This window comes from Pituophis catenifer, unplaced genomic scaffold, assembly GCF_029215685.1.
Source record: "Pituophis catenifer annectens isolate HBS135680 unplaced genomic scaffold, rPitCat1.0.hap2 SCAF_7, whole genome shotgun sequence".
NCBI lineage: Eukaryota > Metazoa > Chordata > Lepidosauria > Squamata > Colubridae > Pituophis > Pituophis catenifer.
This window is the reverse complement of record NW_027256887.1, coordinates 81,876,697-81,937,012: the sequence shown is the minus strand read 5'-3', so window position 1 is coordinate 81,937,012 and position 60,316 is coordinate 81,876,697. Positions and strand designations below refer to the sequence as shown.

Genomic DNA, 60,316 nt, shown 5'->3' with positions numbered 1-60,316 from the left:
CCAAGGTTGGACACCCTTGCTCTACCCAAAGTTTACACAAGTAAGGTTTATTGGCTAATTTAGTTCCTCGAAACAATCACTGTGCAAATTGCTGGCTATTGCAGTGTGGAAATGGCCAGTGTACATGATTAACAAGTTGTGAAGGTGCCACAATAGCAGATGACACTAAAATCATGTCTTTCTTTGGAGAGATAATGACTGCCACATCCCAGCACACAAACGTGGTTAACTGACCTCTGGTTGCCCAAGTTAACTCAATATTCTATGTTTGTTTGTTTGTTTGTTTTGTTTTGTTTGTTTGTTTTGTTTGATTGTTTGTTTGTTTAACTGAACTGTAAGATAAATTTTCCAGATTGGCCAGATTCATACTACAAAATAAGCAGTGGTGGGATTCAAATAATTTAACAACCGGTTCTCTGCCCTAATGACCAGCTGGGTAGGCATGGCTTGGTGGTCATGTGACTGTGTGGGCGTGGCCAACTCAACATCACTGACACCGATGGGCGCTTCGCCTTAGCTGTTACAATGTAATAAGGGTTAATCAGAGAGGCAGTTTCTGTAAACAGGGCAATAAAGATTAGGCTAGAATCAACACCAGAATGTTTCCTTCCTGCCTTCCTTACAGGATTAGCCCTGTAAAGTGGGGGGAAAAACAAAATAAGATTTCTTCCAACAACCGGTTCTCCCGAATAAGTGCAAACTGGCTGAATCCCACCACTGAAAATAAGCCATTAACTATCCAAAGACATTTTGGACTAGAGCACTGTGAAAACACAGACTTGAAAAGACATATTCTGATGTTTTTGGTTTCTATCGCTTCATTATTTAGCCATTTAATGAGTTTACAGCTGTTTTCACCTTTTTTCGGTTAGTAAATTAGAGGGACTTCAGCTGTGTTTACACAACACACTGATCCATAGTTTACAAAGCTGTTTCATTTCCATTTGTCCTACAGAAATGATTGTGTGAATTATAAACAAACCTCCCATTGTTAATTTATAATCTGGTTTTCACAAAATGGTATTCATACAATAGCGTGTGGTTTTCACACAGTAATTTATGGTTCATATGAACCCAGCCATAGCGTGAAGAACGATTTGGGGAAACTGTTTGTACTGGAGGGGGGAGGAATTGAGATTTCAAGATGGCAGAGATTTCAGTGGCGGGTTGCTACTGGTTCACCCCGGGTCGGGCGAACCGGTAGTGGCAGCGGGAGGCTCTGCCCACCCACCTGGATGTGCAGAAGCATCGCGCATGCACGCGAATGAGCGGTCACAAGCAAACTGGTAGCGGCGGGATTTGCAACCCACTACTGGGCAACTTCAACATCCTTTGCTAATGGATCTGTTGCAAAAACTAATGAAAAAGTTCTCAGAGAGTAATTTTAGACAGCTGATTTTCTGGTTTGACTCTTTTCCCCCTGACATTTTTCGCAGCAATAATGTTGTCTCATTAGAGTGATGAGTAATCATACCTTCTTCTTTTTTTTAAAGAAAATTAGCTCACGCCATTTAATTGTGGGAATGGCTTTGCCTTCCATCAAGAAATACTTTCATTTCCTGGATACATTACTGCAATGTGCTAAAAGCCCTCAAAATAGAGTAGCTTTCAAATAAAAGAAGGGTCAGCTTTCAAGTATTTTTATTTCCTCCTTGTTAATTGGGGAGGCTGGGGAGAGGAATAGGAAGTGCCTCTTTTTTTTTTCGTTTTTTAGGACAAAAATAATGGAAGGAATGCCCCGTGAACTGGCAAGATCATTGTGTAACTTTAAAAGTGTTGGAAGAAATATCCATCTGGGTTCAGTTCCAAGTGGGGGAAAAGACACTGGAAACATGGGGACTGCTTGGAAAGATGGTTTAATGGTGGACAGGATGACATGGTTTGAGTTCCTGAGCAGAAAAGGTCCGAGATGCTGAGCGTGCCTTGGTTTTATGCCCTCTCTGAGCTTTGAACTTCCTGGGGCACAGGAAGAGTATCCTGATTGGTTGTCAGACTTTCAGGGGGTGGGGGTCTTAGCTAGCCTTGCTGGCTGATGTAATCTTCCCAGGTGCTATGTGGTGAATTTCTGTTGCTAGATGGGTCCTATTGTGTTGCAGATGATGGTCCATTGAAAAAGGTGGAGGGAATGAATGAGCTTGGCTGAGGCCTTAATGGCCCATTGACAAAGGTGGGGGGAGGCAGGAAGCTGCTTTTTCTTTAAAACATTTTTCTCCATTTCTCATCCAGGGAAATATAATATTCTGCCTTTTTAATATTTCCTAAAATATTTCATTCTTCTAGGAGAGGGCTGAGTGCTAACTTCCTACAAAAGAAAGCAGATTTTATGTATAAGATCATGCTTAGAGATGACTTCCTAGTATTCACCCTGATGCTATTAGTTTATTACATCATTTTTTTTGGTCATTACTAATTACTAAGCCTATTGGGGTAAGTATTTGTTCAACAGGGATGGGAGATCTGTCATCTTCCAGCAATGTTGCTGGAGTTCAATTCTCATTAAAGCCAGTCCTTGACTTACAAGCATTCATTTAGTGACCATTTGAAGTTAAAACAACACCCTTATAAAAAAACAGTTGCAGTATTCTCATGGTCATGTGATCAAAACTTGGGCGCTTGGCAACGGGCCTGTATTGATGATGGTTGAGTGTCCCAAGGTCATGTGATCACCTTTTGCGACCTTTTTTTGAGAAGCAAAAATCAATGGGGAAGCCAGATACACTTTACAACCATGTGTTGTGGCCCGCCAGCGGCCTGCGCGGATTGTTGCTGATCCCGACGACGAGGAGGCTGGTGTGGTGCTGCGCCATCAGCCTGTGCAGCCGGCACTTGAGTCGGACAGCGAGGAGGCTGAAGAAGATGTGGTGCCAGAGGCAGGGATTCAGCCAGGGCCTTCAGAACCTCCAGAGGCTCCTTTAAGTGAAGAGGATGAAGAGGAGGAGCCTCTTCTCAATGCACGGGCATGCAGACCTGCCAAAAGGCAGGAGTAGTTCCTCAGGAGGAGGTCTCCTCGAGAGTAAGGCTTGGGGCTAATTGGCCACGCCCTTAGCCCATTTAAGAAAGAACGCAGCTTGTAAGAAGCTGCAGGAAACAACTTTAGTTCGCTAATCATCGCGTTGGGATTTCTCTGCAACCTTGCTTCTGGGCTTTCTGCCAACTCCAGTAAGACTCTGACTATCTTATCTGTGGAATTCTGGCAGGCTGTTAAGAATGCTTATTAACAGCCGGCATTTGCTAAAACTGCGTTATTTGAGTAAACTAAGTTTTGTTCAGAGTTTGTGTGTGCTGTGTTCTTTGGGATCCGTAGCTGGGGCAGAACACCATGTTATTAACTTAACAACTGCAGTGATTCACTTAAATAAGGCAAGAAAGAGGGGAAAGACCACTTAACTACCATCTTCTTAGCAACATAAATTTTGAGCTCAATTATGGTCATAAGTCAAGGACTACCTGTACTTTTCAGATAGACCAAGATCAATGATGTTATACTCCCACAAGATCCCAAGTTCTCCAGCATTGCGCAAGCAACTCTAAAGAAAAAGAAAAAAGCTGATGAATGAGATTTTTGGGTCTTCATTCCCTTCCGAATAAATGATGTTTGAGATAGGGATAATTATCTAATAAAGGCAAAAAAAAAAAATCATGGTTACTGATCAGACCAACATTTTTTATGTGCAACAGACACATAAAAATTGTTTGTTTGTTTTTTCTTTCATACCTGAATCTCTCTGTCAATCTGTTGGTAGCTGTCAGAAAGCTGTAAATGTTTTTGGCCCTGGTAATGCAAACGTTTTGTGTATAAAATCATGGCTTAAATCCCAAATGATTGAGGAGCATAAAATGCTGATCCATAACATACGGGACAAGGCCAATTCCGGAACAGACTTTAGGATGAATACACCTTAAATATATTTGGAACTGCATCTACATGGAGGGAAATATGCAGTGGAGTACCCCAAGGCTCTGTTTTAGGCCCAGTGCTCTTCAACATCTTCATCAATGACTTGGACGAGGGGATAGATGGGGAACTCTTCAAATTTGCAGATGACACCAAACTGGCAGGAATAGCCAACACTCCAGAAGATAAGGCTTAAGATACAGAAGGATCTTGACAGACTTGAACATTGGGCGCTGTCTAACAAAATGAAATTCAATGGTGAAAAAAGTAAGGTTCTACGTTTAGGCAAGAAAAACAAAATGCAAAAAGCACCCGAGGGCAGGACAAGAAGCAATGGGTGGAAACTAATCAAGGAGAGAAGCAACTTAGAACTCAGGAGGAATTTCCTGACAGTGAGAACAATTAATCAGTGGAACGACTTGCCTCCAGAAGTTGTGAATGCTCCAACACTGGAAGTTTTTAAGAAGAGATTGGACAACCATTTGTCTAAAGTGGTGTAGGATTTCCTACCTAAGCAGGGGGTTGGACTAGAAGACCTCCAAAGTCCCTTCCAACTCTGTTATTCTATTCTATTCTATTCTATTCTATTCTATTCTATTCTATTCTATTCTATTCTATTCTATTCTATTCTATTCTATTCTATTTTCTATTCTACTCTACTCTATTCATATCCTGGCTTTAAAATCGGTTGTTAATTATGAAGAGCAGGTTAATATGTGTATAAATAGGTACAAAACCATAGATGCCCATTGTTTCATTACTGTGTGAATTTGAGAACCTGCAGTACTAACCTTCAAATTGAGATATCAGATCAGTATAACTTCCACAACTGAAAATATTAATCTCATTAATTATACTCTAGCCCCATTAAGAAAATAAAACAAAGAGAAAGTGTTTTTTTCCCTTTCTTTTTTTATTTGTTGTTTTTTTTGCAAAGTAGGACAACATTGTTGCATTAGATCAAAATGTACCTTTGAATGCTAGATTAGTTAATGGTTATGTGACACAAAATAAATTTCATCACAGCATGAAATAAATTCTTGGACCAACTTAAGGGTTTTCCTTCCTTCCTTCCTTCCTTCCTTCCTTCCTTCCTTCCTTCCTTCCTTCCTTCCTTCCCTTCCTCCCTCCCTCTGTCCCTCCCTTCCCCTCCTTTCTTTCTTTTTCTTTCTTTCTTCTTCCCTTCCTTGCCCTCCTTCCTTCCTTCCTTCCTTCCTTCCTTCCTTCCTTCCCTCCTTTCTTTCTTCTTTCTTTCATCCTTCCTTCCCCTCCTTTCTTTCTTTTTCTTTCTTCTTCCCTTCCTTCCCCTCCTTCCTTCCTTCCTTCCCTCCTTCCTTTCTTCTTTCTTTCATCCTTCCTTCCCCTTTCTTTTTCTTTCTTTCTTTCTTCCCTTCCTTCCTTTCTTTCTTCCCTCCTTTCTTTCTTCTTTCTTTCATCCTTCCTTCCTTCCCCTCCTCTTTCTTTCTTTCTTTTCTTCCTTCTTTCTCTTTTTCTTTTTTCCTTCCTCTCTTCTTTCTTTCCTTCACTCCTTCCTTCCTTCCCTTCCTTGCTTCCTTCCTTCCCGCTCTCCCTTCCCTTCCCCTCCTTTCTTTCTTCTTTCTTTCATCCTTCCTTCCTTCTACTCCTCTTTCTTTCTTTCTTTCTTTCTTTCTTTCTTTCTTTCTTTCTTTCTCTTCCTTCCTTCCTTCCTTCCTTCCTTCCTTTTTCTTCCTTCCTTCCTTCCTACCGTCCTTCCCTTCCTTCCTTCCTTCCTTCCTTCCTTCCTTCCTTCCTTCCTTCCTTCCTTCCTTCCTTCCTTCCTTCCTTTCCCTGCCCACCTCACCACCCATAAAATGCTACCAAACTTTTTATTTATTTATTTTTGGAGAGGAACCACATCATCGATGCAGGTATGGTAGGTACCTAGAAATCTTGCAAAATTTGGGCTGTTGGGTTTAAATTATCCTTTGCATCAGTTCCAGAATTCAATGTTTTGTTTTTACTTCAGCGCAACCAATGATCAGGTGTCATTTTTTTTAAGAAGACCACACAAAACGGGAGCTCCTTTGCCTTTCAAAGTTCCGCTTTGCAAAAGGGAGGGAGAAACAAATCCTTTTTTTGCTTGGACTACCGAAGGAATACTGATTTGCCTTAGTGGGCCAATTTTCCCTCTCGAAAGTGACGGAAAGCAATGCCGCCATTTTTCAGCAGCTACAGCCAACGGTGGTTCTAAGAGTTACCAGTACAAGGAATGTTTTGGCAGCTTCCTACATCTTCCCTTCATCTTCTACCCTTGGTCTGTGCTCAGCTTGTTTTGCTAGAGGCAGGTATTCATATCTGCATCTGAACGACGTGCTGAAATTTCGGTATCCGTTAGTTTTATCTCCTCATTCAGAGGCGTCCCTTCTTTGCATTCATTTTCAGCTTTCTCGGCCTCTTGTTTTCTAAGGTTTTTCTTCAGGAGGAAGTAAAAGATTAAACCCAGCAGAAAAGATGGCGCTCTCAAGGCAGTTATGAGACCGTAGAAAGAATACCTGCGTAAGGAGGAAAAAAATGGGCTTGCGAGTCAATTGTGAATCTTGGTGGCTACCTGGACTAGTCCCTGCAAATTTCTCTGCCGGTTTTTTCAGAAGTAGTTTGCCCTGACCACCTTCTTCCTAGGGCTAAGAATGATTGGTCAAGGTTGCCCAGGTGGCTTCAAGTCTAAGGCAGGACTAGAACTCACAGTCTCCCAGTTTGTAGCCCAGTGGTCACCAATCAGTGGTCCGTGAGAAAATTTTGGTGGTCTGCAGAAAAATTATTTGCATTTTTAATATTGCACTAAATACTATTTATCTTTTTACAAAAAATCGTATTAGTGGTCCGCGGGATTTAAAATTATGAATTTAGTGGTCCCTGAGGTCCAAAAGGTTGGTGGCCCCTGTAGCCTGATGCCTTAACCCAGGGATGGCTAACCTTTTTGCCATCGCGTGCCAAAAGCAGGGGTCGTGTGTGGGGGTTGTGCGTGGGGGTCGCACGTGCGCGTGCCCACACCCGTAATTCAATGCGCACAACCCCTCCACGCTCCCCCCTTCTTTTGGCATGCAATGGCACGGTGGGCCTAGCTCCAGAGGCTTTCTTGGAGCCTGGGGAAGGCAAAAGTGGCCTTCCCCAGCCCCCCCCTCCCGGAGACCCTCCAGAGGTGGAATTCCCATTTTTCGCTCTCCCCAGGCTCCAGAGGCTTGCTAGGAGCCTGGGGAGGGTGAAAATGACCTTCCCCACCCCACCCCCGGAGGCTCTCCGGAGGCCGGAAATGGCCCGTTTCCCGACTTCCAGTGGGCCCGGAAGGCCCGAAAATCAGCTGGATGGTGCATGCATGCATGCTGGAGCTAAGCTAGGGCAACCTCGCGTGCCCACAGATATGGCTCCATGTGCCACCTGTGGCACGTGTGCCATAGGTTCGCCATCACGGCCTTAACCATGACACCAAACTGCTTCTCAAGATAAACCCTGACAACTGTTATTTAGTGGATTATACATAAAGTCCGCAATCATTCATTTAGGGACTGTTCAAAATTACAATGGCACTTATGACTGGTCCTCACATTTATGACCATTGCAGCATCCCCATGATCATGTGATCAAAATTCGAGTGCTTGGCAGCCAATGTTGCAGCATCCCAAGGTCATGTGATCACGATTTGCAGCCAGCTTCCGACAAGCGAAGTCAATTGGGGAAGCCAAATTCATTTAACATCTGTGAGATTACCAGCGGTGAAATCCACTTACCTTTGCTACCGGTTCGGGCGCGCTCCCGCATGGGAGCGCCTCTCCTGGTCATGCGCAGAACCTTTGAGTAGTTCGGAGAACCGGTAAATACCACCTCTGACTGGCCCCGCCCCCATCTATTCTCTGCCTCCCGAGTCCCAGCTGATCGGGAGGAAATGGGGATTTTGCAGTATCCTTCCCCTGGAGTGGGGTGGGAATGGAGATTTTACAGTATCCTTCCCCTCCCACTCCCACCAAGCCACATCCACCAAGCCACATCCTCAGAACTCGTAGTAAAAAATTTTGAATCCCACCACTCAGTGGTGGGTTGCCCCTGGATCGACCCCCGTTCTATAGAACCGGTAGTAAAACCCGTGGGAGGCTCCGCCCACCAACCCTGACATCATCAGAATGCTTCTGCACATGTGCAGAAGAGCGCACACGTGCATGAGCAAAGCGAGCGAGCGTGACCCCATTGTGAACCAGTAGTAAAGGTAAGTAGAACTCACCCCTGCCACCACTGGCGCAGATGGTTAAAAAACAGGACGTAATGATGTCCCTGCTGGTGGAAGGAGCCTCCCGCCACCGGTGCTACCAGTTCGGCGAGCCAGATAGAACCGAGGTGGGGGGGATTTCACCACTGGTTTGTTCCTACAACCATTTCATGTGAACACCGCCCATTTGGATGATCCGTGAGAGCTTTGCATCAATATGAATTTCCACGGAATCATCACTTGGAAAATACTATTGTCTGGCTGGAACTCCTGTCATCTGTGTGTGGCCATTTCATGAAGTTAATTTGGAAAGCCATTTTGACGGTTTTCTCAGAAGCCATGGGATTGCAGGAGGACTCACCTGTATTGTACTGCATCATATATCCTACAAGATCCTTTTTGGCCACAGGGGTTACTGCCCCACTTCAAGCAAGTCTTGTCAATCACTGCACCAAAGTAAACTGGGGCTGGAATTCCACCTAGAAGATATCGAACAGGGAAGTTATAGTAGCTTGTCACTTCAGAAGCATTCTTCAGCCATTTTCCTGGATGGGTTGACAGCAGAAGTAGGATAAGATGTGCCCATGTATGAACAGCAATAGCAATAGAAGTTAATATACTGCTTCATAATGTTTTACAGCACTGTGATGCTAACCTTTGCTGTCGCATGCCAAAAGCGGGGGGAGAGCGGGGGGTCACATGCGCACATGCCCACACTCATAATTCAATGTGCTCTGCCCCCTGCGCATGCACGTGTGACCCGCCCACTCCCCCCACTTTTGGCACTTAATGGCCCGATGGGCCTGGTAGACCCATTTTTCGCCCTCCCTAGGCTCCAGAGGCTTTCTTGGAGCCTGGGGAGGGCAAAAACAGCCTTCCCCACCTTTCCAGAGGCTAGTTTCCCAACTTCCGGTGGGCCCGGAAGGCTAGAAAATCAGTTCTCCAGTGTGCGCTGGAGCTGCGCTAGGGCAACGCTCATGTGCCCACAGATATGGCTCTACGTGCCACCTGTGGCACATGTGCCATAGGTTTGCCATCACAGCTCTAAGTGGTTTACAGAGTCAGCATATTGCCCTCAATAATCTGGGTCCTCATTTTACCAACCTCAGAAAAATGGAGGCTGAGTCAACCTTGAGCCTGGGGAGATTCGAACTGCCAAACTGCAGGCAGCCAGCAGTCAGCAGAATTAGCCTGCAGTACTGCATTCTAACCACTGCGCCACCACAGCTCTTAAGAAGGATGCAGGTAGCCTTCAACTTACAATCATTCATTTAGTGACTGTTCAAAGTTACAACGGCACAGGAAAAAAATGACTTACGACCATTTTTCACACCTACAACCATTGTAGCATCCCCATGGTCATGTGATCAAAATTCGGATGCTTGGCAGCTGGTTCATATTTGTGACGGTTGAAGTGTTCCGGGGTCATGTGATCATCTTTTGAGATCTTCTGACAAGCAAAGTCAATGGGGAAGCCAGATTCACTTAAGAACCATGTCACTAACCTAAACTACAGTGACTCACTTAACAACTGTAGCAAGAAAGGTCGTAAAATGGAGCAAAACTCACTTAACAAATGTCTCACTTAACAACAGTAATGTGGGGCTCCATTGTGGTCGTAAGTCGAGGACTACCTGTATTTTCATGCCATACTAGGGACGCCTTTTTCAGAAACGTATCGTTAATGGTTGTAGTATGTAGATTGTAGTTGGTAGGAAACTGATGCCAATTAATTTGACTCAAAAATCTCATCCGTTATTTCTAATATGAACACAGAATGCCTTTCTTTCATACTTATTTGCCCTTTCATAGTTTTTGTACTCTGAACATTATCAACATGTCAGAAAACCTCGAAGTAAGGGTCCAATAATATCCCATGTGATCAGAATGGTCTTTCTTACCCAATGCTCTTATCACAAGCATCATGAGTCCAACTGCAAGTGACTTCAGATCTTGAGGTACAGTTCTAACAAAGGGCAAATCAACCATATTAGTAATTGTGCTTCTATAGGGTTTGCCCCCCCCCCCAAAATCTAAAAATAGGTTTAACTGACGGAGAAAGAGCCCTTATGTTTTTTTTTTCATTCTTGTTGCTGTGCTCGGATGGACACAAAGCAATTCCACAAAGCAGTTGGTATAGTGGTAGGATTAGGAATGAGGACATTTAGGGATTGACCGGTTGGCATTGCAGTGGGACTGACATGGGCTAGCGGGGCTCCACAAAAGCCACTTGATAACTGCTTGCCAGGAGACCCTACAGGGCCAAAGCCACCCTGGAGGGGTGGTGAAGATAGGAGGGAATCTTTGTCGATTGCAAGGAAATGGCAATTTCCTCACTTGATCCAAAGAAACCCTCCTGACCTGCAGCAGAGACGACGGCCAAAGCTGTGACAACTGGGACAAGAAGAACTAGGACATTTAGAGTGTAATATGCTTGTGAATGTTGAAAAGTTCAGGTTTGATTCCTAGCAACTTCAATGAAAAAGATGAGATTTTGAAATGGCCAGCTATCCACTTGTCTCAAATTGTACAGGGTCTCCTACTTGAGCAGGGGGTTGAGCAAGGTCCCTTCCAGCTCTATTGTGATTGATATCAGAAAGTCCTCCTCTATGTTCCTGGACAGACATAGCCAATCAAAGCCGATGATGCTAGACTCAATGGACCGAAGAACCAATTACAGAAAGTGTTTCATCTGCGTATTTCAGTTTCCATAGTATGAGGCTACTTGGGCAACGTGCACTAGAATAGTGAATATTATTTTATGACTCCTCTCACTCCACACAATCAGAACTGGAAAGAGATACAGAACAGATTTTTACAGCTCCCCCCACCCCCCCAAACAAAATCTTAATTGTCTTAAACAATTTCTGATTTCTCATCTCCCCTTGTAGTGAAAGCAAAGGCGGATAAAATTCTATTCATATTAAGGTGTAGTGAAGCTGTGGACATTCAGATACTGCTGAACTAGCAGCCTCAATCAGCAGGAATGAAAAATTATGAATGATGGAAGTTGTAGTCCCATAGATCAACATTAAGATTTCTCCATACTGCATAAATATACCCTACAGCAGGGGTCTCCAACCTTGGCGATTTTAAAACTTGTGGACTTTGCTGGCTGAGGAATTCTGGGAGTTGAAGTCAACAAGTCTTTCATTTTCATTTTTTTCATTTTATTTAATTTGTATACCGCCCTACTCCCGAAGGACTCAGGGCGGTGAACAGGCACAGAATAAAACACATAGAATACAAAAATTAAGAGCAGAAGTAAAATCGAATTAAATCAATTTAGCCCAAGACAAATTTAAAACCCCTGGTTAAGAACAAATTAAAATTTACAATTAAAATTTACCTTAAAAAAGAATGGGAAAGGTTAGGCCAGACCAGCCTGGTGAAATAAAAAGGTCTTAAGAGCGTGGCGGAAGGTGCATAGATCCGGGATCCTCCGTATCTCCGGGGGGAGCTCGTTCCAGATAGTAGGTGCCCCCACAGAGAAGGCTCTCCCCCGGGGTCCGCCAGCCAACATTGTTTGGCCGACGGCACCCGGAGGAGTCCCTCTCTGTGAGAGCATACCAGCCGGTGGGAGGCCGTTTGCGGCAGCAGGCGGTCCCGCAAATAACCAGGGCCTAAGCCATGGAGCGCTCTAAAGGTGGTAACCAAAACCTTGAAGCGCACCCGGAAGACCACTGGGAGCCAGTGCAGCTCACGCAGGAGAGGTGTTACATGGGAGCGCCACGTCGCTCCCATAACCACCCACACGGCCGCACTCTGCGCCAGTTGGAGCCTCTGGGTGCTCCTCAAGGGGAGCCCATGTAGAGGGCATTACAGTAGTCCAGGCGGGAAGTCTTAAAGTTGCCAAGGTCAGAGACCCCTTCCCTACAGGGTTTTATAGGGGGGGAAAGGAAATTAGACAAACATGAGGAGGAATTGTTTTAAGAAATATCACCTCTTTGACTTTTATAAAAATGGAACCATAAAAATAGTTGACTTGGATAGACCCAATGTGACATATTTTCCTCCATTGCTATCTCTTCACTAAAAGGCAGAAACTACAACATCTTTGGAAAGATATCATTGAAATAGCCTAAGGAATAGCTGGAGTGCTTAAATATTCATAGGTTTCTAGGATACATTTATTTTCATTGAGGCTTGCATTTTTTTACTTTTAATTAAAAAAAAATCTGGATGGAATCTTAAGTAACTATGCTGGTTTATTGGCTATTTACTTAACTCAAAGGCGGGGAATCATGGCCCCTTTATGACTTGTAGACTTCAGCTCCCAGAATTCCTCAGCCAGCCAAGCTCCCTGAAGTCCACAAGTCATAAAGGGGCCATCATTCCTCACCCCTGACTTAACTCATTCCTTACCTGATAAGGAGCATGTACATAGGCACACTACTCAGTGAGAACAAAAAGGAGCTCACAGCTTTGACAATGGTGTAAAAGATAAATTTTTTTGAGCACTCATCACTTCTTCGGCATTCACCCAACACCGCCGAAGAATTCTTCAACACAGCATCAGCTTTCTCAATGCAGCTACAGTTGTGAAAAACCTACGAGAAAAAGCATGTGGAAGAGTAAAGGGCGTCTCACAACCCCCATCACTTCAGTTACGAAATGGAAACATCTGATGAATGCATCTCTAGGATGGTCTGGGACGCGGTGACTCAGTGGCTAAGATGCTGAGCTTGTCGATCGAAAGGTCGGCAGTTCAGCGGTTCGAATCCCTAGTGCCGCGTAACGGGGTGAGCTCCCGTTACTTGTCCCAGCTTCTGCCAACCTAGCAGTTTGAAAGCACGTAAAAAATGCAAGTAGAAAAAATAGGGACCACCTTTGGTGGGAAGGTAACAGCGTTCCTTCCGCCTTTGGCGTTTAGTCATGCCGACTACATGACCACGGAGACGTCTTTCGGACAGCGCTGGCTGTTCAGCTTTGAAACAGAGATGAGCACCGCCCCCTAGAGTCGGGAATGACTAGCACATATGTGCGAGGGGAACTTTTACCTTTACCTTATGATGGTCTAGATCAGGGGTGTCAAACTCAAGGCCCACAGGCCAGATCCAGCCGGCAGGGTGCTTGGATCTGGCCTGCAGGGCTGCTCTGGAAACAGTGAAGGACCGGCCCATCGTGCCTCTGGCAGTGAGAATGGAGCCAGGGAGGGCTGCATGGAACCCTCACAAGCTCCTTTTTCACTGGCAGAGTGCAACAAAACAAACTATTAGCAAAAGTGGCATTTGATCACAGGAGTGATGTTGAGCTGGCCACGCCCACCATGGCCACGCCCACCATGGCCACACCCACCCTAACATATCTAACATATCACACTGTTGATGCTGTTTATAGGAGTTGACATGACGACTTCTTTACTTTGATTGTGGGGGTTTGAAGGATCCTGATATCTACTGTTAATCACTGCAGTAGAAACATGTTTATTTATTTCGATCCCGATTTTTACAAATAACTCAAGGCGGTGAAATATATCCAACGCACTTTCCTCCTCCTATTTTCCCCACAACAACAATCCTGTGAGGTGGGTTGATCTGAGAGAGAGAGAGTGACTGGCTCAAAGTCACCCCGCTAGCTCTCGTGGCCAAGGCTGGACTTGAACTCGCAGTCTCCCGCTTTCTAGCCTGGTGCCTTCACCACTAGACCAAACTGGCTCAAACCTTGCTCTGCGAATTTAAAAATGAAGCCTTAGACTTTGTGTATCTTGTTTAAAAGAAAAAAGTAAGGAAGCCAAAATCCTCTCATGTGGGTTTTGGGCCTCTCATTTCTTCGCTCCTCAGCTTCCAGCCCAGATACATACGTGGAAAAAGTCATTCTCTCATCCTTACTGTTTCTTTCTTCAATCCGGTTATGTTTTTGCACCCAGCAAAACAGGCCGACACATATGTCAGTCCGTTATCTCCACAAACAGGATCCCACTGGGTTGTAGAACAGGTGCAGTTGGCATTGCAGGCTGAAGATAAGGAAAGCTGGTTCTGAGCAACCGTGTTCCTTTAAAAAAATGTGGGGGGGGGAGAATTGCACACTTAAAAGTTCTCAAGGAATTTCAATATGAAGCATCCAAAATTGGTTTGGATATCTATCTATCTATCTATCTATCTATCTATCTATCTATCTATCCATCTATCTATCTATCAATCTATCATCTATCATCTCTATCCATCCATCCATCCATCCATCCATCCATCCATCCATCCATTTATCATTTATCATTTATCATCTATCATCTATCATCTATCATCTATCATCTATCATCTATCTATTTTATAATCTCTATCCATCCATCCATCTATCTATCTATCTATCTGTCTGTCTGTCTGTCTGTCTGTCCGTCTGTCTGTCCGTCTGTCTATCTATCTATCATCTCTATCCATCCATCTATCGTCTATCATCTATCATCTATCATTTATCATTTATCATCTATCAACTATCTATCTTATAATCTCTATCTATCTATCTATCTCTATCCATCCATCCGTCCATCCGTCCATCCGTCCGTCCGTCTGTCTGTCTGTCTATCTATCATCTCTATCCATCCATCCATCCATCTATCTATCTATCTATCTATCTATCTATCTATCTATCATCTCTATCCATCCATCCATCCACCCACCCAAAATGCCAAAATCAAGAAGAAGACCATCTCTGATGGGATACCTTAACTGGAATCTATTGATCATAGTTTACAGCCATGGTGTAAACTTATCTTGGTTCTCTAAAAGGACCATCAATGCCATACACACCTGGATGGCCTTTCAGCACACATACACGCACCACAAGCTTACAGAGACGTATGCATACTCACACACATATCAACATATTGACCTACTGTACCTGTCATAGGTCACCGTCAATCCAGCCACCGGATGGTTGTCACAACCCAGAATTAGATACAGAAGCGTCAAGGCGAATCCGATGAACGATACTGTGTATCCCATTTTTGTGGCAGAAATGATTCCTAGCTTGTACTTTTTCATGATGAACCCACTTAAAAACATCCCGATGAGGACCATCGGCAAAATGGCAACAGCTGAAATAGATATAAAAAATAAACAATGAGAAAGTGAAAGTCGCATTCCTTCCTTGCTATCGGATACTCAAGATGAGCAAAAGAAACATGGACATAATTGCAAACAGAGGGAAGAGGAGTATAGGTAGTCCTTGACTTACAGTAGTTCGTTTGAAGTTCCAACACCACTGAAAAAAGTGACTTATGACTGTTTTTCACACTTACGACCATTGGAGCATCCCCATGGCCACATGATCAAAATTCAAATGCCTGACAACTGGTTCGTATTTATGACAGTCGCAATGTCCCAAAGTCATGCGATCTTATGACAAGCAAAGTCAATGGGGAAGTCAGATTCACTTAACACCCGTGCTACTAGCAATAGCAATAGCACTTAGACATATGTACCGCTTCATAGTGCTTTACAGCCCTCTCTAAGCGGTTTACAGAGTTAGCCTATGGCCCCCAATAATCTGGGTCCTCATTTTACCCACCTCGGAAGGATGGAAGGCTGAGTCAACCTTGAGCCTGGTGAGATTCGAACTGCCAAATGGCAGGCAGCCAGCAGTCAGCAGAAGTAGCCTGCAGTACTGCACTCTAACCACTGCGCCACCACAGCTCATGTTGTTGTTACTAATTTGACAACTGCAGGGATTCACTTAACCAATGGAGTTTGGATAGGAAAGGTGTTACATGGGCCTCCAGAACTGTATGCAATGCTGCATTCTGTGCCAGCTATAACTATAACTTGAATATTCTTCAAGGCAAGCCCCACAGAGAGTGGGTTGCAGTAGTCCGACGGACATGAGATGACCAGTGCCTGAATGTCTGATCACGGGAAGTCTTGATCCATTAATTATGTACTATTGACAAAATTAAAAATAGAATCAAATTTACATTTTATTTTACATACACACGCACACATATATACATATTGCAAATTGCCTCTCTCGTTTGTTTCTCAAAGTCCACCGCCTTTGAGTGAAAATATTGTTCCTTGATTTACTTGGTCTATCAGGAAACTGTGGTACAAGCAGATGTGGGTGTGTATGTGTGTGTAAAGAACAAAAAAAAATGAGAACGAGACAGAGAGAGAGAGGGAGGGAGACTTGCCTGTTATAAAATTAGATCTCGACATTGACTGTCCATATTGCTGCTCCATATATTTTCCCTGGTAGGTCATATAACCAATAAAACTACTAGTATTCAGCAGCGATGAGCACAATAGTAGTAAATACAATTTGTTCCCCAAAATTCTCTTCAGGGACTTGAAGAACTCTGGGGGGTAAAAGGAAAGAAATATGCCTGTTAGCATATTGTCCGAAGATGCTTCTGTGGTCATGTGGTCAGCATGATTATGGCACACAGAACCTGTTACCTTCCCATCAAAGTGGTACCTATTTATCTACTCGCACTTGCATGCTTTTGAAGTGTTCTGGCCCGCCAGCTGTCAGCAGAGCTGGTGGCAGACTCGGACAATGAGGAGGATGGGGAGGAACTTGGGCCAGTCCTGAAGTCTGGGGAAGGCTCTGATGGATGCTCTGCGTCGGAAGCAGAGATAGAGCCAAGGCCATCCGACATTTCCCAGCTGCCTTCGTAGTCGCAGATAAGTGGGGAAGAAGAACAGCTGGGGCCTGTTCCAGATGCATGTATGCGCAGAGCTGTCAGGAGAGGAGAAAAACTGAGGAACAGGAGCTGACTCGGGAAGAAAGGCACACCTGGACGCTGAATGGTCCTTCCCTGGCTGGGGAATAAATAGAAGCAAAAGGGGAGTGGTGGTTGCAGGAGACAACCGTTCGTATTTCTTTCAGAAGATTTGCTTATCGTGGTTCGTGCCTCAGAAACTGCTTGCCAGGAATTAATTTACAGCTCTGCGACTGGAAGCTCCCAGCCTGGCAAGTATCCCAAGGAACTGATAAGGTCTGTTACTGCAATTAACCCTTTGCAGGATTATTGACTGGACTTTTTTTAGGTGTGAATGCCATGAATTCACAGTAGCTAAATAAAGAGGGACAAGGAGTCTGTTTCTTGGTTCTGCTAAGGCTGGGTCAGAACAGATATCCAATGTCAGGGTGCTCCTGAGTAGACTTGCCTACTATGGAAGTTTACATGGAGATGCCAATGTCCCTATGAGCTGAATAGTGGTGGAGGAAACTCTGGTTCAAGGTCTGAAACATCAAGACCACGAATCATGGTTGCTAGGGCTGTGGCTCTAACTCTGTGTCTAATGTTCTGATTTTCATATCTCAGTCCTTCTCCTTTTGCCTTTCACCCCCATGATTGACCCCTCTTGATCTTCTCTTCTCTTTCAAGACAACAGATCTTGAAATCTATCAATTTTCTCATCCTTACTGCGGAAAACAGTCCTCATCCAATTTTGACCCAGCCATATAGTCAGCTCTCCTAAAAGCCAGATCTTGATCCTGGTTGAGACTTGCCACAGCTAAACTGAATCATTTCAATGCTTACCGTTTAATTGTCCAGCTTCTCCCTTTCCACCTTGAATATCAGGCTTCTGTCCATGGCTATTTTCAGCATTGCTTTCCATGGGTTCCAGGTTTTTCTGAATGCAAGCATCCTCCTTTTTGTCCAGACTTTTAGGCAGGAACAAGAAAGGGATTCCAGAAATCAGAGCGATGACACCGGCAACTAAAAAGCCCATCCACCATGCACCAACCCAACGCGCATCAGTTGGACTGATAGTTATTGTATCTAGAATAAGGAATGGAGAAAGCTGAATTCCATTGTCTGGAACATTGGTCTCATGGAGCTTTGTCAAGTCTGTGCGCATTTCACAGAATCACAAACAACAATGCAGGTCATTGCTTTCATAAATGTACAGGGTGAATGTCAGCATGGAAGAGGCTCTTGAAAGTTTGAAGGGAAGGGGAGAGAAATGAACAAGGCAAGGATGTGTCCTCAACAAGAATTGAAAGAACAGGGTATAGACATTGATTGGTGGCCATATTTACAAATAGAATCAAGGAATAAAACAGATCGGGTACAATTCGGATTCCAAAATGAACCAAATGAATTGGATAAAATTTTACAAGGAACGGACGAGGAAATGATAACCAAAATATATAATTACTTATTAAAATATAAATCAGAGGAAGAAGTGATTAAAGAAAACATGATAATCTGGGCAAAACTATTACTGGGTATAGTATCGAATTGGACAAATGGGAAAAATTATGGACTGGTCTTGGTTTTAAATATGGCTTCTACTGCCTTTTCCTTGAGCTGATTTTTTTTAATGGTTCTGAGTTGTTGTTTTTTTTATTTAGAAGGGGACTATTCTGCCCTGCTAAGCAGGGATGAAATGCTCCCAGTTCGGACCGGATCGTCCGATCCGGTAGTGATGAAGACGGGTGGTTCTGAGAATCGGTAGCAAAAATCCCTGCCCCCCACCCCCATGCCCAGCTGAACCGTGCAATCATCAGAGGCTTTTTTTTTTTTACTTTTAAAAGCATTTTTTCTACAACCTCTTTGGCTGAAAAAATGCTTTTAAAAGTTAAAAAAAAGCCTCTGATGGTTGGGCAGCTCAGCTGGGATCATCAAAGGCTTTTAAAAGAAAAAAACCCTTTTTTTCTTTTAAATGCCTCTGATGATCCAAGCTGAGTTGCCTGATCGTCAGAGGCATTTAAAAGAAAAAAAGTCTCTGCCGATCAGGCAACTCAGCTGGGATCGTCAGAGCCTTTTGAAAGCATTTTTTTTACAACCTCTTCACTGAAGAGGTTGTAGAAAAAATGGTTTAAAAAAAAAATTGGCCACGCCCACCCAGTCACATTACCCACCACCACCAAGCCACGCCCACAGAACAGTAGTAACAAATTTTAGATTTCACCCCTGCCGCTAAGAGTTACGTTTACTTTTAGTTTTGCCCTTTCCAGTTCCACCATATCCTTTCTCAAATACAACGACTCTAGATTTACAACACCAGCCAACTTAGCTGGTCCGTTCTCCTTCCATCTTACCCATGTCCACAAAACCAACGTCCACGTAGAGTCTGGCAAACACAGATCCCAGGAGGAAACCAAATAGTGGCCCTATCATGGCTGAGGTGTGCAAAATGCCTGCAGGAATAAAGAAAAAAACCCCAGCATATGTTATATATATTCTTCACTGTTTTGTTTAGTCCATACCAGGGGACACTTCTAATATTTGACGCAATGGATAATGAAGCTGCAAGGACACGCATTGAATGCACTGTGTTCCTCCCTCTCCTCATTATAAAACCAGCAGTCCCATTCTGAAGCTAAAGACAGGTGCTAATGTTCTTAGAAGAGATAGACCCATGATGGTGAACCTATGGCACACATGCCACAGGTGGCATGCAGCACCCTCTCTGTGGGCACATGAGCTGTCACCCCAGTTCAGCTCTGCTGTGCATGCGTGTGCGCCTCCCATCATCCAGCTGCTCATCTGATCTCTGCTGCACATGCATGGGGGCGGGGGGCTTGCGGGGGAGCCACACGTGCATACAGGTGGTAGGGCGCAGGCACAGGAGCCGTGTGTGCAGGGTGGGGTATGTGCGAGGAGGGCACGTGCATGGCTGGGGAGTGGGGCATGAAGGGGTACATGTGCATGCACAGGGAGCGGGGTGCATGCTGGGGGGGCCGTGTGCGCATTGCATTTGGGGGGGTTTGGGCTCACGGGCAAGCTTTGGGCACTCGGTCCAGAAAAGGTTATAGCCTGATAAACCTTTACCCATCTCAGAAGCTGAGCAGGGTTGGTTGCGGTTGTTAGTTGGATGAGAGACTGCCCAAGAATTTGAAACAATATCCTGGAAGAAGACAGTGGACAACTACTTCCGTAATCAACAGATTTGCAAGGATGCCTTCATCAAGAGCAGGGATCTCCAAACTTAGCAACTTTAAAGACTTGTGGGCTTCAGCTCAACAATGGCTGGTTGAGGAATTCTGGGAGTTGAAGTCCACAAGCCTTAAAATTGCCAAGTTTGGAGATCCTTGAACTAGAGTTATGCTTAGCAGGAGAGCATCTTTGCTTCGTATCAAATACTTTATGTTGTTTTCACAGCTGAGCTAATAAAGAGGCAGGTTTTCATAGCCCTGGAAGGGACTTTGGAGGTCTTCTAACAATAACAGAATAATAGAGTTTGAAGAGACTTTGGAGGTCTTCTAGTCCAACCTCCTGCTCAGGCAGGAAACCCTATACCAGTGATGGCTAACTTTTTACATCACCGCGTGCTGACCTGCGTTCCGGAAATGTCACGCAAAACCATCCCGCCTGGACCACACAGCCTTGCTGGCCTTCATACGCGAGGATGTGCCGAAACCTGGAAGAGCAGCATTCCATCGTGCATGCGCGCGTCGGCACCTGAACTTCCGGTTTCCAGCGTGGACGTGCGCCTGACGAAAAGCTGGCCGTCACACATATGCCCAACAGAAACCCGGAAGTTAAATTGCTGGCACGCAAATGCATGATGGAATGCTGCTCTTGCGGGTTTTGGTGCTCCCCTGTGCGCGAAGGCCAGCTGACTGGCACGTGTGTGGGCACAGGAATGCGGAAGAAGAACCAGCAAGGCTGCACATCCTTCACAGGATGGTTCTGCATGCTGCTTCCGGCACACGTTCCATAGGTTCGCTAACACGGCCCTATACCCATTTCAGACAAATGGTTGTCCAATCTCTTCTTAAAAACTTCCAGTGATGGAGCACCCACAACTTCTGGAGGGAAGTCGTCCTATTGATTAATTGTTGTAACTGCGAGGAAATTTCTCCTTAGTTCTAGGTTGGTTCTCTCCTTGATTAGTTTCCACCCATTGCTTCTTGTCCTGCCTTCAGGTCAGTGGTGGGTTGCTACCGGATCACATCGGATAAGGTGAACTGTTAGCGGTGGCAGCAGGAGGCTCCGCCCACCCACCCAGACGCTTCTGCGCATGCAGAAGTGCAGCGCACGCACACACACACGAGCGAACTGGTAGCTACAGGATTTGCTGCAGGTGCTTTGGAGAATAGGTTGACCCCCCTCTGTTTTGTGGCAGCCTCTTAGATATTGGAATACTACTATCGTTAAACTAGATATACCAACTCATTCTTTATATGTTTTAGCCTTCAGTCTTTGTTGTTCTTCTCAGGCTCTTTTTTTTTCTAGAGTCTCAACATCTTTTTATATCATGCTGTTGTGGCCCGTCAGCGGCCTGTGCAGATTGTAGCTGATCTGACAGCGAGGAGGCTGGTGTGGTGTTGCGCCAGCAGCCTGTGCAGCTGGCACTTGAGTCGGACAATGAGGAGGCTGGAGAAGAAGTGGTACCAGAGGCAGGGATTCAGCCAGGGCCTTCAGAACCTCCAGAAGCTCCTTTAAGTGAAGGGGACAAAGAGGAAGAGCCTCTTTTTGATGCACGGGCGCGCAGAGCGACCAAAAGAGCCTTGGTAGTACAGTGGTTTAAAGCACCCTGTTATTAACACCAGCTGCCTGCAATTACTGCAGGTTCGAATCTCACCAGGCTCAAGGTTGACTCAGCCTTCCATCCTTTCTAAGGTAGGTAAATTGAGGACCCAGTTGTGGGGGCAATAAACTGACTTCGTATAAATATACAAAAGGATGAAGGCTATTGCTTAGTGCATTGTAAGCCGCCCTGAGTCTCCGGAGAAGGGCGGCATATAAATCAAATTAAAAAAAAAAAAAGGCAGGAGTGGCTCCTCAGGCGGAGGTCTCCTCTAGAGTAAGGCTTGGGGCTAATTGGCCACTCCCTTAGCCTATTTAAGGAGGAACGCCGACTGAAGCAATTTGTAGGGAACAACTTCAGTTCCCTCTACTTCACGTCTGGATTCTCTGCAAAGTGCTTCTGGGCTTTCTGCCAACCTTCGTAAGATTGTGATTACTTTATCTTTGGTTTCTTGTAGGCTGTTAAGAAAGTTTATTAACAGCCTTTATTTTGAAAAAGACTGAGTTATTTTAGTAAATTTAAGTTTTGTACAAACTTTGTGTGTGCTGTGTTCTTTGGGGTCCATAGCTGGGACAGAACACATGGTTTTTATAGCAAAACTGGATGCATTATTCCAAGCGTGGTCTTACCATGGCCTTATAAAGTGGTACTAACACTTCACGTGATTCTATCCCTCTATTAATGCAGCCTAGGACTGTGTTGGCTTTTTTCCCCCTTCAGCTTTTTATGGGAATGTGGATCATGAATGCCAATTTCTATTCTATCCAATAATGAATAGAATTAGCTGTGACCTAAATTCGGCATCTGATAATTTAGGAATTGCCCCCAACTTGCCGAGAAGTAGGAAAACCAAAACTTAAACCATCCCAGTTTGAACATTGCCTATCTCTTCAGCATCATTAAGTTCAGATCAGGATTTGACAGACAAGCATTTTGGTCATTACTGATATATAAAGGAACATCTTCTTCTCTAGAGAAATCATCGAGGTACGATATGCCCAGAGGAGTAATTGGGGTTTCTCCAATTCCACGTAGCAGATTCCCCAGCAAGACGAAAATCCATGCATAAGATGTAACGATTTTATGGTCGCAGTCTGCAAAGAATAACAATCGTGGCAAGAAAAGTCATTACGTGGGTCATACCTTTTGCTGCAAAACGCAGATCATCAAACTTCTGCAGTCTAGAGTGCAAAATAATGAGTGTGGTGAAACAGAAGACGGAGGTATAATAGCAGGGGTTTGGTTCTAAAATATTTTACTACCGGTTCTGTGGGCGTGGCTTGATGGTCATGTGACAATTATTTAGGATTTAGCAGAGGTACTGGTCTACCAGGCTTTTAACTGTTTGCAGAGCTGTACCAATCTACCCATTTATTTTTGCAGGCACTGATCTACTCATGTATTTTTGCAGGCACTGATCTACTCATGTATTTTTGCAGGCACCGGTCTACCCATTTATGTTTGCAGGCACTGATCTACTCATGTATTTTTGCAGGCACCAGTCTACCCATGTATTTTTGCAGGCACTGATCTACTCATGTATTTTTGCAGGCACTGATCTACTCATGTATTTTTGCAGGCACTGATCTACTCATGTATTTTTGCAGGCACCGGTCTACCCATTTATTTTTGCAGGCACTGATCTACTCATGTATTTTTGCAGGCACTGATCTACTCATGTATTTTTGCAGGCACCGGTCTACCCATTTATGTTTGCAGGCACTGATCTACTCATGTATTTTTGCAGGCACCAGTCTACCCATGTATTTTTGCAGGCACTGATCTACTCATGTATTTTTGCAGGCACTGATCTACTCATGTATTTTTGCAGGCACTGATCTACTCATGTATTTTTGCAGGCACCGGTCTACCCATTTATTTTTGCAGGCACTGATCTACTCATGTATTTTTGCAGGCACCAGTCTACTCATTTGTTTTCTTTTAACACTGATCAGCTGTAGGGCGGCCCTTTGAAGCCCCACGGAAAGAGTTTAAACAGTTTTTTTCCCTCTAGCCATCAGCTGGGACTCAGGAGGCAGCAATAGATTGGGGGTGGGGCCAAATAAAAGGTAAGAATAATGCGGGGGATGGGCGGGGTGGGCGGGGGGTGGGGGGTTGGGGGGGCAGAACTGGTTCAGTCTACCGGCTCGGGAGAACCGGGCCGAACCGGGAGGAACCCACCACTGTATAATAGAATAAAAATGTGCTTATGATAATATATGACCAGCAATAATATATAACTCTGTCGTTTGTCAGGTTTGGTACAGCAACCAAGCAGGGCAGGTGTAGATTTCAACGGATAGTTAGGACTGCAAAAAAAGAAAAAAAATTGCAACCAGCCTGCCTTTCCTTGAGGACCGGTATACTGCACAAGCCAGAAACAGGGCTGAGAAAATACCGTGTTTCCCCAAAAAGAAGACATGTCCCGAAAATAAGGCCAAGCCTGATTTTTGGGGTGGGCCTAAATATATGCCCTCCACTCTCTCTCACTCACACACACACACACAGGTCCCTCACCCCCCCCAAGGCAGCTACATCCCTGCAAACTCCTGCGCCGCCCATCCCTTTCGCCGCCCATGGCATCAACCGTACACCTCGAGCAGCTGCTCCTGCTCCTGTGCCATGGTGGCGGCCTGCCTGCTCTCTGTCCCCCGCCCAGGCACCGCATCCACATAGCCTAGATCAACTAGATCTAGATCTAGTTGATCTTCGAGACCGTCTTCTACTGCCTAACTCCCAACGACCAGTAAGATCCCACAGAGTTGGTCTCCTCCGGGTCCCGTCAGCTAAACAATGCCGGCTGGTGGGCCCACGGGGAAGGGCCTTCTCTGTGGCTGCCCCAGCTCTCTGGAACCAGTTACCTCCTGAGGTCTGGACCATCCCCACCCTATTGGCCTTCCGAAAAGCGGTGAAGACCTGGCTTTTCCGGCAGGCCTGGGGCCGTTGATCTCGCTCTTGCGATCCGGCGAGATCCGGCCATGAATGGTGTGAATGAGTTTTAATGTTTTTAATGTTTTTAATTTTTAAATGTTTTTTATAATGATTTTAAATGCATTGTGAGCCGCCCTGAGTCTTCAGAGAGGGGCGGCATTCAAATTGAATTATTTATTTATTTATTTATTTTATTTATTTATTGAATTTCTATACCGCCCTACTCCCGAAGGACTCAGGGCGGTGTACAGCCATGAAATAAAACACATAAATATACAAAATTTAAAATCGAATAAAATAGATTAAATAAATTTGGCTGAATTTATACCCATAATTTAAAATACCCATAATTTTAAAATACAATTAAAAATTTAAAATTTTCATTTAAAAGGGAGAAAATTTAGGCGAGGCCCGCTTGATGAAATAAAAGCGTCTTCAACTCGCGGCGGAAGGTGCGCAGATCCGGGATCCTCCGTATCTCTGGGGGGAGCTCATTCCAGATCGTCGGTGCCCCCACAGAGAAGGCTCTCCCCCTAGGGGCCGACAGCCGACATTGTTTGGCCGACGGCACCTGGAGGAGCCCCTCTCTGTGGGAGCGTACTGGTCGGTGGGAGGCTGTTGGTGGTAGTAGGCGGTCCCGTAGATAACCAGGTCCTAAGCCATGGAGCGCTTTAAAGGTGGTAACCAGAACCTTGAAGCGCACCCAGAAGACCACCGGGAGCCAGTGCAGCTCGCGCAGGAGAGGTGTTACATGGGAGCTCCATGTTGCTCCCATAACCACCCACGCGGCGGCACTCTGCGCCAGTTGGAGCCTCCGGGTGCACCTCAAGGGGAGCCCCATGTAGAGAGCATTACAATAGTCCAGACGAGAGGTGACGAGGGCATGAGTGACTGTGTGTAACGAGTCCCGATCTAGAAAGGGACGTAACTGGCGAATCAGGCGAACCTGATGAAAAATCCTCCCGGTCACGGCCGTCAAGTGCTCTTCTAAAGACAGCCGTGAATCCAGGAGGACGCCCAAGTTACGAGCCCTTTCCGTGGGGGCCAATGATTCGCCCCCAATAGCCAGCGATGGCGCCAGCTGACTATATCGGGACGTCGGAAACCACAGCCACTCGGTCTTGGATGGGTTGAGCCTGAGCCCGTTTCTCCCCATCCAGATCCGTACGGCCTCCAGGCACTGGGACATCACTTCAAGGGCATCGTTGGGGTGATCCGGGGTGGAGATGTACAGCTGAGTGTCGTCAGCGTACAGATGGTACTTCACCCCGAAACCACGGATGATCTCACCCAGCGGCTTTACATAAATGTTGAACAGGAGGGGCGAGAGAACCGATCCCTGCGGCACCCCACATATAAGGGGCCTCGGGGTCGATCTCTGCCCCCCTGTCAACACAGACTGCGACCGGTCAGAGAGAAAGGAGGAGAACCACCGTAAAACGGTGCCTCCCACCCCCAACCCTTCCAGCCGGTGCAGCATGATACCATGGTCGATGGTATCAAAAGCCGCTGAGAGGTCTAACAGGACCAGGACAGAGGAACAACCCCTGTCCCGAGCCCTCCAGAGATCATCAACCAACGCGACCAATGCCGTTTCCGTGCTGTACCCAGGTCTGAAGCCCGACTGGAACGGATCTAGATACGACGCTTCATCCAGGTACTGGGGTAGCTGTCGCGCAACCACACTCTCAACAACCTTCGCAACAAAGCAAAGGTTGGAGACTGGACGATAGTTAGCCAATACTGCCGGGTCCAGGGAAGGCTTCTTGAGGAGAGGCCTTACCACCGCCTCTTTCAGGGCGGCGGGGAAGACACCCTCACCCAACGAAGCATTTATAATCCCCTGGAGCCAGCCTCGCGTCACCTCCCGGGAAGCCAGCACTAACCAGGAGGGACACGGGTCCAACAAACATGTGGTCGCGTTCAATCTACCCAGAATCCTGTCCACATCATCTGGGGTCACAGGATCAAACTCATCCCAGATAACAGTCTCAAGACCTGTCTCCATCACCCTCTCTGGATCTATCGCGTCAGAGTCCAGACCTGCCCGAATCTGAGTGATTTTGTCATACAGATACTGAACAAAATCCTCGGCTCTTCCCTCCAAGGGGTCCTCCCGTGCTTCCTGGTGGAGCAGGGAGCGGGTCACCCTAAACAGGGCGGCCGGGCGATTATCTGATGATGCAATAAGAGCAGCAAAATGAGAACACTTTGCTGCTTTTATCGCCACTAGGTAACTCCTAATATGAGATCTTACCAGTGTTCGGTCAGATTCAGAAAGACTAGCCCTCCAACAGCTCTCTAGGCGTCTTTTCCGGCGCTTCATCTCCCTCAGCTCCTCGGTGAACCAAGGAGCCAGGCGAGATCAGCGCCGGGTCAGAGGCCGCAAAGGCACGACTCGATCCAGGGCTCCAGCCGCCACCCTATCCCAGGCGGCAACTAGGTCCCCAGATGAGGCGTGAGCCAGAACCTCCGGGATTGGCCCAAGTTCCATCTGGAACCTATCAGGTTCCATCAGGCGCCTGGGGCGGTACCATCTTACCGGTTCCGCCTCCCTGCGGCGGGGTGCTGCGGTTCGAAGGTCAAGGCGAAGGAGCGAGTGATCTGACCATGACAAGGGCTCGATGACTATATCCCCTATCTCAAGATCACTCAACCACTGTCCAGAGACAAAAACCAAGTCCAGTGTGTTTCCCCCAGTGTGCGTAGGGCCATGAATTAGTTGGGTCAGGTCCATGGCCGTCATGGAAGCCATGAACTCCCGAGCCACCTCAGACGCCTCACCCACGGATGGCAGGTTGAAATCCCCCATGACCATAAGTCTGGGAGTATCAACCGCCACCGCGGCAATAACGTTGAGTAGCTCGGGCAGGGCTGCCGCCACGTGGCAGGGAGCCAGGTACGTGATCAGCAAACCCATCTGAACCCCATGGCCCCACTTCACAAGGAGGGACTCACAACCGGCTGTCTGAGGTACAGTGGTCTCCCTCGGCCTAAGGCCTTCTCTAATAATAACCGCTACTCCCCCGCCCCTCCCCTGCGACCTTGGCTGATGGAATGCGTGGAAACCTGGTGGGCACATTTCTACCAGAGGGACCCCTCCCTCTGGGCCCAACCAGGTCTCCGTAATACCCGCCAGGTCCGCTCCCCCCTCGTAAACAAGATCACAAATGAGGGGGGCTTTATTTACTACAGACCTAGCATTGCACAACATCAGGCGAAGGCCCGGGCCCTGGAGGTCTGAGCTACCTGGAGAACGGGTGGAGCCTTGGGGGCCGGAGCACTCTACCGCTTGAAGACAGCGGGTGCATGCTCCCTTAACATGATATGGCCCCCTGCTCCCGCCATATCTACCTCTCCCACACACAGTACCGATGGTAGAAACGCAGTCTGGACCAGCTCGACCCCCTCCGGATCCCCCACCACCCCCGCCGAACGTCCTGGCCAAGCCCGATTCTCCCCCTAGTGGGTTATCCCCCAAACCCACAACCCTAATTCCAATCCCACCCCCCTCCCCCCTCCCAGAACCCCTTAAAAGTTTAAACAAGGACAATTTTAAAAAACCCCGCAGCCCCCTCTTTGCAGCATGCCACCTCTCGGGACTCCAGAGCCCGTCATCGAGGTAGGCCCTCGATAGAATGGAGGGCCAAGCCTGCGAGAGGGGGGAGTCTCGCAGACCAAGAAGCTCCGCTGCTGAGTACATTAATCATAATGGGTGACATGACCATATCCTGAGGGTGTATATACAGGACCAAGGAGAAGACAAAAAGATGGGAGAAAACTCAGAGACATATTTGCAGGACCAAGTCCCCTGTCCCCTCACAACAGAGGACATAGTCCAAAGCCAGGACGACCACAGTTCCAAGGGGGAAATAGGTCCAACCACCCTCTCACGGTGGTTAGATCAGCTGGACAGCCCCCTCTTGTGGTGGGGTGGCAGCAATGAACCGATGCATATAGACAGCGTCCAGGGGTCAGGTCCCAAAAATCGCCCTCTCACAGCGTTTTGTCCAGTGGTAAAGACTGATGGTAAAGTCCCCTCGCTGGTAAAGTGCATATATGTAGAAAGCTGGTAAAGTGCATATATGTAAAAAAGCGTCCCGGTTTAGCCCCCAGGGGCTCTGACACCTGGCCACCCTCTCACGGTGGTCAGGCAATGTCTGGCCCCCTCAGCCGACGGGATGCAGCCATGTACCCCCAGTCTCCCATTCAGGTGGAAAATGGCCCTCTCCAAAGTCAGGGGGGGTTAATTATTATTATTATTAATAATAATAATAATAATAATAATAATAATAAATAGTCTAATCTAGTCTAGTCTAGTCTAGTCTAGTCTAGTCTAGTCTAATCTAATCTAATCTATCTAATCTAATCTAATCTAATCTAATCTAATCTAAGCTATTATCACCATAGTGGCTAATCATCAAGAGATATTCTTTAGTATTAATCTGTACCAGAAGCAGTGATATTAAAGTGCCATTTCCTGGATGTTTTCATAGTCAGGTACATCCAAAGAATGATACTCAAATCAGGATAAATCCGGCCAGCTATACTGTCACATTAGTTGGGTGATGTTCCATCACCTTTTCCATAGATTTGAGCATAGTTTCCACATGCACACACCCTATATGTTCTAACGTAAGCTCTTTTTTTTACGTGCTTTCAAACTGCTAGGTTGGCAGAAGCTGGGACAAGGAATGGGAGCTCACTCCGTTATACATACGTATATTTGGTTTAAAAAAATCCATGATGGATTTCTTTGCTTAATGCGGGAGACTGATATCCTCTGATGACACAATGAGCTAAATAAATAAAAGATTAGGGTCACCAAAGTAGGTGAAATTAAAGAGTATTGTTTTGTTGATAATAGGGAGAACTTTGGATTGGATCTTTGGAATGACAGGCCTCCAACATCTTAACAGTAACAGAGTTGGGAGGGACCTTGGAGGTTATCTAGTCCAACCCCCTGCTCACGCAGGAGACCTATACTCAGGATTCGAACCGCCGAACTGCTGAGCTTCCTGAGGACCTACAGGACCTACAGAACTAGCTACAAGTTCTAAAGGACCTTATTAGAATCTAAATCTGTAATGCTGAATAACCAAAATTGACCATTTTGGAGCAGATTTGTTGATTATGCGTCAATCAATACCAACTCTCAAGATCATGTCCTGCTCTATGAAGAAGTCCCATGTCGAACTTCTCCCTTTTACCTCTCATAGTGTGGTGTCACCATCATCACCTAATGGTATCATTCTGGAGGGAACTTCTAATGAGCAAAGATGACACTTGAGTATGGAAACGTTAGATTATAATTTGTGGTAAGAAATGTAATACATTGCAGCGAAGACAAGAATTAGTATATAACATTTTGATTTACAGGCAACTTTAGACCAGCAATTCAAAAGACAGGTCAGAATAATCTATTACTCTTACCTGACCTTGGCATCCCTTTTATCTTGGGTGAATCCTCGGGATTTAATAAGCAGGGGGAGAAACTGGAAATGTTGTTTGATGTGAACGATATTGTGTCATATTGATAACTGGAAAGGAAAGAGGTTAATCCTAGTGTGTGTACAAATACATTTAGAAGTACTGTTTTTTCAGAATATAAGACACACTTTCCCCCCCTAAAAGAGGGTGAAAATTTGGGTGCATCTTATACACTGAATGTAGTCTTGCCCACCCGCCAGCCCCCACCTTTGGCCTCTGCCTCCCAGCAATTTGTCTCCTTGCAGCAAACAGCCTGTTTCAGTTTCAGCTTCAGCACAGCTTAATTAGCACAAGCAGCTGATAGTCGGTTGGATCCGCCTCCCGACCATCAGCTGTTTCAGGCTGCAGGGATTGCCATTGCCTATTGCCCCCTCTGTGCGCTCCATTTTTGGCCTCCGCTGTTTGCTGTTTGCTGCAAGGAGGCAAACTGCTGGGAGGCAGAGGCAGTTTTTTTTTCTTATGTTAATCAGACTGTGCTGAAACTGAAACTGAAACAGGCTGTTTGCTGTTTGCTGCAAGGAGACAAATTGCTGGGAGGCAGATTTTTTTTCCCTCCCCCAAAAAGGTAGGTGCATCTTATAGTCTGGAGCATTTTATACCCCCCAAAAATATGGTACCCTTTCTCTGGCTGGAAGAAATGAGACATATTTAGCATTTTTTAAAATATACAGTTTACTGTTAGTATGACTATCATAGTTAGTTGTGGTTTATTTTATAATTTTACATTGTCTTGACCATTTTTTATAGTTGTAAATGTTACTTAAGAAGTGACATCTTCTTGGTATATATCAACCTTGCAACTCTGAAGATACAAACTGCCCACTGCCACTTTTAACCACGTATTTACTACAGCAGGTTCTTCCTAAATTTCATTCTCTGACCATTGATCACTGAGGTTTTCTCCCTCTCTCTTGCCTCCTAGGACAATTAGCTGCAACCAACTTGCCACAGTCCATTTGCTTCAGCCAACTCACTGCTGCCAACTCATTACGGGACAATTTGCCATGGCCAATTTGCCCTGGGACAACTCGACACAGGGCCAGAGTTACAGTAATATCAAATAAATGGTGGAATAGACTCATTAAATAAAGCATGCCAAAAAAAGAGAGACAAAATGAAACATGAACGGCAAAAATGAAAACATTTTTTAAAATTATTTTTAAATAATTAAATTGAATTGTTGAATTTGTCCTGTGTAGAGTTGACGCAGGTGAGTTGGCCTTAGCAAGTTGTCTCATTCTGCGCCTTAGACAAAATCTTTTTCCCTCATCCCCCAAGGTCATCCTCACATTCCATTACATTTCTGTTAGATATCTTTTTTTTATTATTATTCATAAACATTTTAAATTCAGTGTATTGTCAGAGTATATCATTTACAAAAGAAAAACAAAGAAAAGGCATTAAAAAGTATTAACACATATATTAGTAACAGTAGTAATAATGTAAGAGTAATTTAGCTATTTATAATTCTGTTCAATATATCAACATTTATAGTTATAAACCATCTTTATCTTTAATTCATACGTGACAATAATCTTTCTTCATCTAATTTCTATCTCTTCTCTCTAACCACTCATAAAATCTATTCCATATCAAGTAATATTCTGTGTCATCCTTGTCTTTTATTTTTAAAGTCAGTCTGTCCATCTCAGCACAGTCTAGCACAGTGATGGCTAGCCTTTTTGCCATCGCATGCCAGGACCGGGAAGGGGGATTACGCATGCATGTGCCCCCACCCATAATTCTATGCACCCTACTCCCGCCCATGCATGTGCCCCACCCCGCTCCTGGCACATGATGGCCCGGTAGGCCCGTTTTTCTCTCTCACCAGGCTCCAAAGCCTTTCTAGGAGTCTGGGGAGGGCAAAAACAGCCTTCCCCACCCTCCCAGAGGCCCTCCAGAGGCTGGAAACTGCCCATTTGCCAACTTCCAGAGGGTCTGGAAGGCCCGTTTTTTGCTGTTCCCAGGCTCCAGAGCCTCTCTAGGAGTCTGGGGAGGGCGAAAACAGCCTCCCCCCCCCGAGGCCCTCCAGAGGCCAAAAACGGCCCATTTGCCAAATGGGCCGTTTCCAGCCTCCAGAGGGCCTCCAGGAGGGTGGGGAAGGCCATTTTAGTCCTCCCAGACTCTTAGAAAGGCTCTGGAGCCTGGTGAGAGAGAAAAAAGGGCCTTCCCCACCAACCCCTGAGGCCCACCGGAGGCAGGAAACAGCCTGTTTCCCTACTTCTGGTGGGCCCAGAAGGCCCGAAAATCAGTTGGCACACGTCGGACCTGAGCTCGCATGCCCACAAATATGGCTACGCGTGCCACCTGTGGCACACGTGCCATAGGTTCACCATCACAGGTCTAGCAGTTTCTGAATGATATCCTCATCTGGTGGAGAATGCTCATTTTTCCAGTATTTTGCAAATATGATCCTTGCATTGCTGTCAATGCATGCAAAACTAAATATGTGGTCCCTTTATCATAACCCTCCGACATTCTTTCTAACCATTTCTGTTAGATATCTATGCTCAAGCATAGTAATTCTATTTTGTCAACCTGTATTTAGAGGCAGAAATACTATACTATAAAGTTGACTCAGCCTTCCATCCTTTCGAGGTAGGTAAAATGAGGACCCGGTTTGTGGGGGCAATAAGCTGACTTTGTATAAAAAAGAACACCGCTTCGGAGGGGCCTAAAAGCCCTACTAAGCAGGTATATACAAAAGTATGAAGGCTATTGCTTAACGCATTGTAAGCCGCCCTGAGTCTCCGGAAAAGGGCGGCATATAAATTGGACCAATAAATAAATAAATAATAAATAAATAAATATGACACCCCCCACCCCATTCCATTGTTTGTATAATATGGGTTTCCTACTTCTCTATGGCTTACAAAACGGATGTAGATCCTTTCCGAACACCCCTAGATGAGACAAATCTAAATGATTCACTCACATAACTGGGTAGAGTCTCTTATGGATCCCGCATCGATATTTTATGAACCTTTTACAGTACACGTCTTCTACGAAACAAGATGAAAGAGATCTCTTTTTCTCACTCTCATACTTACTATCCCATGAAGAAATGAGGCAATGCCATCAAAAAGCTCCCCAAAGACATGATAAAACAACCAAAGGCGATGATCTTTGGCCGATGAAATTTTGCCCCGAAGTAACTCACAAATGCAATCACCAACAAATTTCCTGGGAAGATAAGATAGAAGGTCTCCGTTAGGGCATGATGCCATACAGAATAATAGAGTTGTAAGGGACCTTGGAGGTCTTCTAGTCCAGGGATCTCCAACCTTGGCAACTTTAAGACTTGTGGAGTTGAAGTCCACAAGTCTTAAAGCTGCCAAGGTTGGTGATCCCTGTTCTAGTCCAACCCCCTGCTCAAGCAAGAGACCCTGTACCACTTCAGGCAAATGGTTGTCCAATCTCTTCTTAAAAACCTCCAGTAATGGAGCACCAAAAACTTCTGGAGGCAAGACATTCCACTGGTTAATTCTTCTTACTATTAGGCAATTTCTCCTTAATTCAAGGTTGGTTCTCTCCTTGATTAGTTTCCATCTTGTTCTGCCTTCAGGTGCTTTGGAGAACAGCTTGACTCCCTCTTCTTTGTGGCAGCCTCTCAGATAGTGGAACATTGCTATCATATCACCCCTAGTCCTTCTTTTCATTAAACTAGACATACCCAGTTCCTGCAACCATTCTTCATATTTTTTTTAACTTTCAGCCCACTAAATCATCTTTGTTGTTCTTCTCTGCACTCTTCCTAGAGTCTCAATGTCTTTTTTATATATATATATTGTGGCTAGCAAAACTGGAATGCAATATTCCAAGTGTGGTCTTTCCAAGGCCCCATGCTAAAGTTATACATTTATACCAGTGGTGGGTTTCAACATTTTCTACTACCGGTTCTGTGGGCATGGCTTGGTTGGCGTGGCTTGGTGGGCATGGCAGGGGAAGGATACTGTAAAATCTTCATTCCCACCCCACTCCAGGGGAAGGATACTGTTGTGGCTCCGTTGCCTGAGCCTGGGCTAGCGACAGATGCAGAATCTGAGAGTGAGGGAGAGGAGTTGGCAAGGCCTCCCTCTCCAGGACCCTCCTCTCTGGCAATGCCTCCGGAGGACACCAAAGGCCAAACGATAGGCTCAGAGCCAAGCACGTCCCCGCAGCCATAGGTGGACAGCGACGAAGAAGATAAGTGCTGGCTGGACCCTCGGCAGAGGCGCAGGGAGAAGCGTGCACAGCAGAGGGGAAGGCCAGAGATTAGCTGAGTCACTGGACCACACCCCACAGGGTATAAATGTGGGTGTGGTGGCCAGTTCAGTTTGTGATGAGCAAAAACTGGAAATAATCCATGATCTCTGTGTTACTGGACTTTGCCTGCTTTATCGGACTGCATTTGGATTAATCCTTGTATTGTTGAAACTCTGCCCGTTTTATCGGAATGCTGGCAGTCTAATCTTTGTTTTGTGTGAGTAAAGTCTGAACTGGCAGCTAGCCACTGGGTTGCTGCCAGCTTTATCATCAAAGAGTTTTGTCGTGTGGCTTATTAACTCCGGGCCATCTGTGGGGGTGCGTGTGTGGTATGGGGACAGAACAGATACCATAAAATCTCCATTCCCTCCCGATCAGCTGGGACTTGGAAGGCACAGAATAGATGGGGGCGGGGCCAGTCAGAATTTCTGCTACCGGTTCTCCAGAACTGGTCAGAACCTGCTGAAACCCACCTCTGATTTATACGCTAAGTACACTAAATGTATATTCTAAATAAATAAATTAGGGCATGACAATTGCTGAACGATGTTTAATTCCAGCTGTCAGAGGAATTAAGACCAAGGCAGTTTTTGGGCTTCTGGATACCAATCAAATTTGAACCCTTTTCTCCCAAACCAGAAAACAGTGGTCAATAATATAATACCTACGGCCTCAAACCCTCCCATTGTCTTCCTGGTTTTGGGTTCCACCTACCCATTTCAAAGCCTCCGTCGATGAAGCCAGCTGTTGAAGAAGGAATGCCAAATCTCCTTTCCAGTTGTGTGATGGAACTTTTCATCATGGCCCCAGCATATACTTTACTAAAATATGAAAATGCCAGGGCAGCAAGGAAAACCTGAGAAAAGATGGGATTGAGCGAGAGGGCAGGAGAAAGACAGAAAAAATGAGAACTCTAGTTTTCTCTAGAAAAATGAGACTAATGTTCCCAGCCCTTAAAGAATTCACAATCTTTCCAAGAATAAGTCTGGGTTTCCTCTCCATCCCATCCCACCACCAAAAAGAGAGAAAGCTAGGAGATCAATGGTTTTAGCCACTTTTCAATGGCAAAATTGAAAATACAATTAAAATTGTATATAGGTAGTCCTCGGTTTATGACCACGACTGAACCCAACACTTCTGTTGCTAAGCGAGACATATGATAAGTGAAGTTTTGCCCCACTTTACAACCTTTCTTGCCACAGTTGTAAAGTGAATCAGTAGAGACGTGGCTTAGGAAACAACATCCAACAGAAAGAACATAAACCCACAATGAACACACTGACAAACAACAACAAAATAGTAAAACCAAACGACAAACCAATGAAGACTAAGTCCTTCCTTCCTTCCTTCCCTCCTTCCATTTCTCTCTCTTTTCTTCCTCTCTTCCTCCCTGCCTTTCTCTCCTTCCGTCCACCCTCTGTCCTTCCCTCCCACCCACCCTCCTTCCTTCCCTCCCTCCCACCTTCCTTCCCTCCCTCCATTACCCTTCCTTCCTTCCTTCCTTCCTTCCTTCCTTCCTTCCTTCCTTCCTTCCTTCCTTCCTTCCTTCCTTCCTTTTCTCTCTCTTTTCTTCCTCTCTTCCTCCCTGCCTTTCTCTCCTTCTGTCCTCCCTCTCTCCTTCCCTCCCTGTTGGATGCTTATCCTACGGTTGGGTAGATAATATATAGAAAACTATGTCCTGTAACTTTAACTGCTACAAAGATGACTAATTGGCTGTGCTAAGCAGACATAAAAAGAAGGCAGGAAGTTCATTCACTTCTGCTCCTGCTATTAGAAGGTTGAACTGTTGAAAGGAACTGTGTCTGTGTTACTGAAGAGAACTGGAATTGTAAGCAAACTATGTTTTGTGTTAAACCGTGATTATTTGAAGAAGTGTTATCTTTGTTTTGAGAAGCCAAGTTTGTTTGTTTTACTACAAGTAAAGACTGTTTATTTTTCTGTCAACATTCAGAGTCTGTGAGTATCTGTGTGTTTTGCTAAGCAACGTATCTATTCGCTGTCTGGTCCGTTGCATTACTTTGCAGAGGGCAGTTTTACCCTCAACACTCCCACCCACCCTCCTTCCTTCCCTCCCTCCCACCTTCCCTCCCTCCATTACTCTTTCTTTCTTTCTTTCTTTCTTTCTTTCTTTCTTCCTTCCTTCCTTCCTTCCTTCCTTCCTTCCTTCCTTCCTTCTTTATCTCTCTTTTCTTCCTCTCTTCCTCCCTGCCTTTCTCTCCTTCTGTCCTCCCTCTCTCCTTTCCTCCCACCCACCCTCCTTCCTTCCCTCCCTCCCACCTTCTCTCCCTCCATTACCCTTCCTTCCTTCCTTCCTTCCTTCCTTCCTTCCTTCCTTCCTTCCTTCCTTCCTTCCTTCCTTCCTTCCTCTTTCTTTCTTTCCCTTCCTTCCTTCCTTCCTCTTTCTTTCTTTCTTTCTCTTCCTTCCTTCCTTCCATTTCTCTCTCTTTTCTTCCTCTCTTCCTCCCTGCCTTTCTCTCCTTCTGTCCTCCCTCTCTTCTTCCTCCCACACACCCTCCTTCCTTCCCTCCCTCCATTACCCTTCCTTCCTTCCTTCCTTCCTTCCTTCCTTCCTTCCTTCCTTCCTTCCTTTCTTCCATTTCCCTCTCTTTTCTTCCTCTCTTCCTCTCTGCCTTTCTCTCCTTCTGTCCTCCCTCTCTCCTTCCCTCCCACCCACTCTCCTTCCTTCCCTCCCCCCCACCTTCCCTCCCTTCCTCCATTACTCTTTCTTTCTTTCTTTCTTTCTTTCTTTCTTTCTTTCTTTCTTTCTTTCTTCCTTCCTTCCTGCCTTCCTGCCTTCCTTCCTTCCTCTCTTTCTCTTCCTTCCTTTCTCTTCCTTCCTTCCCTCCTTCCTTCCTTCCTCCCTTCCTTCCTTCCTTCCTTCCTTCCTTCCTTCCTTCCTTCCTTCCTCCCCCCCCAAAAAAACCTGGCTGATAATTGCTTAACTATTATCCGGTTTGTCAACATTGTCTTTTCCCCTGATTATATAAGCTGAAAGCTACAATCATTGGTATAAAATGATTACAGGTGAGTTGACAAAGAAGATCCCAGGTTGAACTTTGGGATGTTTATGGCTATGCGGCACATGGTAATCAAAGGTCAGGGTTTTGTCCAGTTCTTGTTTATCTACTAGCTAGCAGATGGATTGGTTTGCTGAAGAGGACTGGAAAATGTCGAAAGATATGCTTTCATTCTAACGTATCTTGAAGAGAGAATTTGGTGGAATATTCAGATCAATTCCCCCAATGCAGGGATGGAAATGTCAGTTTTCTTGACCCATGAATTGATCCCACCTCCTAGAAAGAAACAACAATGGAATCTTCCAGGGCAGGGGTGTCAAACTCCCAGCGACATGTTGTCATCATGTCATGTATCGCAACTTTTTTCCCCTTCCCTAAACCGGGGACGCATCTGGTCCGCGGGCCACGAGTTTGACACCTCTTTCCAGAGGATTGCACTGTTCCAGTTTAAGACTGAAAGATCTTGTCTTTGTTTCTCCCAAATCAGAATAGCTTTAGATCAGTGGTGGGTTGCTCCTGATTCGGTCCGGTTCGATAGAACCGGTAGTAAAACCAGTGGGAGGCTCCGCCCACCCGCCACGACGTCATCATGGGTGATCTGCTCATACGCAGCTTCTGCACATGTGCAGAAGCACGCAAACGTGCGGTCCCCATTGCGAACTGGTAATAAAGGTAAGTAGAACCCACCCCTGCTTTAGATACAGATTAACAGAGTTGGAAGGGAACTTTTAGGTCATCTAGTCCAACCCCCCCCGCCCAAGCAGGAGACCCTAAACCATTTCTGACAAATGGCAGTCTAGTCTCTTCTTGAAAGCCTCCAGTGATGAAGCACCCACAACTTCTGAAGGCAAGCTGTTCCATTGATGGATTGCTCTCACTGTCAGAAAATTCCTCCTTATGTCTAGGTTGAATCTCTCCTTTCAACAACTCACACCAGTCACAAGTGCTCAAGAAGTTGCTTGAGAAGGGAAACAATGATAGCCTGGGCAAAGAATTTTGGATATTCAATTGATCTAGAAAAATGGCAACAATTATGGGAAAGGAATTATAAATTAACAATGTCCACTGCATATAAGGAAAATCAATATAAAATGTTTTATAGATGGCACATGCCACCTGAGAAACTGGCAAAAATGTTTAAAGATAAATCAGCCAAATGTTGGAAATGTCACCAGTTACCAAGGTCTTATTACCATATGTGGTGGACATGTTCAGAAGCTAAAAACTATTGGAATAAAATTAAGACATGGCTGGAAGAAATGACACAGCAACATATTGAATTTATACCAGAGCTGTTCCTATTGGGTATCCTCCCAGAAAAAAATTAGTAAAGAAAATATTTATTTGATTAGACATGTAATAATAGCTGCAAGGATTGTTTATGCATAAAATTGGAAAGCAGAGAAAACTCCTTTGGAAGGAGAAGTAATTAAAAAAAAATTCTAGATTGTGCAGAAATGAACAGATTGACTTTGATGATTAAAGAACGAGAAGAGTCAGAATATTTTAAGATATGGAATCATTTTTACCATTGGTTAGAAAAGAGATACAAATAATTAAATTTATAGTTATGTATAAAAAATGTTATGACTAGAATATTGTGTTAGTGATGAATTGCGGTAATGGACTGGGCGAGAATGAAGACAGAAGAAACACAAAAAGAAGAATCTTGGGAGATAACACCGAGATGTCACATGGAAGGAATGACTGATGTATTAAATGTTTGTTTGTCTAAAAAAAAAAAAAAAACTTTTATAAAAAAAAAAAAAGAAGTTGCATGAGAAGGGTGGTTGTGTGTTTTTAAACCAGATTGCCAGAAGATCCATTCAGGAGCACCCAACTACTTTGAAATGACATTTCTCCAGTTACGCTTCCAATGCCATTCACACAAAGATCTTTTGAAACAGCCTGCAGTCTCAAACCTCTGATGGCAGAGGGACGATCACCCGATGCCAGGCCTGGAAATACCATGTCTTTATCTGGAAAGCCTCACTGTTGCCAAATTGAATACATTTTCAATTTTTTTAAAAAGAATAATAATAAGTTATTAAACCTTGATTCCTTGACAGCCGGTTGTTTTTTGCTTTAATGGTAGTTCTTTGGTAGTTGTCTCCTCTGGCGGTTTGGTGTTTATTTCCATGGCTGATTTGTTCATGGGGTCAATATCCGGCTGTGTCATCATTAGGTATCTTGGATGGAAGATAGAAATAACATTCTCAGGTTATTATTTCACTAGCTGGATACCCATCCTTCGCTACAAAACTATGTGATTGAGCTTGATAAATAAACACTTACAGGTTGAAAATTAATGAATAGTTATGATCGGCCGCTCCTCTCCCCTTCTCTCCCTCAGCCTTGCCCTACAGAAGCCTCCCCTATCCTTTCCCCCTTCTCTCCCTCAGCCTTGCCCCACAGAAGCCTCCCCATCCTATCCCCTTCTCTCCCTCAGCCTTGCTCCACAGGAGCCTCCCCTATCCTATCCCCTGGTTGCTGATGTGAAAGTAAAACTGAAAGTGAAACTCCTCTCCTCTGCTTGTGTTTTGCATTTAGAACAGATTTCTTTTCAGGTGTGGAGGGGGAGTAGAACTCCTTAGCATCAGAGCGTGTTAATCATAAAATAGGAAATACTGATGGTCATTTCTAAAAATCCTTTCTTAGTGAGCACCTAGAAGCCAAGGGGAACATACGTGGCAATTTTCAAATTTGTAGGCTTTATGGTTCTGGAGATTTCGTGATTATGGTGTGAATGGTTTTCAGTTTTATATATATATAGATAAGACAAATGTCTATGGAGATTTGTCAGTGATCTGGGTCATGGTTGTTTCATAAGACATTTCCCATGTGTCTTTACTATTCTACATTCTACTATCCACAGTGCGAGAGGTGTCCTCATACTACATAATCGGAGATTGATTTGAACCTTTTAGTTCTTACAACATGATAGATGTAGGCAGAGCATTATGCCTATCCTCCCAAAAATGACAATTTTTGTGGCCATTTTAGGGATACTAGACCTGTACTAGAAACATCTAGATGACCAGCAGATGGCAGCAAAGACACATGTAAAATTTCCACCTTTTTAAGACCATCTAGAGCAGAGGTAGGGAACTATGGCTCCTTTATGACCTGAAGACTTCAACTCCCAGAATTCCTGAGCTAGCCATGTTGGCTGGGGGATTCTGGGAGTTGAAGTCCACATGTCTTAAAGTTGCCAAGTTTGGAGACCCCTGTTAAAGAGAATTAGCCAAAGTACCATGCGGCCTACCTATACAGAAGTCACTTCCTGCTATCCCGGAAACTGACACCATTTTGGGACCGGATGCAATTCTTAGCTTATGAGAACTGTGGCGGCTTCCGAAATGGCGCCCACTTGTGGGATGGCACAAGATGCCTTCTGTATAGCAAGGCTGCAAGGCATATTGGCTGATTCTCTTTCAGAAAGGCAATCTTTGACTTAGAATTAGACTTAGAATAACTTTATTGTCACTTTGAATGTACAGTAATCGGCATACATTAAAATGAAATTTCGTTGCATACAGCTCTCAAAAGGTCACCACCTCCAATAAACATAACAAGTTAAAGGGGGAAGTAGGGAAGGAGAGCAAAGCATGATGGGATGGGGAGGAGGACCGCATATGACCCAAGGGCTGTGGGGACCCAGGAAGTAGAGACAAGGGACTCAGTGAGGCAGGGTGTGGGGGAAAGATAGGCAGGTGGGGATCATTTCAGTGTCCCTGCGGTCAATCATAAAGTTGAGTGGGTTGCCAAACACCTAAATTGTGATTATGTGACTATGGGGCCAATGGCACCAGTTTTAACTTTGGGTACAGGCATGGGTGGGATTCAGCCGGTTTGGATCGGTTCGGGCGAATCGGATGCTAATTTTACATCTGGTTTGCCTAACCGGTAATTGCAAGGACTGACTGGCCCCGCCCACCCCACCCCTCCCCTCCCAGGAGTCTCCACGCGGCCTGTTTTGGATGCCAGGTAAGTGCAGCAGCCATGCAGAGCTCTGGGAGGGTGAAAAACAGGCCTCCCGGAAGTTCCAGAAGTCTGGAAATGGGCCCATTTCCGGTCTCTAGAGGGCCTCCGGAGCCCGGGGGAGGCCATTTTCACCTCTGGAGTTTGAGGAGGGCGAAAACAGCCCCCACCATGGTACAGGAGGCTGAGTAGGCCACGCCCACCATGGCCACACCCACCCAGCAACCAGGCAGAAAACCGGTTGCTAAAATGTTTGAATCCCACCCCATAAGTCTCTTTGTTCAGCACCATCATAATTTCAAACGGTTACTGAACAAATGGATGTAAATCAAGGATTACTTATACAACGAAGTAATGAGAAAGTCTGGCTTTGAAAGAGCTTGTTACTTTATAACCGTGATGGCAAACCTATGGCTCAGCTTCAGTGCGCGCATCTGATTTTCGGGCCTTCCGGGCCCACTGGAAGTAGGCAAACGGGCCTTTTCTGGCCTCCAGAGGGGTGAGGAAGCCTGTTTTCGCCCTCCCCAGGCTCCAAGAAAGCCTCTGGAGACTGGGGAGGGTGAAAAACAGGCCCACCGCGTCCACTGTGCCATCATGTGCCAAAAGTGAGGGGAGCGTGCGCATGCGCGGGGCGCATTGAATTATGGGTATGGGCACACGCGCACATGACCCTCCCATGCTCCCCCTGCTTTTGGCACGCGATGGCAAAGAGGTTAGCCATCACTGCTTTATAAGTTAGGCATTAATGTTATTTATAAAGCCTTAGGGCAGGGGTCTCCAAAACTGGGCCACTTCAAGACTTGTGGACTTCAACGCCCAGAATTCCCCAGCCAGCCATTTCAAGTTCTAGATCAGTGGTGAAATCCGAACCGGTTTACTACCGGTTCGCTGACTGTGCATTCACAGTGCGCGCCACACACCAAATGCGCCAAAAGGAGGCATGTGGTAAGTAGAACAGCCCGCGAGGGGCGTGATCAGCTGTGGCGCACAATCTTTTTTTTTTCTTTTAAAAGCATTGCTTTTAAAAGTAAAGAAAAAGCCACTGATGATCGCGCTGTGCTCAGCTGTGATCGTCAGAGGCTTTTTTTTTTACCTTTTAAAAGCATTTTTTCTACAAGCTCTTCGGCCGAAGAGATTGCAGGAAAAAATGCTTTTAATAGCCTCTGATGATCCCAGCTGAGTTGCCTGATCGTCAGAGGCTTTTTTTTTCTTTTAAAAGAAAGAATTGTTTAAAAAAACACTTTTAAAAGTAAAAAAAAAAAAGCCTCCGATGATCGTGCAGCTCAGCTGGGCATGGGCCGGGGGGGGCAGGGATTTTTGCTACCGGTTCTCCGAAACACTTGCCAACATCGCTACTGGATCGGGCGATCCGGTCCGAACCGGGAGCATTTCACCCCTGATCTAGTTGTTCTTCACGATTATTTCCCAACCTTCTTGAGAAGCTCAGCATTATACTAGTACTTCAGATGGAGTATCAAAAGAGCCTTGGTGGCGCAGCAGACTAAAGCACTGTTAAGATAACACCAGCTGCCTGCAATTATTGCAAGTTCAAATCTCACCAGGCTCAAGGTTGACTCAGCCTTCCATCCTTTCAAAGTAGGTAAAATGAGGACCCGGTTTGTGGGGCAATAAGCTGATTTTGTATAAAAAACACCACTTAGGGGCGAGCCAAAAGCCCTACTAAGCAGGTATATACAAAAGTATGAAGGCTATTGCTTAATGCATTGTAAGCCGCCCTGAGTCTCCGGAAAAGGGTGGCATATAAATCGAACCAATAAATAAATAAATAAATAAATTGTTTGGGTCGCTGAAATGTTCCACATTAGCAAGGTTGGCTGTAACTGATTCAAGTAATAAGCAAAATGATCGCGTGATCAAAAATGGCACTTCTCTTTTCTTTAAAGATGTCTTTCCAAGAACATGTTCCCATTTACCTGGGACATTAGGAGACATCCTCAGCACACAGCAAATAAAACAGGGGGATATTTTTCAGTACATGAGAAAAGCTCAAATACTGTAAATAGGATAAGCTGTGGAGGTCTCTGGATGAAATTGCCATTATAGCACAAGAACAGGGGCAGTTGAAAAACGAGAAAGAAGTAAATCGAAATGATGTAAAGAGTTCTCCAAGGTGAAATAAATTATATTAAATATAATAAATATTTAACGGCCTTCAGCCTCCTCCAGTCTTATTAAATCAATATACTTACGGGACCGTCTTCTGCCACCAATTGCCTCCCACCGGCCAGCTTGCTCCCACAGAGAGGGCCTCCTCAGGGTGCTGTCGGCCAGACAATGTCGGCCAGCGACCCCCAGGGGGAGAGCCTTCTCTGTGGTGGCACCTGCCCTCTGGAACAATTTACCCCCAGAGATATGAGTGATCCCAGACCTCCGGACTTTTCGTCGGGCCCTTAAAACCTACTTCTTTCAGTTAGCCGGGCTGTCCTGATTTTATGATGGGTTTTTAAAATTTGAAATTGGTTTTAAATTGAAATGTTTTAAATTATGGGCCAAATTTATTTAATTCTTTTAAATCTATTTTAACTTTTGTGTATAAGTGTTTTTACTTTGGCTGTTCACCGCCCTGAGTCCGAAAGGAGAAGGGCGGTATAGAAATCTGATAAAATAAAATAAATAAAATAAACACAATCCATGAAATAAAGGGCAGGATCAACATGTTATTTTAGTCAGCATGTAGAAATCCTATCCATAGACGTTCCTCAGCAGCAGCCAATAGTGATCAGCGGATTGTACAATATCCAAGAAGAAGTAAAAATCAGCTTACCTGGGTTATGGATCCAGTTCTGCAACAGTTATGGTATCATGGGCATAAAGTTGCAAGAATAATTCCTGTCCTCAAGTGAGGGGATTCTGAAGTCCGTTTAGGAAATCATTAACTTTCTTAGCTTCCTAAAATAAGCAAAACATTTAAGCCCCCCCTCCAAACATTTGTGGGTTTTGTTTTTTCTTTTTCAAAAATAAACATTGTAAAACAAAAATGTTCTGAATGTAATCTTGGCACGTTGGGGTCTTTGCTTTGAAAACAGCAGTGGGCTTGTTTGAATAGGGAAAAATGTTCATTGTTTCTTTTGATTTCTGCTGTTGTTTTGCTCGAATCTCTTCCAGGGAAAAAGTATCCATCCACGATGGAAAAATAATACAATAAACAAGCAGAATTTGCCTTTGTATTCAAATCTCCTATCCCAGAAAAGTCTTACAGTGATTTCTAGAAAAACAGGAACATGGGCACAATTTTGTCCAAGGCTCTTGCTACTTCCTATCTATTCCAGCCAGAGGCCAAGGCCTTAGTAGGACAGTCTAGGGCAGGGGTCTCCAACCTTGTCAACTTTAAGACTTGTGGACTTTAACTCCTAGAATTCCTCATGGCTGAGGAACTCTGGGAGTTGAAGTCCACAAGTCTTAAAGTTGACAAGATTGGAGACCCCTGCTCTAAAATGGCCGTCATGCCCTATAGGGTTTCTTTGATAGGAATAGGCTAGCCGATTGGTGGATAACTAAGGCAACTTTAGGACTTATGGACTTCAACCCCCAGAATTCCAGAGCCAGCATGGTTCAGGAATTTTGGGAGTTGAAGTCCACAAGTCTTAAAATTGACAAGGTTGGAGACCCCTGGCCTAGGACAGCCTAAGGAATAATCCCTGAGGAATCTCACCACATCCATCAGTTGCTGGGTGGGTTGATCAAATAGGTCATTCTTCCCTGTAGAAGCATAGGCGAATCTTAAGCAGACCAGGGCATTATAGGCTTAACGCACTGTAAGCCGCCCTGAGTCTCCGGAGAAGGGCGGCATATAAATCAAATTAAAAAAAAAAAAAAAAAAAAATAAAATAAAAAAACCAAGGGCACCTCAAGGTCAACCAAGACTCCAGGATGACAACTGTTACTCGATCCCCCCTGCCCTGTAGTCTGAAAACCCACCGGGCACATTTTGGAAAGGGCAAATGCTTCCTCTCTGCAACCTGCCAGGTTTGGGTAATACATGTCAGGTTGGCCTGCTCATTGCTCGTAAGATGACAGATAAAGGAGCTTTATTATTGATCAACCTGGCAGTAATCAGCCACAGCCAATAGCTAGGACAGTGATGGTGAACTTTTTTGGCACTGAGTGCCAAAAAGGGAGCGCGTGCATGTGTGTGGGCCACAACCCGGAAGAGGAGTTGCCGAGGGCGCATGCGCGCACCTGAAAATGAACTTCCGTTTTCAGCTACTGAACTTCCGGTTTGAGCCAGCTATTCTTCTGGGTTTCTGGTGCACATGCGCGCGCGATGATCAGCTGGCCGGTGCGCGTGCTCACGCAAGAAACAGAAGTCCAGTTCTTCTAGTTAATGGCACTGCCGCATGCAAAAAGGCCAGCTGATTGTCACGCGCTCATGTGCACCAGAAACCCGGAAAACGAATGGGCAATGCCATGCGTGCCAGGTGACATGGTTCCATGTGCCACTTTGGGCACGTGTGCCATAGGTTCACCATCATGGAGCTTGGGCCTCTGTAGAATAGCGCAAGACCCAATGAGTGAAAGCTTTACAGAAGGAGACCCAAATTGCAATTAAGAGGAATTTCCTGCATTAAGTTAATACAGGAATCTCCTCTATTAAACCCGCTTTCTAGAATTATGGGGGTCTCTTTGTGGAGGTTTCTAAATCTAAGCCATTTGTCAAGGATGGGATGAAGATTCCTGCCCTGAACATGAGACTGGACTAGAAGATCTCGAAAATCCCTCCCATCACTAGAGTTCTACGATTCCCTGCTGGGCTGAAGAGAATTAAAAGACACGAAGTTGCTTGTACCTTCCAGATGCAGTGATTGGTAAATGAGGCTTACTCCCACTGAGTAATGAGACAGTATCAAAAAACAGTGAAATTCAATGTAGAGAAAAGTAAAGTCTTACGCTTAGGCAAGAAAAACCAAAAGGACACATATAGACTGGGTAAAACCAGGCTTAATAGCAGTAACTGTGAGAGGGATCTTGGAATCTTAGTTAAACCAGTTTAAACCAGTTAAATTATGAGCCAGCAGTGTGCAGCGGCAGCCAAAAAAGCCAATGCAATCCTAAATTGCATTAACAGAGGGATACAATCAAGATCAAGGGAGGTAATAATACCACTCTATAAAGCCTTAGTAAGACCAGACCAGTGGTGAAATCCAATTTTTTTTACTACCGATTCTGTGGGCATGGCTTGGTGGACATGGCGTGGCTTAGTGTGTGTGGCTTGATGGGTGTGACAGGGGAAGGATACTGCAAAATCTCCATTCCCACCCCATTCCAGGGGAAGGATATTGCAAAATCCCCATTCCCTCCCAACTCCTGGGGGAGGATATTGCAAAATCTCCATTCCCACCACACTCTGGAGCCAGCCAGAGATGGTGTTTGCCGGTTCTCTGAACTACTCAAAATTTCCGCTACCGGTTCTCCAGAACCTGTCAGAACCTGCTGGATTTCACCCCTGGACCTGACCTAGAATACTGCATCCAGTTTTGGTCACCACACTATAAAAAAAGATGTTGAGACTCTAGAAAGAGTGCAGAGAAGAGCAACCAGGATGATTAGGGGACTGGAAACTAAAACATATGAAGAACGGTTACAGAAACTGGGCATGACTAGCCTAGTGAAGAGAAGGGCCAGGGGAGACATGACAGAAGTGTTCCAGTATTTGAGGGGCTGCCACAGAGAGGAGTGGGGGTCAAGCTATTCTCCAAAGCATCTGAAGGCCAGACAAGGAATAATGGATGGAAACTGAACAAGGAGAGATTCAACCTGGAAATAAGGAGGAACTTTCTGACAGTGAGAACAATCAACCAATGGAACAGAAGTTGCCTTTGGAAGTTGTGGGAGCTTCATCACTGGAAGCTTTCAAGAAGAGATTGGACTGCCATTTGTCAGAAATGGTGTAGGGTTTCCTGCTTGGGCAGGGGGGAGGGGGCTGGACTAGATGACCTACAAGGTCCCTTCCAACTCGGTTAATCTGTTAATATCCTCCACCAGGAGAGAAATAAAGTAGCTTAAAAGGCATAGAACAAGGAGCCTTGCTGGTACAGTGGTCTAAGCACCCTGTTATTAACATAGCTGCCTGCAATTTACTGCTGGTTCGAATCTCTCCAAGGCTCAAGGTTGACTCAGCCTTCCATCCTTTCTAAGGTAGGTGAAATGAGGACCCAGATTGTGGGGGCAATAAGCTGACTTTGTATAAATATACAAAAGTATGAAGGCTATTGCTTAACGCACTGTAAGCCGCCCTGAGTCTCCGGAGAAGGGCGGCATATAAATCAAATTAAAAAAAATAAATAAAATAGAACAGGGTTTTCTGAAATTCTTGTGTTATCGCTAATTTAAAATTTGCAGGATGGCTGCAGAAGCAGGAGGACATTGAAAAAAGTGCCACGACTCAAAACAAACAGCATCATGTTTATTTAGATTGCCCAATTAATGGATCACAACACCAGGGCCCTTTTTTCCTAATCTGCACAGTGAACCCAAATGACGAAGTTACCGGAATTCAACTCACAAAGGGGGTTGTGCGTTGGGCAATTTTTATAGCCTTGTATCCTTCCTTTCCCCTTTCCCCTCCAGAGTGGCTTAGTTTAGGGATCTACTAGGGAAGAAGGTTAAATTTTAATGAAGGTTAAGGATCTAACAGGTACCGGCCAGGCACCTGTTATGACAAAAGAGAGAAGTTACCTGTTTGTGGTTAGAGCAGGAAGTTTGTTATCTTGCAGCTAGCAAGAGGCAAAAGGCAGGGCTGGCTTCTCTAAGCATCTCTCTCTGCCAGGAGTTAATTTAAAAACTGGGGGTCAATTCCAGGACATTTCTCAAAGGAGAAAACAGACCTTTCTTTCTTTCTTTCTTTCTTTCTTTCTTTCTTTCTTTCTTTCTTTCTTTCTTTCTTTCTTTCTTTCTTTCTTTCTTTCTTTCTTTCTTTCTCCTTTCTTTCTTCCTTCTTTCCTTCCTTCTTTCCTTCCTTCCTTTCTTCTTCTTTCTCTTTCTCTTTCTTTCTCTATCTCTTTTTTTGCTTTCTTCCTTTCTCTCTCTCTCTCCTCCTCCTCCTCCTTCTTGTTTTTCTTGTTCTTGTTCTTCTTGTTCTTCTTGTTCTTCCTGTCAGTCTAAAACTCTGAAGCTGTTTCGCTGCCTGTGGATTAGCTGAACAATTATAAGCTAAAGCCGGGAAGGCAGCTACACACTCTTCTGGCTTGCGAACAGGCAGAAATCAGTGCCTGGCATTCTTGAACTGGGAAGTGAGCCAGAATCAGCTGCTCTGACTGAGATTGGGGAGTGGGGGGAGGCCAAGGCTAGACCTGTGCGTGGTTGAAGCCCAGCGCCTAAAAATATTTCATGCCAGAACCTGCAACTGTGTTGGATTTTCTGGATTTTCTCCTTCCTGTGTTCACTGTGCTCACTGGAATAAAAGTTGGACTTGCCAGATATCCATCCATTCATGCTCTTCCAACTTTGCCTTGCAAATCTTCACCCTTTCTTTCCCTCATGAAAGAGGGTTGTGGTTTTTTTTTTAAAAAAATTTAAATATCGGGAAGTTTGAGATGTTTCCCCCCACTCCCAAATTTCTCTCCTTAGTGCATCTGACTTGGCACTTTGATTGGAGACAGGGTGGGGTTTGATTGGCAAAAAAGGACATGCGGGGTGGGGTTTTCGGGAGGCGAAAAATGGCTGTATTCGGTGTATAAGACGCACCAACATTTCCACCCTCTTTTAAGGGGGAGAAAGTGTGTCTTATACTCCAAAAAGTATGGTAAATCCTTCCATTTCCCACTATCCTGTCAGAGCTGAAGAAGCTTCTTGGATAAGAAGCGAAACGTCTTCAGAAGAAAAAACCCCAAAAAAAGTCCAGTTGCCTCCTGAAAAAGCACCTTTCGTTTCATCTTACCAAATTTATTAAAAGGAGACATCCATACCTCTCCCTCCCATATTCCAGTACATTAATATATAGTGGGTTGTGTTAGAACAGTGTTTTTCAATTTTGGCAACTTGAAAAAGACTATGTTAGAAGCTCCAGTTTCAGTCCACATTCTCCTTGAACACAGTCTTCTTAAAGTTGTGTTTCTTTTTCTGTCCAGTAGGCCCTCTGAATCAAGCAGCTGCTCTTGACAAAGTCACTTTTCCATTTTTTCACTGAGGTAGCTTCTCTCTCTCTGCGGTTCGTAGGGGTTTCGTTTGGTGGCGAAACGGATCTTTTCTTTAAAACGATCAAGACGGCAACGCTGAGGATGGTGGAGACGGTGCCTAAAACAATCGTCAAACCAAGGTAGATGTACCTGCAATAGGTTGAGAGACGCACCAGATCCATCACTTATATCAGGGAATTGCTGAGTTATGTCACTGAAATTCATTGTTTATTATTTTTGAAAAGATGCTGTTTTATGAAAAGGTTCTGGTCCAAGGAGTCACATTTTATTTGACAGGAAATGAAAGGCTTTTCCATTCAGTTCTGGGATTTGACTATCATCTCTCTCCCTCCCTCCCCCCCCTCTCATCTATCTGTCTCTATCTCATCTGTCTATATCTGTCTGTCTCTGTCTGTCTGTCTGTCTGTCTGTCTATCTATCTATCTATCTATAAATGGAATTACCAAGAGAGAGATGGAAAGTTGAACTTTTTCTTAAAGAGAGAAGAGAGAGAGAGAGAGAGAGAGAGAGAGAGAGAGAGAGAGAGAGAGAGAGAGAGAGAGATATGAATAGGTAGGTAGGTAGATGATAATAGGTAGCTACCATGTATCCCCCAAAATATTATAATAATCTTATATTAATTTTTGCTCCAAAAGACACATTAGGTCTTATTTTCTGGTTAGGTCTTATTTTGGGGAAAATATGGTACTAAATGCATCCATCTGGCTGACAATCTTAACTGGGGCTTATTTTGGGGGTAGGGCTTATATTACGAGCATCCTGAAAAATCATGCTAGGATTTATTTGCCGGTTGGGTCTTATTTTCAGGGAAACAGGGTAGATAACGAGATAGATAGATATCTACCTATCTATTATCATCTACTTACCTACTCCTCTTTCCCTCCCTCCCTCCCTCTCTCTCTATCTCTCTAAGAAAATGCTCAACTTTCCATCTCTCTCTTGGTAATTACAAGGTTTTTAAGTAAGAACAACTTTCTTAAGGATGACATACTTGGATTTCTCCCCCTCTATGCTATTTTGTCCTCCTTCTTATGGTGAACATGGTCTTCCATTTTGGCATTTGTTGCACCTTGCTGTGCTTGGGAAAGCCCTTTTGTCTGGAGGCCAAAGGAACAGGAATAAATCCAGCCTGTGCACTTTGATTGTTTGTAGAACGACCTTGTTTGCTATCAAAGTCTTACTGCTAACTACACACTAGGCTGCCTCTCCTGATCAATGGGATGGCATCCAAAGCTAATGCTTATTTTTCTGAAAGAGAAGTTCATGAGCCTGTATGGTAGGGGTGGGTCCTAACCGGCATTACTACCGGTTCTCTTTGTGTGCGTGCTTTGCACGCGATCGCCTCTTCGGTCATGTGCTTTGTGCGCAATCACCGTGCGCATGCTCGGTTTGCTCGCCTGCATGCCAAACTTGCACTTTGCGCAAGAGCGTTGCGAATCTGCCCAGCTGAGGTGCGGCAATCTGCTCTGCTGCACCTCTCAGCTGGGCGAAAAAAGAAGAAATTTAAGGTCGGCATAACGCCGAGGCGGGCGGGAGGGCCCAGCTCCCGAAGACAGAGAACCGGTTCGGTGACATCATATCGTCACCACTACCGGCTTTCGCGAACCGGGCCAAACCGGGAGGAACCCACCACTGCTGTATGGCACAGAAATATAAAAGAGAATATTTGTAGCTCAGAGTTGAACTGTGGGGTCCTTGATGCTCTCTGAGTTGCAGGTGTTTCAGTGCCTAATTAGGTAAGTAGGTAATCCGCTAGCCCTGATGATGTTACCTATTTGAGTAATGAAACCTCTGCAAGAAGACAGAGGTGGTATTTACCGGTTCTCCAAGTGACTCAAAATTTCCGCTACCGGTTCTCCAGAACTGGTCAGAACCTGCTGAAACCCACCTCTGGCACACATGCGGCCCTCCCAAGCTCTGTTTTCACTGGCAGAGGGTTGCAGGAGGTTGGTGCAGTCAGAAATAGAGCTCGGGAGCCTGTTTTTGCTGGCAGAGCACTAAGGACACTACAGTCGCCCACCCAATTGATGTTAAGCTGGCCATTCCCACCCAGCCCTGCCCTCCCCCCCCCCCGAGATGCGGCCCTCAATGAAATCAAGTTTGACATCCCTGAGTATGGGTGAAGCATTGAACCGGTTGAACTGAATTTCAATTAATCAAAGGGTTCATTTTTGCAATTTGAGCAGAGAATTACCAGTCCAGATTTATCTCTACAGAGGCTTGTATTCTGTAAGGTTAACAGAATGTGTGGATTCCTAACTAGATGAGATTTATATACACACCATGGTACGTGTGTTACCCAGGAGAAAGCATTTTCATCCACCTGAAAAAAGTACAGTTGCTGATATTAGAATATAACTGCCATCTGTAGGATGCTGGAAAAATTACTCCTCCGATTAAATTTCCAAGAGTGTGGATTTTGTTTAAACTGTATCTAATTCCCAGAAATATTTTAGAACAGACTGTAATCAGGTGGTATTTTAGTCCTCTTAAATCCCTTCCCTAAGGGGAAGTAGTAAGGAGCAGGAGAAGAGGGAAAGAAAGTAAGAAGGAAGGAAGAAAGGGAGAGGGAAGAGACTGAGAAGAAAGATTGCTGTATAACAAAAAAGAGGAAATGGAAGAAAAGCAACCCCGAACACACATATGAATATATGAAGATAAAGAAGAAATAGTTAAAAAATAAAAGAGAATAAATGTGAACAAACAGGAAAATTAGAATTTGAGAGCGAATGAAGATGTTGTTTATATAAATAAATATAGAAATATTGAGATATGAATTAAAGAAAAAATAGGGAAAAAAGGAAGATTTTGGCAAAAATTGTAATTGAGTAAAATGTATTTGAACTTGAAAAATTGTATAAGATAAGGAATGGCCAATACTCTGTTCAAAAAAAGATGCGGGTGAATGTGGGGGAAAAAAAAATCAATAAAATTTGATTAAAAAAAAATAAATCCCTTCCCTTCATTTCCAGGGTTTAATTTAATACAGCAGAATTCAGCCTGTTGAAGGTCTTCTTCAACATGTGAACTATTATTAGTTTATAGCACATATTTAATATTATTAATAAAATCAGGAGTAATCGTTTTGGTTGTTCTGCTTAAAATAAGAGAACAAAACTATACAGAGGGATGCAAATAAATAGAAAACAGATGCACATAATAAAAAGAAAACATATTTCATTCAGATAATGTTGTGGCCCGCCAGCGGCCTGCGCGGATCGTGGCTGATCGCAACAATGAGGAGGCTGGTGTGGGGTTGCGCCAGCAGCCTGCGCAGCCGGCGCTCGCATCGGAGAGCGAGGAGGCTGAAGAGGATGTGGTGCCAGAGGCAGAAACTCAGCCTGGGCCTTCAGAACCTCCAGAGGCTCCTTCAAGTGGAGAGAGCGAAGTGGAGGAGCCTCTCCTCAATGCTCGAGCACGCAGGGCTGCCAAAAGGCAGGAGTGGCTACTCAGGAGGAGGAGGTCTCCTCGAGAGTAAGGTTTGAGGATAATTGGCCACTCCCTTAGCCTATTTAAGTCCCACACAGTTAGTAATTTCTTGCTGGAAACAATGTGTAATTATTACAGAGCATTTTGGAGAGTGAGTGTCTTATCGTATCTTGTTTTCTGGGCTGGTTGCCAACCTTTGCCGGACTTTGTTTATTCTTGGTACGTTATAACTTTGATAAGGACCACTGGTGTGTGTCACAATCCTTGGGAATCTGGAGCTGGGGCAGAACAGATAAGTTGACTTAAATGTCATCATTTTTATAGCATCATTTTATTTATTTATTTGTTTGTTTGTTTGTTTGTTTGTTTGTTTGTTTGTTTGTTCAGCTTGTATGCCGCCTTTCTCCAAAGACTCAAGGTGGCTTACAATGCATTTAAAAACCATATATAAAAACATTAAAAATTAAAACATTAAAAACAATTTTGCATTTTATCTAACAAAAATACAGTGACCAAATATCCTTCATTATAAAGGACAAGCCTTTATTTCAGAAATCTATCCTTTGGATTTATTTATTTTTTAAAAACTCACTTTTGGTCTTTTAACTTTTACTGCATAAATGATAACACTTAATACAGTCTTTCACATCCATGTGAAAAATATGGAAATTGAACTGTCTTTTAAAAATAAATTTACATGTGTGGTGTAATTCTTAGATATCTTTAATAGAATATACATTTTTGCTTACATTTGGCCCCGATGTGTAAATTCGCAGGAATGCTAGACAATTTTTATATGGGCCATCATCTATAAAAGATTAGAAATCCCTTCTCGCTTGTGAAGTAGTCAAACTCTATGTTGCCATGAAAATAAGGCATAACTGATCACAACTGGTCACAAAGACTTGTGTTTATTCATCATTTCAGGTTTATTACATGTTAGTTATCTTGTTCCAAGTGATTTCTGTTTTTACTTCATAGTTTAAAATATTTTAGATTTATATCTGCACATAACATACCATTAGAGTTGCGTATGTTACGTTTTTATTACAGAGATTCCTTGTTATGCTTGTATTTTATCTCATCCTTGAGATAAAATCCTCTTGATTTTACAGTACTTTTGTCTTGTATATTTTCAAAACTTGTTGGTGATTGACAAAGATTATTTTATTTGATGGTAAAAGGTAAAGGTAAAAGTTCCCCTCGCACATATGTGCTAATTGTTCCCAACTCTAGGAGGCAGTGCTCATCTCCATTTCAAAGCTGAAGAGCCAGCGCTGTCCGAAGACATCTCCGTGGTCATGTGGCCAGCATGACTAAATGCTGAAGGCGCATGGAACGCTGTTACCTTCCCACCAAAGGTGGTCCCTATTTTTCTACTCGCATTTTTACATGCTTTCGAACTATTAGGTTGGCAGAAGCTGGAACAAGTAACGGGAGCTCACTCCATTATGTGGTGCTAGGGATTCAAACCGCTGAACTGCCGACCTTTCTGATCGACAAGCTCAGTGTCCTATCCACTGAGCCACAGTGTCCTGTTGATGGTATGAGCCCCAATACAAAGACAGAACAAACGTGCCAGAATAAACCAGTTTGATTTAAAAGATAAAGGCACACACCATGAAAAGTTAACTACCATTCCATCTTCATAAAATGAAAATGTGCTTAGCTCTCCAGACAAACGTTCATCATCTATCAGACTAGCCAACAAATCTTCCATGTGCTTAATATATTAGTAAATGTTAAACATATGCCTAAAACACCTTGTAGGAGCCAAAATCTGTCTTATATAGTTGTTTCATTAGGGGAAAAAGGTCTACCTTGGTATTGGTTTCTATTTCTATTTGCACAACTGGGCCATTTGATTAAAAACACATGCTCTTCCTTCCTTAAACTATATTTTAGTTTATTTTCCTCAAAAACGTTCCCCTTCAGGACTCCAAAAGCAACATCAATTTGTCTTTTAAGTAGGTCTCTTCAGTCGATATATTTAGTTTCTGAAAACTGAGCAATTTAGCTGCAGATCATCCATAGACATTGTAAATCTTGAGATACAATAAAGGTAAAGTTATACCAAGGAGCAGCTATATGGTTTCCAGATTCCCCCCATTTTCTAAATATCTACTGGTCCATATCCTACATCATTAAATCACTTTGTGTTTTGATGCCTCTTTTACTGGGGAAAAAAACCCTCAAAGAAATAGGAGACTGGAAAAATACAGAAAACCACGTTGCTATGAGGTGACATTATGGGAAAACCTGATATAGAGCTTATGTGTTTACAGAAAAATCTCCAGCAGGTAAAAATATTCATTACATGAGAAGCAAAATATATCCTGGAGTGCCTCCAACTGATAAGGTATAGGAAGCGATTACAGATATCACCAAAAAATAGAGAAACATTTTGGAGCATTCCTTTCCTTGTGGACAAGGACCCAAGACAGCTGAAGAATGCCTTGATGAAGCCTCTGGAAAGTCCACACAGCTACAGACATTAAATATCTGAAATGAAGCAGAAATAAGTACAGTATGGGCTCATGCCCAGTGCTTAAATTTGGAGCAAGCTAAAAGGTTTACAGTCGAATCAGAAGTAGCCGGGGTGGACTGCTGGGGGTTCGCAGGGGTTCGGGAGAACCTCTAGCTAAGATTCGGTGCAGTTCAGAGAACCCCCAAATCCCACTCCTGGCTGGCCCCTCCCATTCCTCCCCTCCCAGGAGTCCCCACACAGCCCGTTTTCGAGGCAGGTAAGTGCAGGGCGCGCACGAAGGCTCAGGGAGGGCGAAAAACGGGCCTACCAGAACTTCAGGAAGGACAGAAACCAGCCTGTTTCCAGCCTCCAGAGGGCCTCTGGAGCCTAGGAACAGTTTTTGCCCTCCCGGAGGCTCTAGAAAAACCTCCAAAGTCTGGGGAGGGCAAAAATGCCTCCCCCTGTGGTGCAGGATGTCGAGTAGGCCATGCCCACCATGGCCACACCCACCCAGCAACCGGGCAGAGAACCTCTTGCTAAAATTTTTGAAGCCCACCCTTGGAAGTAGCTGAAGATGTCTAGTTTGATGAAAAGAAGGACTAGGGGAGACATGGTAGCAGTGTTCCAATATCTCAGGGGCTGCCACAAAGAAGAGGGAGTCAAGCTATTCTCCAGAGCACCTGAGGGCAGGACAAGAAGCAATGGGTGGAAACTAATAACCAAGGAGACCTAATCTGACAGTTTCTAGTCTTTGAACCAGGTGAAACAAGAAGGTGTTTACCATGTTTTTCCCACTTCCATTGGATGTTTTACAGCCAGCCAGACAAGGTGAGATATACGTGATCCCATTTTCTCCACATATAGGATCCCACTCATTTTTGGAGCATGCACATCCTGCATTGCACTCTGAAAACAGAGTTTGTTCATAGGAGGAGATTGGCTTGTTGCTAGTGGAGAAAAAGAGAAAATACTGCAAGATCATTGTAGGTTGTTTCTCAACAGCATGGAGTGACTGGACCCATGTAGGATCCTGACATTAAAAGTCTCCCTTTTAATAAACGTTGTCGGTTAGAAAAGATGTTACCCACTCTCTTTTCCAATATGAACCAAGAAATGATCCATCAGATAAGAGGGATCATTGTGTTCATGAACAATATTCGATCAAGACAGGAAGCTCTTTTAAGCTTTTTCCATCTCAGTCCAGAAGGTTCTTCATTGACAACCAGGGGTGAAATGCTCCCGATCCGGACCGGATCGTCCAATCCAGTAGCGATGGCGGCGGGTGGTTCGGAGAACTGGTAGCAAAAATCCCTGCCCCTCCCCATGCCCAGCTGAGCCGCGCAATCATCAGAGGCTTTTTTTTTTAATTTTTAAAAGCATTTTTTTTCTACAACCACTTCAGCTGAAAAAATGCTTTTAAAAGCCTCTGATGTTCCCAGCTGAGTTGCTTGATTGGCAGAGGCTTTTAAAAGAAAAAGAGCCTTTGCCGATCAGGCAACTCTGCCGATCAGGCAATTTAGCGAGACCCTTACTTTTGAAGTGTTTTTTTCTAATTGGCTGCCTTTTGTTTTTTAATTTCCTGATTCTATATTGCATTGCGTTTTTATCTTTTGAAAGTGTTGTTTATTTTAAAACACTTAAGGAATCAAATTCATGACATTTAAAAAGTGAAAGTGGGAAGGGACGTATCAAATGGAAAATACTTTATATGTAGATGACGTTGTAATCTTGTTTCATTTGGGAATGAGGACAGTGGCTTTCTTTTACCTAAACCTCCCTCCCCCCCGGTAATAAATTACCAAAATAGTGACTATTTTGCATGACAACACTGTAGGATTCATAAATGGCAACTTAATGAGACCCTCAATAGACCAGATGCACGCTTACAAATATTTTGGGGGGCAGTTCCAGGTTCTTGGAACACACAATTCATTTATCAGGCTAGTGTTGCACAACGAAGTTCTCAACTGTCTGAGAAACTGAGATTTTTTTTCCCATTAATCACCATGTTATTTGTATGACACTATTTTATCATATCTGCAGATTTTTAAGGTGTATGTATTTCTATATATGCTTGATCTGCATGTTTGATGTGTGTTGTGTTTTTGGGTCAAAGGCTGTAATAAAGGGAGGCCCCCAACTTCCTAAGGTCTTGGTTCAACTGCTGAACTCTTCTCTTTGTTAATTTTTTTTCTGATATAAAATCAGACATTGCATACCTGTTAATTAAGATCATTATTTACTGTTCTCCATTCCAGGATGACAAAAAATGATCCCTAATATTTCTCGTGCCACTACCTTTTCAGATACTTGAAACTCTCATCCAGGCTAAAGGAGTGATGGAGGACCTATGCCTTGGTAGTACAGGGGTTTAAGGCACCCTGTTATTAAGCTGGTTATTAAGACCAGCTGCCTGCAATTACTGCAGGGTTCGAATCTCGCCAAGGCTCAAGGTTGACTCAGCCTTCCATCCTTTCTAAGGTAGGTAAATTGAGGACCCAGTTGTGGGGGCAATAAGCTGACTTTGTATAAATATACAAAAGGATGAAGGTTATTGCTGAGCACATTGTAAGCCGCCCTGAGTCTCCGGAGAAGGGCGGCATATAAATCAAATTTAAAAAAAAAAATGTCACGGGTGGCACACCAGACCATTTTGGTGACATACCAGGCCCCTCGATGTTCTCCAAGCTACAGGAGAGGGCCTTGCTCTTAGCATAGCCTCTGAACCCTTCAAAAACTGGGCAAGCATTCTTATGCAATTTTTTGGAGGCTCCAGAGACCTTATGATAGTAGGATCCTCTTGTATGACTTCTGGAGAAGAGAGAACAAAAGAAAGGATGTCTGGAGAAGCCTCCTCCTCCTCTCTCTCTCTCAGTCAAGGTGGGAATTTTCTGAATTTCTGACACAACAAGCCCAAAAGGTTCACCATCTAAGGCTAAGTATACCTGTTGTGGCCAAATCGGCCGAATCAGAGGAGAACAAGGCCTTTTCCCCCGAGGGGAAAAGAAGGAATGGAGCTGTCAGAGAGAGAGAGAGAGAGACAGAGGCGGAGCCTGAGCCGTCCGTCAGCCCTCAGATGGAGAGTCAACAGCCCCCAGGTCTGGAGGTGGCTGATGAGGAAGAGGTGGAACAGCTGGGTCCAGTGCCTGACATGCGGCTGCACAGAAGGCAGAGGAGAGGAGAGCAGTGGAAATCTGTGGGCCGATCCTTGGGAAGGAAGAGCCACCATTGCTAGCGAAGCCCCACCCTAGCTCTGGGGATAAAAGGCAGGGGGTGGAGATGAATAGATGTGGCAGACAACTATTCATCTCCCTGCCGGATAGACTTGTTAGCCTGCGGTGAGAGAGAAACTTTTTGCCGGGGCTGTTGGTGCTCCTAATAAAGGAATCATTGATTTAACTTCAGAGGGCTTGTCGTGTTTGGGGAGCTGGGTCAGAACGGTATCTAGTACTGCAGGAGATGACCAGGCTAAGCCCATGGAGGGGTGGGGGTGTCAAATGCGTCATCAGTCTCAAGTCACTTTGCACCCACAAGAGAATTGAAGTCCAGCCCACCTTAAATTCCATTGACCTTTATCTATTGCCAATTTGCTTTGACCGTTAGTAGATCAGATTTTTGTAGAGCTAGAATGCAATAAACCTGTATTCATTTGAACCACTTTGGCTCCACGTTTCCTGTACTTGACAATTCTTCCTTATTCTGCCCTCACTGTGTTTAAATTTACAGTCACTTGTTCACAAACATTGCTTATCTTCTAAACACTTTTGAATCTTCCTTAAATTTGGTACCCAGGACTGGATGAAAGGACTTGAACTACAGTGTGACCAATATTATTAAATCCTGGACCATTGAGGCAATTACAAGACAAATCACAAACTCCATTCTCTTTTATGACCCTGGTAATTTGTTAATTTGAAGTAGAGTTGGGGTGACTCGATGGAGCTGAGCATTTACTGACCGGATGCCCTTCCTGACGCCACATGGAGTTCACGAACCCCATTAAGCAAAAAACAAAAAAAGAACAGTCACCAATATGATACCACAGAATTATATTTATGTTTTTTTCTTCACATTGCAACATCCATGTTGTTCATTTTGTGACACATTATCTCTAATAATTCTGAATATATATTTACTATAATACATTATACCAAGAGGCACTTCCAGTAATTCTGGCAAAAAAGGAGCTTCATTAATAGTGTCTAACTTACAAAACAGTAAAAATAAATAATATTTATCTAAAAGATTTCTCCTGTTTCTCCGCCTGTACAGAATCTATTTTGTACAAAACATTTATCAGCCATTAACTAAAAATCACCTAACAAATACTCGTGAGGGGAATATATTAAGTATTGCTACATGTCTTAAGTGCAAGATATCTGTGAAAAGAAAAGCCAACAGAGATTTCAGTCAGTTTGTGAAAGACCATTACCTTAAAAATACAAGGCCTTGTTTTTGAAGTTTTTGCTTTAAAAGAAGTTTGGTTACAACAATCTTGGCAATATATAAATATAAATTAATGCAGGTAGTATTTAGTGAAAAGAAGACCGTGTTTAAAAAATTGACATCTACAAATACTGAATGCAGGAGGTACAGTTCTACAGTACAACAATGGTTGGCAATTCCACCTACTTGGGAGGGTTGAAAATGTCACAACTGAATCCCTTTTATAAAGCCTCATTTGAATTTAGTGGGGCACTGTGAAGGAGCAAGCAGTGTGTTGTTATGACACAACAGATGCTACTTCTTTCAGCAACTTCTTCAATCCCAACTTGAAATTTAAAAAAAACCCCAAAGAAACAGAAGAACCATTCAGGTAGTGAGGTCCTTCTAAATTGCTATTTCTCCATCATCTTCCATCTTTCCTTTGCTTTGGCTCTTCAAAGAATGTTGAAGAGTCAACATTGGCTGCCCAACAACTTTCAAGAACTCTCATTTCTATCTATCCGGGATGGCTATTCTAGTTCAGGAGATCATTGGTGCCTTACTAGGATGATGGCTATAATGGTAGGCCATAGTGGACAGACACAAAAGTCAACACTAGTTGACTTGAAAAATTAAT

At 44.4% G+C, this 60,316-nt stretch overlaps 1 protein-coding gene across 1 annotated transcript; it reads right to left on the bottom strand.

The window, feature by feature from the left end:
* Positions 1-5,102: 5,102 nt before the first annotated feature.
* On the bottom strand, positions 5,103-48,015 carry LOC139319764 (solute carrier organic anion transporter family member 1B3-like). The gene is made up of 16 exons (XM_070947780.1): positions 47,899-48,015; positions 43,988-44,112; positions 39,275-39,410; positions 34,919-35,060; positions 33,010-33,142; positions 29,903-30,009; positions 22,483-22,632; positions 19,104-19,202; positions 17,596-17,838; positions 16,240-16,404; positions 14,952-15,147; positions 13,946-14,108; positions 12,480-12,664; positions 10,016-10,080; positions 8,476-8,593; positions 5,103-6,408 (listed from the first exon to the last, which is right to left on the bottom strand). Exons 3-16 carry the CDS (start codon positions 39,401-39,403, stop codon positions 6,192-6,194), a joined length of 2,112 nt encoding a protein of 703 aa, XP_070803881.1. The 5' UTR covers positions 39,404-39,410; positions 43,988-44,112; positions 47,899-48,015; the 3' UTR covers positions 5,103-6,191.
* Positions 48,016-60,316: the final 12,301 nt, after the last annotated feature.

What these genes read in the sequence shown, in the direction of transcription:
- LOC139319764 (XM_070947780.1), bottom strand. Translation starts at nt 39,403, where the DNA reads ATGATGACACAGCCGGATATTGACCCCATGAACAAATCAGCCATGGAA. An exon ending in CGACGGAGGCTTTGAAATGG is followed by an intron (nt 33,143 to 34,918) that starts GTAGGTGGAACC and finishes TTATCTTCCCAG; the next exon opens with GAAATTTGTTGGTGATTGCA. An exon ending in GAGATCTAATTTTATAACAG is followed by an intron (nt 15,148 to 16,239) that starts GCAAGTCTCCCT and finishes TATCTATTTCAG; the next exon opens with CTGTTGCCATTTTGCCGATG.